Source organism: Dendropsophus ebraccatus, chromosome 9 (genome assembly GCF_027789765.1).
Source record: "Dendropsophus ebraccatus isolate aDenEbr1 chromosome 9, aDenEbr1.pat, whole genome shotgun sequence".
In the NCBI taxonomy this organism is placed as follows: Eukaryota; Metazoa; Chordata; class Amphibia; order Anura; family Hylidae; genus Dendropsophus; species Dendropsophus ebraccatus.
In genome coordinates this window covers 71,817,783-71,889,871 of record NC_091462.1, presented here as the reverse complement: position 1 = coordinate 71,889,871, position 72,089 = coordinate 71,817,783, and the positions used below count along the sequence as shown (strand labels likewise).

At 44.1% G+C, this 72,089-nt stretch overlaps 1 protein-coding gene across 1 annotated transcript; it reads left to right on the top strand.

The window, feature by feature from the left end:
* Positions 1 to 14,743: 14,743 nt before the first annotated feature.
* LOC138802173 (putative methyltransferase DDB_G0268948) lies at positions 14,744 to 61,238 on the top strand. The gene is made up of 8 exons (XM_069985347.1): positions 14,744 to 14,815; positions 19,820 to 19,953; positions 25,461 to 25,621; positions 29,722 to 29,824; positions 30,859 to 30,969; positions 32,271 to 32,371; positions 46,163 to 46,300; positions 60,927 to 61,238. The coding sequence occupies exons 2-8, from the start codon at positions 19,843 to 19,845 to the stop codon at positions 61,015 to 61,017; spliced, it is 816 nt and encodes a 271-aa protein (XP_069841448.1). The 5' UTR covers positions 14,744 to 14,815; positions 19,820 to 19,842; the 3' UTR covers positions 61,018 to 61,238.
* The last annotated feature ends 10,851 nt before the right edge of the window (positions 61,239 to 72,089 follow it).

The following is a 72,089-nucleotide window of genomic DNA, read 5'->3' as shown; positions in this document are numbered from 1 at the left end:
TTCTTCAGAGCCGTGCCACACCACGAAGATATCGTCTATGTATCTCCACCACCCCAGCACATGGCTGAAGTGGTGGGACACATAGACGTGTGACTCCTCGAGGTCGGCCACGAATATGTTGGCGTACGTAGGCGCCACATTGGTGCCCATGGCAGTACCTTTTAATTGAAGGTAGTAGGTATCATTGAATAGGAAATAATTACAAGTAAGAACCAGCTTTAGTAAGGCCAAGAGAAAAGAAATTTTGTCCGAGGAGAATGAGGTGTTCTGTAATGCTTTTCCTACCGATGTCAGACCCTGTGAATGAGAGATAGAGGTGTACAAACTGCAGATGTCAAACGTGGCTATTAAGGAATCAGTAGGTATGTGTAAGTTTTGTATTTTCAATAGAAAATCAGCAGTGTCACGAATGTATGATCTAGCGCTAGTGGCATGTTCCCTCAATGTGTGATCTAAAAAGATCGATATTTGACTTGTTACTGAACCTCGGCCTGAGACTATTGGTCGGCCAGGAGGAGTGTCTGTACATTTGTGAATTTTGGGTAATAAATAAAGTAGAGGTGTTACAGGAAAAAGTACAGTTAAAAAAGACTTCAGATCAAGGTCAATGACATTATCCTTGTATGCTGTTTCAAGACGTACTGTGATCCTCTTTATAATGTCCCACTTGGGGTCGTGTGTCATGGTTTTATATACTGTCTCATCCGAAAGTTGTCTTGCTGCCTCTTGTAGATACATTGCACGGTCCATCACCACCACTGCGCCTCCCTTGTCGGCAGGTTTAACTATTAGCTGATTGTTGTTTGACAATTCCTGCAGTGCTTGCATCTCCTCAGTTGTCATGTTAGGGCGGTGAATACCAGGGAATTTTGTTTTCAAAATGTCAATATCTCTACGTACCAAGTTCTGGAATGTCTCTATGGCATGTGAGTCCATGTGGGGAGTAAAGTCACTAGGTAACTTTAAGCCGCAATCAGCCAGAGATAGCGGCTTATGTTGTGAAATAATGGCTCCTGAGGATAACCGTGTAGGTTGAGTTGCAAAATGTACCTTCAATTTTATCCGACGGATAAACTGTTTTAGATCTAATTCTAAGTTAAACCAATTCATCTTTTGGCTGGGACAGAAGCTTTCATGCAACATTATATGGACTTATTTATGCTGCTTTATCAAGTATCGGCACGATGCACTTTACATAGCACATCGCACATATTCACTCTTAAACCCTCAGGGCTGAATGTAGATTTCAAAGTGAATCACAGGATATGTGGCTGATCTGTGTTTACCTTTTTTGTCCCCCATTGCCTAAGTTACGTTATATTTTCCATTGTAAATATTAATGCCCATTTTCATTTATTACAGATAAGGAGGTCGTTCGGACACTCATCCTTTTACTTATATCCACCTACAGCACAGGAGATACTACACACTTACACCGACTTATCTGATATCCGGACATCTGAACTGAGAGTTGCAGACCAAGGGTAACTACAGCGGTCTAGCTCCGATCGGCTGCAGCGATGCAGTACATGGGAGCAACGGCAATGAGTTGCATCAGAATTTTCCAAGGTTCCGATTGCAGCTCGAGTCCGTGTACCGATGTGGGATCCCGGATCGTCTTGCAGCCCCGTTATCCGGCTCAGTATCAGTTCTTAGTCACCACAGTTCCCATGGTGATGATAAACAACATGTCATAGGCGATCCGCCGGCCCTAGGGGCGGTACTATGCCGGCACATGCGCACTGCCACCTACCCCACGCCGAGCAAGGACGCCGATATCCACTTGCCATGTCTCCATGTGCTTCCCTGATCTATATACATTTTCACCTGTGGTGAGTGCCCCGACCTCCATTTCATGCAACATTATATGGACTTATTTATGCTGCTTTATCAAGTATCGGCACGATGCACTTTACATAGCACATCGCACATATTCACTTTGAGCCCTATTCTTAAGGGATATATGTAAGCATGTACATGTCTTATTTTTATCTATGTCCTTCTAAGATCTATGACTTTTATTCATTTGTATTCCTATGTTAATTAACTGATGATGTCACTGCTTATACTAATTTGGGAGCTATATATTGCCACCATTTTGTCACTCCCACTATGCTTGATAAAGACCCTGTGAGAGGGTCGAAACGTCGCATCTCTCTGTACTTTTGTACTACTTGCAATAAATCACCTTTTTCACCTATGCTGGTGTGCTGCGGAACATCTGTACGTACTATTGGGGATCCCCAGGCCGGGGGACTGACTCTGTACAGCACCCGCTTCATTAAGTCTTGGATGTGCGTTTTTTTCCTGTTTCTCTCTCTATATATATTTATATATATATATATATATATAATATATATATACACTACCCTTCAAAAGTTTGGGGTCACCCAAACAATTTTGTGTTTTCCATGAAAAGTCACACTTATTCACCACCATACATTGTAAAAAGAATAGAAAATAGAGTCAAGACATTGACAAGGTGAAAAATAATGATTTGTATTTGAAATAACATTGTTTTTACATCAAACTTTGCTTTTGTCAAAGAATCCTCCTTTTGCAGCAATTACAGCATTGCACACCTTTTGGCATTCTAGCTATTAATCTGTTGAGGTAAGCTGGAGAAATTGCACCCCACGCTTCAAGAAGCAGCTCCCACAAGTTGGATTGGTTGGATGGGCACTTCTGGCGTACCATACGGTCAAGCTGCTCCCACAATAGCTCAATGGGGTTCAGATCTGGTGACTGCGCTGGCCACTCCATTACCGATAGAATACCAGCTGCCTGCTTCTGCTGTAAATAGTTCTTGCACAATTTGGAGGTGTGTTTAGGGTCATTGTCCTGTTGTAGGATGAAATTGACTCCAATCAAGCGCTGTCCACTGGGTATGGCATGGCGTTGCAAAATTGAGTGATAGCCTTCCTTATTCAGAATCCCTTTTACCCTGTACAAATCTCCCACCTTACCAGCACCAAAGCAACCCCAGACCATCACATTACCTCCACCATGCTTAACAGATGGCTTCAGGCATTCTTCCAGCATCTTTTCATTTGTTCTGCGTCTCACAAACGTTCTTCTTTGTGATCCAAACACCTCAAACTTGGATTTATCTGTCCACAACACTTTTTTCCAGTCTTCCTCTGTCCAATGTCTGTGTTCTTTTGCCCATCTTAATCTTTTTCTTTTATTGGCCAGTCTCAGATATGGCTTTTTCTTTGCCACTCTGCCCTGAAGCCCAAAATCGCGCAGCCTCCTCTTCACTGTAGATGTTGACACTGGTGTTTTGTGGGTACTATTTAATGAAGATGCCAGTTGGGGACCTGTGAGGCGTCTGTTTCTCAAACTAGAGACACTAATGTGCTTATCTTCTTGCTTAGTTTTCTACTCTGGTTAGAGCCTGTTTGTGCTGTCCTCTGAAGGGAGTTGTACACACCATTGTAGGAAATCTTTAATTTCTTAGCAATTTCTCGCATGGAATAGCCTTCATTTCTAAGAACAAGAATAGACTGTCGAGTTTCAGATGAAAGTTCTCTTTTCATGGCCATTTTGAGCGTTTAATTGACCCCACAAATGTGATGCTCCAGAAACACAATCTGCTCATAGGAAGGTCAGTTTTGTAGCTTCTGTAACGAGCTAGACTGTTTTCAGATGTGTGAACATGATTGCACAAGGGTTTTCTAATCATCAATTAGCCTTCTGAGGCAATGAGCAAACACAATGTACCATTAGAACACTGGAGTGATAGTTGCTGGAAATGGGCCTCTATACACCTATGTAGATATTGCACCAAAAACCAGACATTTGCAGCTAGAATAGTCATTTACCACATTAGCAATGTATAGAGTGTATTTGTTTAAAGTTAGGACTAGTTTAAAGTTATCTTCATTGAAAAGTACAGTGCTTTTCCTTCAAAAATAAGGACATTTCAATGTGACCCCAAACTTATGAATGGTAGTATATATATATATATATATATATATATATATATATATATATATATATACACACATACACCTACCAGTAGCATCATTTGGTTGTGAAAGGGGGGGGGGGGGCGAGTTGACCTCTTGCACCAGGGCCCAGGAGACATTAGCTACGCCCCTGGCTGTAAGAAGAAAATGTTGGACAACCTCTTCCTTTCTACAGGTATACAGTTCACAGCTCTACATATGGATACCTTTTTTTTGACAATATTAAAAGTTTAGATTACCACTATTCTAAATGTTAAAGTAGAAGTCCAGCAAAAATTGTTATTAAATAATTGTATTGCCCCCCTCCCCCCCCCCAAAAAAAAAAAAAAAAAAAATACAAATTACCAATATACACTTATTACAGGAAATGCTTATAAAGTGCTTTTTTCCCTGCACTTATTACTTCATCAAGGCTTCACTTCCTAGATGCAATGGTGATGTCACAACCCGACTCCAATAGCTGTGCGGGCTGTGGCTGCTGGAGAGGATGATGGCAGAGGGACACTGAGGGACACAGGGCACTGGAGGGACACTGAGCATCCCCCTGCCATCATCCTCTCCAGCAGCCACAGCCCGCACAGCTCTGGGAGTCGGGTCGTGACAACACCATTTTATCCAGGAAGTGAAGCCTTGATGTAGTAGTAAGTGCAGGGAAAAAAAACACTTTATAAGCATTTCCTGTAATAAGTGTATATTGGTAATTTGTATAACTTTTGGGGGGCAATATAATACTTTTTTGCCAGACTTTTCTATTGTAGCAATCCTTTCATTTCAATGGAAATTAACATGCCAGTGACATGGTCACTGTTCTAAGAATGGATACATTTTTGTGCTTTCCCTCCCATAGACTGCTAGTATGACACAGAGGCTAGCGGGATTCCGCAGTGGAGAGCTCCACCACAGAATTCTGCCAGTTTTACTCTATGTGAACTGGCCCTTAGCTGCGGAATCCCACCTGCCGTAGTGTGTCATAGCCTGGCTATGGGAGAGCTTGTGCGTCTCTGCAGAGGGTTTCGCTGTGGAATTCCGCCTGTGAAAATACCCTTAGGGTGTGTTTCCCCTGAGAGATTTATCTGATAGATTATTGAAGCCAAAGCCAGGAACAGACTATAAACAGTGAACAGGTCATAAAGGAAAGGAAACGGGTGACATATGCCATTGTACCTTTAGATAATGTGCATTGAAACAGTGGTGTGAAGGGATATATATATAAATAAATAAATAAATAAATATATATATATATATATATATATATATATATATATATATATATATACATATATATATATATACACTCACCGGCCACTTTATTAGGTACACCATGCTAGTAACGGGTGGTCTTCTGCTGCTGTAGCCCATTTGCCTCAAAGTTGGACGTACTGTGCGTTCAGAGATGCTCTTCTGCCTACCTTGGTTGTAACGGTTGGCTATTTGAGTCACTGTTGCCTTTCTATCAGCTCGAACCAGTCTGCCCATTCTCCTCTGACCTCTGGCATCAACAAGGCATTTCCGCCCACAGAACTGCCGCTCACTGGATGTTTTTTCTTTTTCGGACCATTCTCTGTAAACCCTAGAGACGGTTGTGCGTGAAAATCCCAATAGATCAGCAGTTTCTGAAATACTCAGACCAGCACTTCTGGCACCAACAACCATGCCACGTTCAAAAGGCACTCAAATCACCTTTCTTCCCCATACTAATGCTTGGTTTGAACTGCAGGAGATTGTCTTGACCATGTCTACATGCCTAAATGCACTGAGTTGCCACCATGTGATTGGCTGATTAGAAATTAAGTGGTAACGTGCAGTTGGACAGGTGTACCTAATAAAGTGGCCGGTGAGTGTATATATAGCTTATATGTTGTTTGTTGTTTTTTACAATTATTTTGTTTTTTACAATGTACTACATTAAAACAGAATGTTAGAAAAAAATATAAAGCAAGTCAGTTATAATGGCTCTAGGAGAGCTATTTCACAGAGCGACAGCAGCAGATCATTGCTGTATGAGTCGTTTGTCTTTCAACATGTTTTAAAGACAAACGACGCAACGATCAGCCGACATGAACGATGTCAGCTGATCGTTGCCTTCTATTCCACGGCTCGAATACGGCCGGTAATCATTCCGTGGAATAGGGCCTTAAGTGACCCAATGTTTACTTACATGCTGCAACACAAAAAAGGGTTAACAAGCAGAAGACTGAGATCTCTGCTGACCTGCACTAATAACCTCTTACCTGTATGTGTTTTTAGAGTATTAAAAAAGACCACACTTTGTTTATTGTGCACTGTATATATACCAGTAGGTGCATGCATAAACCTAAAAAAGCCATACTGCCCTCTGTGGGATGGGATTTGACACCAGTTGTAGTGTATGGATAGCCCATGTGAGGTGTCACCACATAGTTACATAGTTAATACGGTTGAAAAAAAGACACATGTCCATCAAGTTCAACCAATGAGGGGATGGATACAGGGAAGGGGGAGGGGTGATAAGTTCTATACATATGCATTTATATTATTGTGGTCTAAGAACTTGTCTAGACCGATTTTGAAGCCCTCTTTCTGTTGTTGCTGTGACCAGATCCTGTGGTAGACTGTTCCACAGATTCACAGTTCTCATGGTAAAGAAGACTTGTCGCCTCCGGAGATTGAACCTTTTTTTCTCCAGGCGGAGGCAGTGCCCCCTTGTCCTTTGAGGGGGTTTTACCTGGAACATCTTTTCCCCATATTTCTTGTAGGGGCCATTTATATATTTAAATAAGTTAATCATATCTCCCCTTAAACGTCTCTTCTCCAGACTAAACAAATGTAATTCTTTTAATCTCTCCTCATAACTAAGATGCTCCATTCCCCTTATTAGTTTAGTTGCCCGTCTTTGTACCCTCTCCAGCTCTAGAACATCCTTTTTATGAATCGGGTTCCAAAACTGGACGGCATACTCCAGATGAGGCCGCACCAAAGCTTTATAAAGCGGTAATATTATATCCCTGTCCCGTGAGTCCATGCCTGTTTTAATGCATGACAATATCCTGCTGGCCTTAGAAGCAGCTGACTGACATTGTGTGCTGTTCTGTAGTCTATTATCTACAAGTACACCCAGATCCTTCTCCATCAGCGACTCTCTCAGAGTAACTCCCCCCAGGACATATGATGCATGCGTGTTATTAGTACCCAGGTGCATAACTTTACATTTATCTACATTGAACCTCATTTGCCAAGCGGACGCCCAAACACTCAGTGTGTCTAAGTCATCCTGTAACATCTGCACATCCTCCATAGACTGTACTGTACTACAAAGCTTGGTGTCATCTGCAAAGATAAAAACATTGCTGTTAATTCCATTCTCAATATCATTAATAAACAAGTTAAACAGAAGGGGGCCCAGTACTGACCCTTGGGGTACACCACTTATTACCGGGGACCATTCTGAGTAGGAATCATTGACCACCACTCTCTGGCTACGATTATTAAGCCAGTTTTCAATCCAGTTACACATTAAACTTTCCAGACCGATAGACTTTAACTTATCCATCAGACGCCCAGCAGTGCTGTGAGCCTGTGAAGTCGAGAGGCGTGGGAGCTATGTAGTGTAGAGCAGTGCTTCTCAATTCCAGTCCTCAGATCTCACCAACAGGTCTTGTTTTGAGGATTTCCTTGGTATTTCACAGGTGATATAATTATACTTGGTGCATCAGGTATTATCACAGTTGTCCTTTGTATGAGATATCCTCAAACATGACCTGTTGGTGAGGCCCGAGGACTGGAATTGAGAAGCACTGGTGTAGAGGAGCCCTGGAGAAGCAGGGGGGCTGTGTAATGTAGTGTAGAGTAGCCCTGGAGAAGCAGGGGGGTGGTGTAATGTAGTGTAGAGGAGCCCTGGAGAGGCAGGGGGGCTGTGTAGTGTAGGGTAGAGGAGCCCTGGAGAAGCAGGGGGGTGGTGTAATGTAGTGTAGAGGAGCCCTGGAGAGGCAGGGGGCTGTGTAGTGTAGAGTAGAGTAGCCCTGGAGAGGCTGGGGGGCTGTGCAATGTAGTGTAGAGTAGCCCTGGAGAAGCAGAGGGGCTGTGTAATGTAGTGTAGAGTAGCCCTGGAGAAGCAGAGGGGCTGTGTAATGTAGTGTAGAGTAGCCCTGGAGAAGCAGGGGGCGCAGGGGGCGTGTAATGTAGTGTAGAGGAGCCCTGGAGAGGCAGGAGGGTTGTGTAGTGTAGAGTAGCCCTGGAGAGGCAGGGGGCTGTGTAATGTAGTGTATAGGAGCCCTGGAGAGGCACGGGGGCTGTGCAATGTAGTGTAGCGTAACCCTGGAGAGGTAGGGGGGCTGTGTAATTTAGTGTAGAGTAGCCCTGGAGAGGCGGGGGGGGGGGGGGGGGGGGGGGCTTTGTAATGTAGTGTAGAGGAGCCCTGGAGAAGCAGGGGGCTGTGTAATGTAGTGTAGATGGGCCCTGGAGAGGTAGGGGGGGCTGTGTAATGTAGTGTAGAGGAGCCCTGGAGAAGCAGGGGGACTGTGTAATGTAGTGTAGATGGGCCCTGGAGAGGTAGGGGGGGCTGTGTAATGTAGTGTAGAGGAGCCCTGGAGAAGCAGGGGGCTGTGTAATGTAGTGTAGATGGGCCCTGGAGAGGTCGGGGGGGCTAAGTAATGTAGTGTAGAGGAGCCCTGGAGAGGCAGGGGGCTGTGTAATGTAGTGTAGAGGAGCCCTGGAGAGGCAGGGGGGCTGTGTAATGTAGAGTAGAGGAGCCCTGGAGAGGCAGGGGGCTGTGTAATGTAGTGTAGAGGGGCCCTGGAGAAACAGGGGGACTGTGTAATGTAGTGTAGAGGGGCCCTGGAGAGGCAGGGGGCTTTGCAGTGTAGAGTAGAGGGGGGAGGGGCACCAGCAGGGTGGGTGGAGTATCCTATGTATATAGCCAATGAGCACTTATTGGCAGAGGAGGAGAAGCAGGCCTGGGTCCCAGAGGGGGTGGGGTTTATGTCCTCGGCGCAATGTAATAGCCCAGCATGAGGTGAGTGCTGCAGGGAGACTGGGGGTCTGTCTGATTACTCTCACACAGGATGGTTATCCCCCCCTCCCCCGTCCCTCCCCTCTCCCGTCCCTCCCCTCTCCCGTCCCTCCCCTCTCCCTTCCCTCCCCTCTCCCGTCCCTCCCCTCTCCCTCCCCCCCCTCTCTCCCTTCCCCAGCCATCAGTGCCCTGTGCTCCTCTACCTGAAGCTGCAGCTGTGACACCATACAGGGAGCACAGCACTGGCACTGAGGACATGTCAGCCTCATCCCTGCCAGTCTCCTGGCTGCCCTCCTCCTTCTTCTCACAGTCCCGACTGCCAGTGCTGCTGGATCCTGTGAGGAGGAGATGGGAGCCTGACTGCAGGGGATTAACCCATGAGTGCCCTTTACTGCAGAATCTGCACAGATGGAGGGAGACTAAACTGAAACAAATGTCCCATTGATCACATAATAGTGATCTCTATTTGTACTGATCTCTGTTTGTGCAGCCTGCATTCTGTGCAGTGTTGTAACGCCCGGAGTAGTGGATCCACTGGACCGGCACCAGCGATGGCACAAACCTCACCAGGGAGCGGAGTCTAAGGGGCCGCTGGTTTTCACCAGAGCCCGCCGCAAGGCGGGATGGACTTGCTGCGGCAGGCGACCCCCAGGTCGCTACCCCTGGCTTGGTTGCTGGTGTCGGCAGGCGAGGCGTGGCAGGAGATGGCACAGGCAATAGTCTGCAGATGAGAGAGCACGTGACAGGCTGGACACGGGAACAGGTGGAGTGACAGGAGAACAGGAACCAGGAACAGGGACCAGGGACCAGGTAACGGACAGGACTCAGGAACAGGGACTTGGGACCAGGTAACGGACAGGACACAGGAACAACAGGGAGCTGGGCCAAACGCTATGGGAAGCATGTAGAGGCTCCAACACAGGGGACAGGGCATGCTGGGATTTATAGGGAGTGATTGGGTGCAACTACCAATTAGGGGCGGACTGGCCCTTTAAATCTGAGACAGCCGGCGCGCGCGCGCCCTAGGCGGCGGGGACGCGCGCGCCGGCCGGCACAGCGGGAGACAGGAGCGTGGAGAGGTGAGGCGCCCCCCGGGGCCGAGGTGGTAGCAGCGCCGGGTCCCCGACTATGGACACCGGCTGCTGCATGGGGCAGGAAGCGGTCGCGGCGGCGGCCCGGAACGCGGGACGCCGCCGCGGCTGTGACAGTACCCCCCCCCTTTGGCCTCCCCCTCTTTCTTGCCTGCAGATGGCACAGGAAGCCACAAAGTCTTTGACATCTTGAAACAAACTGGACCACCAGTAGTGGCGAGAGATCCGTTGGCCGGTCTTACGGACTCCAGGGTGCCCGGCCTCCAACGAGGAATGACCCCACTTCAAAATACCTCTTCGAAGCGCAGGGTGAACATGAGTCTTTCCGGGGGGTACTCTCCGAAGCGAGGAGGTGACGACTGGTGCTAGGCGATCAGGCGGTAAAACATGGCAAGGGACTGTGGGTCTGTGGACGAGGACCTTCTGTAAGTTCTCCTGGTGGTGAGAGGACCCGACCTTAGTCTTGGGTATGGAGAGAGGGTACATCTCGGCAGAGAAGGCATCCGCCGAGTCTTGGTCTTCTGCCGATAAGTCGGATAGAGGCTTGGCTGGGACAGGAAACGACATAGAACACTTGGTCTGAGGTGACCTGAGACACTGGTTGGAACAGTCCTGACCCCAACTGAGAATCTCCCCGGTTCTCCAGTCCAGTTGAGGGGCATGTTCTTGCAGCCACGGGAGTCCCAGGAGGACCGCGGGGGAAGAATGGGGCAGGACGTAGAAGGATATCTTTTCTTGATGTAAAGGACCCACCTGGAGGACTAAAGGTGCGGTCTGGTAGTACACACGGTCGGTAAGAATTTCGCCTGTGACCGAGGAGATAGTCAGGGGCCTGGCTAGTCGGGTCACGGGTAGCCGCCATCTTTGGACCAATGTTGCCGCAATAAAACTGCCTGCTGACCCAGAATCGAGGAAGGCAGTAGTCTGATGATTTCGTCCTGAGAGAGTCCGGATGGAAACTGGCATAGACAGACTTGGAATGGTGGCATTCACACCTAGGGACACCTGTCCCACCGGACCTAGGTGCGAGCATTTTCCGGATGTTTGGGGACGTAGGGGACATCCCAGCCGGAAGTGATCGGAACCCCCGCAATAGAGACAGAGATTCTGCTCCAGGCGCCGGATTCTTTCATCAGGCGTCAGGTGAGCCCGTTCCACCTGCATAGGAATCTCGGGAGAGGGTTGGGACATCGAAAGGTCAGGATTCTGGAAAACCGGCGCCAGCTGGGGATGGCGACGGGAACGGGTTAGTAAATGTTCATGCCGAACCTCCTCCTCCCTCTCCGAAAAACGAGTATCAACTCGGGTGGCCAGTAGAATGAGTTCGTTCAGGGAGGTAGGCAGGTCTCGGGCAGCGAGCACGTCTCTCACACGACTAGACAGGCCCTTCTTGAAGGTGGCCAATATGGCGGCCTCGTTCCAGTCCAATTCGGCTGCCAGGGTGCGGAACTGGATGGCGTAGTCACCAACAGAGGAGCTGCCTTGAGAGAGGTTGAGGAGAGCAGTCTCGGCTGAAGAAGCACGGGCAGGTTCCTCAAAGACAGAGCGAAACTCGAATAGGAAGGCCCGGAGATTGGCAGCAACTGGATCATCACGGTCCCACAGTGGCGTGGCCCAGGCCAGGGCTCTACCCTCTAATAGGCTGATGATGAAAGCCACTTTAGAGCGCTCGGTGGAAAACTGACTACTCAAAAGTTCAATGTGCATGGTGCACTGAGTCAAGAATCCTCTGCACAACTTAGAGTCCCCAGAGTACTTGCTTGGGAGGGCCAGTCGGAGTGAAGAAGCAGCGTCAGGAGGTGGTGTGCGCTGGGCCGTAGTCTGCTGCTGTAAGGCGGCAGTGAGTTGCTGGATCTGCTGTGACTGTTTCTGGATTTGTTGCGCCTGCTGAGTGACCACTCTGGCGACGTCACGGAGATCGGGCACCTCGCCGGGATCCATGGTTGGAGCCTACTGTAACGCCCGGAGTAGTGGATCCACTGGACCGGCACCAGCGATGGCACAAACCTCACCAGGGAGCGGAGTCTAAGGGGCCGCTGGTTCTCACCAGAGCCCGCCGCAAGGCGGGATGGACTTGCTGCGGCAGGCGACCCCCAGGTCGCTACCCCTGGCTTGGTTGCTGGTGTCGGCAGGCGAGGCGTGGCAGGAGATGGCACAGGCAATAGTCTGCAGATGAGAGAGCACGTGACAGGCTGGACACGGGAACAGGTGGAGTGACAGGAGAACAGGAACCAGGAACAGGGACCAGGGACCAGGTAACGGACAGGACTCAGGAACAGGGACTTGGGACCAGGTAACGGACAGGACACAGGAACAACAGGGAGCTGGGCCAAACGCTATGGGAAGCATGTAGAGGCTCCAACACAGGGGACAGGGCATGCTGGGATTTATAGGGAGTGATTGGGTGCAACTACCAATTAGGGGCGGACTGGCCCTTTAAATCTGAGACAGCCGGCGCGCGCGCCCTAGGAGGCGGGGACGCGCGCGCCGGCCGGCACAGCGGGAGACAGGAGCGTGGAGAGGTGAGGCGCCCCCCGGGGCCGAGGTGATAGCAGCGCCGGGTCCCCGACTATGGACACCGGCTGCTGCATGGGGCAGGAAGCGGTCGCGGCGGCGGCCCGGAACGCGGGACGCCGCCGCGGCTGTGACAAGTGTGTCAGTATGTCACCTCTGCTGGCTGTATGAGTATAAGGAGGCTGGGGTATATAATGTATGGCTGTATCAATATAAGAAGGCATATACAGAGGGGACGTACTGAAATATTGCACAGTACTGCAGGCTGCACACAGTTTACATGACACCAGCAACAAAAGAAAACAAATATAGATGACAGTCATGTGACCAATAGGACATTTATAGAAATATAAGTCTAATACAATGTAGGGAATGGACATGTCGCCTTCTTGCACCTGTGCCCTGCATTATGTTCTATTATATGAGAGTGATGCCATCATCCTGTCCAGCCTATACCTGCGCCCCAGTAGTTTGGCTCCTCTGAAATGACAGGCGGCGGTCTCCGTCAGGCAGGGGTCTCCGGTTCTGCTCTCTTTCTCTATCACCTTGGCCACTGCTATCTCCTGACCTCACCAGAATGTAGGTAAGTGGCCATTCATCTCTGTGTTGTCTGTATGACTAAGGGCGGGTTCACACTACGGAATTCTCACGGACAATGTCCGCGGAATTTCGTCAGCTGTCCGCCCGCACATCTGGGCGCCTTTCCGCCGGCCCCATAGACACCATTCTATGGGCCGGCGTATTCCGCTATACGCTGAAAGAAGTGTCATGTCACTTCTTTTAGCGGATCGCGGAATACGCCGGCCCATAGAATGGTGTCTATGGAGCCGGCGGAAAAGCGCGTGCCTGTGTGGGCGGACAGCTGATGGAATTCCGCGGACATTGTCCGCAAGAATTCCGTAGTGTGAACCCGCCCTATGGGGGAAATTTATCCAACTGTGTGCAGGTTTAGTTGCCCATAGCAACCGGTCAGGATCCAGCTGGAATCTGTCACTTTGCATTTTGATAAATCCTCCTCTATGAGTGTGGTGTGTGTGTGCGTGACTGTGATGAACATGTGTATTAGGGGACACAGTTATCCCCTAAGTATAGGATAGGAGATAAGCTGATGACCGGTGAGGGTTTGACCATAAAGGCCCACACACCAATCCCAAGAACACAATTGTCCCCAGAAGGGGGCAGTGTGTGACAATATTATTTTCAGTTGGTGCTGTATTGGACACTAAAAGGAGTTTTCCTGGAGGGGGGGGGGGGGAGGGGAGAGAGGCGCCAAACCTAATCTGTGTCTGGGTGCAGGAAAAGCTCGCTACGCCTCTGCCTGTCTGTGTTGATAAGAAGGGCATTAATGGGCAATGATCTGTACAGAACATGAAGTGTCAGCTTAGAGTTTAGATAGTGTTACCATCTGGGGGTTACTTCCCCAATGGAATCGCTATCTCCCGGGTCTGAGATGGTTGGCACACCATAAACTTCAGTCTAGTCACTGCTATATATTTTATACTGGCCGCAGTCAGCTTTATTTGTCCATCCAAATAAAAAGATAAAGGCAACACTTTGCACATCAAATACAGTAAGTCCTAGGCCGTCTAGCCACTGACTAACCCCACAGCTTCCCTAGCTGTCCTTTGAGCTTACTGCTCAATCCCACCAGTTGCACTGGTTTCACCAAGTCCTCTTGGCTGCAGCTCTCCCAGGCCTAGCATTGCCTGTGTTCTCCCACCCTGGGAATCTTCACCTGGGAAGCTCTGAAGTCTCTGATAGAGCTCCACCAGGTTTCAGTCTCATCAGCTCTTAGGGCCCATTCACACTCTGGAATCAGTGGCAAAATTTCCATGCAGACTCGATGCAGAATCCTGCCTTCTATCTGTTCAAATGGGAGGGCTTGCACACCTCAGTTCTCTGCGCCCATTGACGTCACTTAGTGTGAACAGGCCCTTAGGAGTGGAGTGTATGGACCAGAAGCTCCACTGAATCGCAGTCCCCACTATAGAGGGACAGTACTGCCTCTTCATGCCACAATAGTTAAATGGAAAATTAGAAAAACATCTCATTCTTCAGGTAATGACACATTCCCTGTAATAGTAATCAGCTACAGAAAACCATACTTATTCAGAGAGGGCTGGCCTATCACATGTATTGCTCATGTCCCAGTCCAAAGTTCCACATTACTTTCTTCTACAAATACTTGTGACTTGCATAGATTACTCCTAGATGAGAAGGCAGCTGCGTTCTGGATACAGTAACACTGCAAGGTAAGCTTTAGGGTGAATTCATTAAGGGAAAGCTTTCCAGTAAAATTTCTGTGACTAAAAATCAGTTGGAGAAGATCAGTTTTAGTTTGATGGAACAATTGCAGAAATTTCAGCAACAAGTTTGCCACATTTATGAATTTATTCACACTTATTAACACGATGGGCTTCAAGAATTATACCATGGCATTTTTGGTGGTCTTTTTTATTTTTAAATATTTACACAACTATATTTCTGGTGGTTATTAAGGTCATAGAAAAGCAATGTTCCCTTAAAGTTTCGGCAGCCGCTAAGTGGAATGGTTAGATAGCTGGGCAATGTTCCAGTAAGCGTGGGTGACCTAAAAAGTTATCATAAGAACCTCAGTACATTAGTCAAAAGCTAACATAGCATAGTCCTGCACTGACTAATGGCTTTATACAAGAGCCAATCCCTCCACACCATGACTCCATAATGCCTTCATGTAGTAATAATGGCCCCCACGATGCAGCTGCAGCTTACAGTGTCTGCTCTGCCATTCTACTTCACAGTGTCCTTATTAATATCCAACTTTATGTAACTGCCAGCATGTCTTAGGGCCCTATTACACCAACAGATTATCTGACAGATTTTTTTGAGCCAAAGTCAGGAACAGACTATAAACAGAGAACAGGTAATAATAGAAAGACTGAGATTTCTCCCCTTTTCAAATCCATTCCCGGGCGAATTTTCGCGATAACGATCGCATTGAGCGATAATTGTTCCGTGTAAACGCCGCGAAAGATCAAGCGATTAGCTAAAAATCGTTCATTTTGATCTTTGAACAGGTTAATAAATCGTTGTTGATCGTTCGCAAAAAAATCGCAGATTGTTCTGTGTAAACAGTCGTTCATTGATTTTACCTATGTGCGAGATAGGCTTAAGCGATCGCAAAACGAACGATCGTTATTAAAAAAATCGTTAATTCAAAATCGTTAATCGTACGATCGGGCGAATGATCGCTCCGTGTAAACGTAGCATTAGACAGAAAAGCGTCCGTCTTTTGTCTCAGACAGATTGATCAGGGCAGCTGTGTGAAAAAGTAGGTATACCCTTTCTGTTTCCAGAGGGTAAATAGCAGCCAGGTGCTGCTAATGAAATGTCCTTTATTGGCAAATTATCAGGCATAGGCGGACACAATGCCAAGGTGGAAAGACCTCAACAATGACCTAATGCTGCGTTTACACGGAACGATTATCGCTCGAATTTTCGCAATAACAATCGCATTTGAGCGATAATCGTTCAGTGTAAACACAGCAAACGATCAAGTGATGAGCGAAAAATCGTTCATTTTGATCTTTCAACATCGCCGTTCGTCCTTCGCTAAAAATTCGCTTTGTGTAAACAGTCTTTCAAAGATTCACCCTATGTAAAAGATGGGCTTAAGCGATCTTAAAAACGATTGCAATAACTATTTTTCTTACGAATCTTCTAAGGGTTTTTCTCCATCTAAACGCTGATCGTTAAAAACCCAAAACGTTGCTTCAAAATCGTTAATCATTCGATTGAGCAAATTATCTTTCCGTGTAAACCCAGCATTAGAGAAGTAATTGGTCTATATTTATAACTATTCATAGTCTTACAAATACCCAAATTGAAGTAAACTGCCCCTATAGCAGGGGAACCACAATGTGCCCTAGATGCAATGGCTCTAATATAAAAAAAAATTAATAATAATAATAATAAAAATTATATATATATATATATATATATATATATATATATATATATATATATATATTCTGTATATATATATATATATATATATATATATATATATATATATATATATTCTGTGTATATATATATATATATATATATATTCTGTATATATATATATATATATATATATATATATATAGTGTAGCATAACATGTTGGCTCTTTTTTCCCACATAGATAGGGGGGAAGACATTTTTAGAATAGATACAAATATTTTACAGTTCATTTTCAGTCTTAGTGCTCCACATTTTTAAAACCCACAAGGTAGAGTTAAATGGAATTTAGCCTTAGTGGGCTTTGGCCTTTTACATACCATTTTAAATAATATTTTACAGCATTTAAGTCAGGACAGAAAAAAGTGTACCCAGCAACTCTCATTGATGGCTGCAATAGAAAAGAGATGTTGTGCCATAGGTGGGGGGTGGGGGAGCTGTTACATTCTGTTAATTTCTGGTATAATAAGTTAGCTTGTAGTTGTCTTTAACCCCTTCAAGACAGAGTCCTTTGATGCACAAAAGTCCGGGTCAGATAAATGCAATGCAAGAGCCATAGCGCTTTTATTTTTCCACCTACAGGGCTAGTTGGGGTGTCATTTTTTTGTGCCATGATCTCTAGTTTTTATTAATATCATATTGGTGTAACAGAAACATTTTGATTCCTTTTTATTCATTTTTTTGTGATATTTAGTTTAATAAAGTCAGCAATCCTGTTTTTTTTCCCCGTTTACACCGTTCACCGTGCGGGAACAATAATGTTATATATTTATAAATCGGGGTATGTGCAGTAGGAACGTGTATATATACAGATTGCTGAAGGGCTTAAAAAGGACCTATAGTCACTCCAACCATATTGCGGAAGGTTTTTCAAAGACTAGCTTCTCCTCAAGATTTGAGGTCAGGGTTTTGTCTTTAAGACTTGGCCGCAGGGAGCCCCAAATTTCTTAATGAAGGTTCGCAAGTAAAGATGAGCGAACCTCGAGCATGTTCGAGTCCATCCGAACCCGAGCGCTCGGCATTTGATTAGCGGTGGCTGCTGAAGTTGGATAAAGCTCTAAGGTTGTCTGGAAAACATTTATACAGCCAGTGACTATATCCATGTTTTCCACATAGCCTTAGGGCTTTATCCAACTTCAGCAGCCACCAGTAATCAAATGCCGAATGTTCGGGTTTGGATGAACTCTAGCATGCTCAAGGTTCGCTCATCTCTATTCGCAAGCTTCACAAGTAAGTGCTTGGTAATCAGATAGGTAGAATAGGTAAAATAAAAAAGGAAGCAAAGCATCTTATCCATATTAATTGCATTCATTTGTCCTAACCAGGAGCATTGTAATCGTGGAAAGGACCTATAATAGTGCAATGTAGTAAAGGCAGGAAATTCAGAACATAAAGGTTAGGAAACACAGTGGGTATCCAAAACCATTTCGGTATCCTCTATCTCTAGTTTGGCATCCCAAGGGCAGCTTTTTAAGTCAAAGCCAGAAGTGGTTACAAATGGATGGAAAAGCATATATAAAAAGTATCTATTTTATATCCACTCCTGGTTCTGGATTAAAAAACTGTATCAAGTATTTCCACAAAAATATACATGTAAGACTGCAACATGCTTTGTCCACTAAGTACAATGGACCCACAGTGCAAAGGCGTACCTACTACAGAGGCAGACCACGTACTTAGCCCAGATCCAAATTTTGCCTGGGGCCCATGGGACCCTAGCTACATCCCTGCCATTGTGGGTATATGACAGTATGATGTAACTTTTGCTAGAAACTAGCAAAAGTTAGCAACTAGGAAACTAGTTAGAAAAGTTAGAAACTAGCAAAAAATTTTCTCCACATGTGAATAGGGTTTTGAAACCTCATCCACATGTATTGTTAGTGTAATCACAGATGGCCAGAGTGATATAGTGACCCTCCCGGACTATCTGAACTGCCACCCACAGAGAGGAGAAATGTCCCAAGGCTGCGTATACTGTGTTGGTGCCGGTTTTGGTTTTACTTGAAAGGTACTTGTGTGTAGCAAGACATACAGCTGTTATTTGACAAGATAAGTTACACTTGATAGTTCCCTTGATAAAGCACTTGAAAAGACACTTGATAATACAATAACCAGATCTGCGACAGGAATAGAGTGAGGAGCACAGTCGGGCTTACTGAATAGCGTGTTGAGTGATACAAAGAAACGGAGTAGCTAAGAGGAGGATGTTGTGAGAGTCCCAACCCAAGTAGTACTGTGCTCTGCCGATATGTTGGAGGATGAGGTAGAAGAATACTTAGAAGAAGAAGAGAATACTTGTGCCTGTGTATTTACCTTTGGGTCTTCACACCACCTTATGTCCACTAGATTTGGGGGACCCATCCTAGAGGGTGACACAAGGCCCAGACCTTGTTACCTGGGATGAGCGGAATGCTGAGGGTTTCCTGAGAATTCCTAGGCTCCTAGCAACTTTGCTCTATCCGGATCAGTTCCTAGCTTACTACTGTCTGTGGATACTGTCCTTCTCTGTGACTCTCCTAGTCCACGGCGTGGGTTGAGGTTGTCTCTGACTTGTCCTCTCTTGAAAGGGGTTTAACACTGCATAATGTTGCGTAGCATCACTGAGAAGAAAGCTGTTAGCTGTGTCCTGTCTGACATCCTACCCATACAGGGTTCTGACTTAGACTGACCTAAGTTGAGGACCTGTCAGTGGGCCAGGGCCGAGAAGACCACTGTGCAGAGCTGTCTAGCTTGCGTCCTTCCTCTACAATGCCTCACGCAAAAGACTCATACACTTCCTCTACCCATGTGACTTACTTCCCCAGCGTATCTAAAGTGCGCTGTGAGTGGGTAAAGAGTGCAACAGAAGAAGTAAAGAGAGTGGTGATAGGAGAGAAGAAGAACAGATTCCTGTTGGTCCACAGATCCATGTGACACACAAACAATTACCCTTTACATACTTCAGCCATGCAGCATCTGAATACACAAATCTAATACAGCGACATCTAGTGGCAAAACTTTATCACTACCTTCATCACCACTTCTTTTAAGTACATGCTAGACTTTTAAAGATTTGGGTCATATGACTTTTTTCCATAAAAACAAAAGTTACAGTGAATCCCTATACTAGATGAAAAATAAATGTATATATTTGAAAGTGTCAAGGATGCAGATTCCAGATTAGTCTGCCACATTTTCTATTAATACAATAAAGTCCCTACATTTATCAGATGGTAAATATATCTTACATACACAGATTTATCAGACCTCTCTTTTTTCCTATTTATTACTACAGGTTGTGGCTTAACTGATTCCCAAATGGCTACGCGACTGTTTGAGGGTAAAGAGCATGCATCTTATTATCAGAAATACAGATTTGGTCCGCCACAAGAGTTACAAGACATTATCCTGAGCTATCTTCAAGAAAAAGTAAGAGAAATTTTCAGTAAAGATTCTTATTTGCTGTATTGAAAGTAGGAACTGATGGGAGATTATATGATCTTAAGATGATTCTGAGGTGTATATGACTGTAAGGCTAGTTTCATACAGCTATGATTCAGAAGCATTTTAGCATCAGTATGATAAGCCTAACACCCATATCCCTCCAGCTCTTCTGTACATAGATCACCAAAAGCCCCAGTGGGATCTACAGTCAGTCCAATACTACAAGGGCCCCAGTGCTGAAGTTGTAACAAGATTGCTAAAATGTACTGCTATATGAAATGTTAATCTGTAATTTACATAAGCTACTGTACATTTTGCCCTTATAGCACAATCTAGTGGAGGTGCTTTGGGGAAAGATGAAGCAGGATCAAAACTATATTCAATTTTGTCTGTTTAACCCCCTAGATGCTGCAGTCAATAATGGCCGCCACCCTGCAATACAGTCACAGGTTGCAATTGGGTTGTCATGCATTATGCAAGAATAAAAGTAATAAAATTAATAGTTTTTGTTATTATCATATATATATAATTAAATGATTCATTAGCCCTTCATAGAATGCAGTGGCACAGGTGCCCCTGACTGTTGATGGTTTCCAGGTTGCAACTTTATTTTTGAAGTGCAAAAATTTGAAACATAAGTAAAAACTGCAAACATTGTATGATGGTCATGATAATTTTCCAAATTTTACTGAAACTTGTAGAACATTACCCAAAAAGAAAGGCAGCACAATAGATCAATAGACAGATCTGAAAACATCAAAGTTTAAAGTCTTTGGTTGCCTGTGCTCCGATAAGATTTCTGCCCTGTGCTTGTCTGATCAGCGCTGTATCATCTGTGCAGATCCAAGGCCTTTTGTGGATTTGTATCTTGGCAGATATCAAAACTAGAGATGAACAAAGCAGGCTACGTTTAGCTTGCTATTGTCTGCCCTTTCCTTAGAGAAAATGGAAACAACCTAAGGACTGCCTGGAAAACATGGATACACCCCTGAAAAACATGAATACAGCCTATGGCTATGTTCACATGGCTAAATGATAAAACAGAAAAAATTGTTGGGGAGCAGCAAGTCTCTGTCAGAAATTTTTTTAAATACACTTAAAAACCCAAACTAATACACTTACACTTGGTGAGTCATGCATATTGGTTTATATATATAACTCTCAGTTATCATTACAAGTGTGGTTCAAGCAGCTCAAGTGAGATTGACACGGGAGTCGGCTTACATTGAGCACTGGGTGTGCACCAACTTCATAGCAGAGAGCCCTGGTCTGAGTATCAGAGTATGGAAACTGTTCTCCAGAGAAGCCAAACCAAGGAGTGATATCAGTGTTCCGAGCAACGGGGGGAGTAGGTCCATCTCACCTCCGAGAAGTGAGTAGAATTATATGTAATATTCCATGGTTTAGATTCGGAATTAAGAAAAAGAGATGGCTCCCCATTTTTCTGGCTTTTTTTTGCTTTTTTCCTTACATGTTCACATGGTGAAAGAGACCGACCGTTCCGTGACCCGGCCGATCTCTGAAGAGATCATCCCGGCCGGTACTGCAGCACTGGCCGGATGATCTTTCACGCCGCAGAGTTCTGATGTGGGCGCATGTGTGCGCGCCCGCATCAGAACTCCCCACTGCACACTATAAAGTAAGCAGCCGGAGCCGCTCGCTTCATAGTGTGCACTGACATGCTTTTTTATGGCTGCTATTCAATGAATTGCGGCCGCAGAAAACTGACATGTCAGTTCTTTGCAGCGCCGCGAGGGATCCCATAGAAGGCAAGGCAACGTATGTTTCTGTACAAAGTACGACCGTTGTTGCCGATTGCAACAACAGCCGTACTTTCATGAAAACATACGTTGTGTAAACATAGCCTATGACTGTATCCATGTTTTCCAGGCTGTCTTCCCCTTCTCTACTGAGTAGGCAGACTGCGGGATTCAAAAGCCGATCTTTCTGCTTCAAAAGAAGCTAAACGAAGCCCGCTTCTCTTATCTCTAATGATATCCTAACTGCACTTAGGATATGGGCACTGATACAGATTCGTGTTTGGCTCTACATTACCTTGAAAAAGCCATAGGCTATATCCATGCTTTCCTGGCTGCCTTAGGGCTGCATCTAATGTCTCCATACCAGTAATCAAATGCAGAATGTTTGGGTTTGTACGAACCCGAACATGCTTGAGGTTCACTCTCTACTCAAAACACATCACCAATGCTCCAACCCTAGAGATAGCTGGGATACAAGAAAAAAAGGAAAGTTTGCATACAGTAAAGTGAAGATTTAATGTGCTAGACAGGTACCCCTTTATGCTTGTGAAAAGGATGGATTTTATTTCCTGTAACTTTATTTCCTCATGCAATTTTGTTTGAAGATATATCATATATAATATCATATAATCCAAATTACAGCAGTTCACAAACCAAAACTTACATTGACAGCTTGTACTGGTGGAAAAGTCTGTTTCCTTTCCGTCAGTGATCTTTGTGTTGTTGCTTGGCAATGCATGTTGGAAACTTTGTATCTGGTTTAATCATCCAGTGTTATTTTATTTAACCCCTTAACGACAAAGGGCGTATATTTACGCCCTGTTATCAGTAAGGGCGTTCAGAATGGGGCCGCGTGGCGACCTTGCTCTGAACTGCCACGATCCCAGGTGCCGCATGTAGCCCGGGACCGCGACTATTAGCGGGCACGGTCCGATCGCCGTGCCCGCTAATAAGGTAATTGGATGCAGCTGTCAAAGTTGACAGCTGCATCCGATTACCGTATGCAGCCCTTCCCTGGTGTCTAATGGCGGAGATCGCCCCCCCCCCCCCGGGACGTTGTCCCGGAGGAGCGATCTCCTTGACTGATGCCGGCCAGGGTCTCCACCAAAATAGCGCTGAATGCAGCAGCCGAAAGCAAACGAGTGCCGATCTTATTGATCTATGCAGCATAGATCTCAATGAGAGATCAGTGCACTCATATTAGAAGTCCCCCAGTGGGGCTTCTAGTATAAGTGTAAAAGTTTTTTTTTAAAAAGTGATGTTTTCAACCAAAAGCCCCCCTCCCCTAATAAAAGTCACCCCCCTTTTCCCATGTAATCAATAAACGAAAACAAATTAATAAATAAACAAACATGTTTGCTATCGCCGGGGGAATAATCGCCCAAACTATTAATTAATCACATTCCTGATCTCGCACGGTAAACGGCGTAAGCGCAAAAAAATTCCAAAGTGCAAAATTGCCCATTTATGGTCGCATCAAATCCAGAAAAATTGTAATAAAAAGCGATCAAAAAGTCGCATATGCGCAATCAAGGTACCGGTAGAATGAACACATCATGGCGCATAGACCAAAGGATAAAAGCGTTATAAGCATGGGAATAGAGCGATTTTAAGGAACATATATTTGTTAACAATGGTTTGAATTTTTTACAGGCCATCAGATACAATGAAAGTTATTCATGTTACATATCGTTGTAATCGTAACGACTTAGACAACATATATAACAAGTCAGTTTTACCCCAGGGCGAATGGCGTAAAAACAAATACACCCCAAAAAAACAAAATGGTTTTTTTTTTTTCCAATTTCACCATATGTTTATTTTTTTTCTGGTTTTCCAGTGTAGTTTATGAAAAAATTCAGCCTGTCATTGCAAAGTACAATAAGTGGCGCAAAAAATAAGGGCTCATGTGGGTTTCTAGGTGGAAAAATTTAAGTGCTATGGCCTTTTAAACACAAGGAGGAAAAAACGAAAACGCAAAAATTTTAATTGGCTCTGTCCTTAACGGGTTAATCATATGCTTAAGAACACAAAAATGTTCACCCTTCACTTTAAGGAACTAAAATGCATCTATATGGGAGCATATTAGAAAAGGATGTTCTCTTTATTCCTGAAAAAGTTGATAAAAATGTCGCAATACTGCCGCATCTTTACAAAAATGATGTAGTACCGCAATGAATTGATGCAGTAAGGCAATTAAATCATGGTAAATGAAGCAGAGGATCAGAGTCGATGCTGGCGATCCCACCTGCACAAAAAAGAGGCATAAACAGTAGGTAAAATAATATCGGATAAAGTCTTTATTGTGGGCCTCAACTTCAAAGACAAAAGATTATTGATCATAATACGTGTGTGGAGATGAGAAGAAGAAAAAAACCCAGCACAAATTAAATTCAAAAAGTTCTTTTTTCATTCCCATATCGGCTTTACAGGTAGTAACAGTGTGCTGTTTGGGGGTGGAAACACCTTGAAACGATAAAGTACTGCAATGAAATATTTCAGTAACACAAAGAAACTGCAATATGTAAACACAGCCTAGCTGTTCTGCAACAGCTTTGGGCGGGGAATGGGCAGGGTGGGGGACTGCGATGAACAGCTGAGGGAAAGCATTGCATTCTGCAACTTATAGTCCTGAGCAACTGCTCAACAAGGATATACAACCACAAAATACAGAGCTAAAACAAGTAGATTTTTGGTAGTTTCAGAACTGGGTTAGAAGGGAAAGTAATGCTATATGCTTCTGCAGCAGATTTATTTTATTTTTATTTATTTACCTCTAGCTGGAGTTCCCCTTTAAGGTGTCCTCAGAGACGTGGTCCTACTCTAGCATTCTCACACTAGTAATGGCCTCTCCAGGACTAACAATTAGCCTACAATAGGCAGATAGGAGCCAAATCTCTATTTATACCACCCACGAGACATACAGCGTGCAACCTACAGTGTGAACAGAGGCATAGGGTGCACTCCATCCATGTCTTATGAGTGGTATAAATAGAGATTTGGCTCCTATCTGACCATTGTAGGCTTATTTAGCCCAGGAGAGGCAATTGCTAGTGTGAAAATGCTAGAGTAGGACCATGTCTCTGAGGACACCTTAACGTGGTGGCATGGTACTCTCTGTTTTATTACACGGTAAGTACTTGTACCTGTAGGTTGCTGTTGCATTTTCTGTTTTTTTTTTTTGTCTGTACTTAAGTCACATGCAGCGTGCAACCTACAGTGTGAACAGAGGCATAGGGGTGCGGCCAATTTTTGCTTTTTTCCGTTGCAGATCACTAGCCTCCCCTATGTCTGCTATAATGCATGTTAGCATTACAATAGACAATAGGCTTGGGAAAGCAGCCAGTGTCACTGGCGCTACACCCACAGAGCAAGTAGGGTTATTTGCCAATCACTGCTTGCTCTGCTACAGGCTGCCGCAGTGCTTTTCTAACTGTAGTGTCTATTAGAATATGGCATTAGAATACACATTATTAGGGGAGGCTCAGTATCAGACAGTGCTATTGTATGCAGTGCTGTGCGCTGTTCTGGTGATATCTAACAGTGCTGGCACCAGGACTTGGTCAGCCTTGCAGTCGCAGACACAGACATTTATGGCAGCAGAAGGGCCATAGGGCCATACTGCTGCTACTCTATATATATTTATTTATTTATTTATTTCAGATTTTCTTTTTCATATTTTTATCAAGTTGATTTAAAATAATGCAACCAGGTTGTTTTCTCTTTCCGCAGTTAAACAAACCTTATGAATTTGCAGTGGATGTTGGGTGTGGAACAGGACAAAGCACAAAAATTCTGGCTCCACATTTTAAAAAGGTTTTGGCAATGGACATTAGTGAAGCCCAAATTGAGGAGGCAAAACAAGCAAACACATTTCCAAACGTAACATTTAGGTGAGAATTTCTATTCATGTCATTGCTGTTGTATTTCGAGAAAAGGGAGAGAAGAGAAGAGTGGACAAAACAGAAACTGATCAGAACATTGTCAATGGACACATGAGAGCTATAATGTGATCAGAAATGGCAAGATTGGGGCTAGATTTCAACCTACCCATTTTAACTGCATTATACTCAGTCTAGCCACATATGAAACTACTGAGCCATTCCTTATCTACTGCTATATTGCACATCCAGGATATTATAGTATTGTGCCTCTCCAGTATCCTATGCTTACTGTATGGTGGGTTTACACAGAGATTTATCTGACAGATTTTTGAAACCAAAGCCAGGAATGGATTTGAGAAGAGGAGAAATCTCAGTCTTTCCTTTATGACTTGTGCCCTGTTTATAGTCTGTTACTGGCTTTGACTTCCAAAATCTGTCAGATAAATCTCTGTCTTGACAAACCTTAACTCAGTCCTATTGTCCCACCCTGGTTGGAAAGTTAAGTAATAGTGATGAGTGATTACAAAAATGCTCGGGTGCTCGATACTCAAGACGAATATTTATCAATGCTCGGGTGCTCGTTTCCAGTAACAAACCCCATTGAAGTCAATGGGAAACTCGAGCATTTTTGCAGGGGACCCAAGCTCGGCCAACCTCAAGACAATAGTGCTGACCCAGACCAAGATGGACAAGGCATATGTGACCAAGTTCAAAGGCCTGAAGGTCACTTTGAAGGTCAAAGGCCTTGGAGAGTGTTCCCCTGCCAGTGCCTGACAAGCTTACTGCTCCCCTTCTCCCCCCTTAATAACTGACTTGTCTTTTTAAGTTACTAGACTGACCAGGGCTGGGTCATGACACCCCCTGACTACTTTAGCAGTTGTGGTAATTTTCCCAGAATCATGTCACTCACCACTTCTCCCCACCGCTTCTGTTCTGGCGACTGAATTTAAATTTTTTTAAAATTTGAATTATAATTTGATTTTGAAGTTGAATTAAAATTTAAGTTTGAATTTGAGTAGCATTTGAGTTTAAATAGCACTTAAGATTAAAATAACAGCGAATAAAGTGGCCTTTACTGAGAGGACACCCACAGCAAGTTTATATCCACAAATTATATGGTTCGAAATGGACAACACAAGGATCCTAATATAAAATTATGCCTGACACAGCATGGAGGTGAGAACTCAGTGAAGAAGGTAGATGAGGCAGGCATGGAGCCTCCCAAATATTATGCCTGACAGCATGGCGGTGAGAACTCAGTAAACAAGGTAGATGACGCAGGCATTCAACCTGCCAAAAATTAGGCCTGACACAGCGTTGCTGTGAGAACTCCGTAAACAAGGTAGATGAGGCAGCAGTTGAACCTCTCAAAAATTATGGTTGACACAGCATGGCGGTGAGAGCTCTGTGAACAAGGTAGATGAGGCAGGCGTGGAACCTCCCAAAAATACACGCTCAACAGATAATAATGATTGAGCATAGGTACCCTCTTCAATCTCGGCAACAGTCTGCTCCTCTTCCTCCTCCTGTGCATGTGGGTGAGTGGCAGTGTATTTGCTCTTCCGTTCAAAGGTCTGTTGTAGGGAAAGTTGAACGCTGCGCTTTGACACCTTGTTGGAGGTTGTGGAGCATAGTGGAGGTGAAGGGGTGGGTGTAGGGCGGGAGGTGCTCGTGCCTGGAGCCTGGGCGGGGGGACTAACAGAGCCAGCATGTGACACAGCCAGGGAAGGAGCAGGGGTGTGACTTGCAGTAAGTGAACGGCCTTGGTTCCCCTAAGTGGGGTGTTTAGCACTCATATGCCTGTGCATGCTGGTAGTGGTTAGGCTGGTAGTGGTGGCTCCCCTGCTGACCCTGGCATGGCACAGGTTGCACACTACAGTCCGTCGGTCATCCGCAGTTTCTTTAAAGAACCTCCAGACTTGTGAACATCTAGGCCTGGCCACGGGAGTTTGACTTTGTGAAACAGTTGCTAATATAGTTGCTCTGGCCCTGTTTGTCCCTCTGTCCACCTCTCTTCCTCTTCCAACCGGTTCTGTGGCTGAACTTGCCTCCCCCTCAGAAGCACGGTCTTCACTAGCCTTATCCACCCAGCTTGGGTCAGTCACCTCGTCCTCATCCACCAGCTCTTCCTCCAATTCCTCACTCTGCTCCCCACTTTGACTTACAGCCATGACAACAATGTCACTGTCTGACAACCGAGTCTCATCGTCATCATCAGACACCTCTTCAAACCCCACTTGCAAGTCCTCACTCTCATCACTCACTGACTCCGTGAGCTGCATAGTTTGGCATCGGGACAGATCAACTACTCCGGTTGCTCAGATTCAGGGAAGGCTCCAGTAAAGAGTTCCTGGGAGCATGGTGGATCTAAATCCCTCCTTTCCCTGGAGGGGCCAGGCTGTGGGGAAGGAGGCTGAGCTGCTGGAGCAAGGGTTCCACCCCCTTGGCTAGCTTGGCTGGACTGCGTAAAGACTGCATGGGTGGTGAATAAGTTACTGGACACATTATCCGCTATCCACGTTATCACCTGTTCACACTGCTGCAGTTTCATATAGAGTTGTCATATAGAGTCTGTGTGTAAGTGGTGCTGTATGGCGTATGCCACCTCTTACACAGGACAGTGAGCAGTGAAGTTGGATATGGCTGCACTAACAAAAGAAAGCAACCCTGCAGACTGGCTGCAGATGACAAAAGATAGTGGTCAGACTAGTTTTTGGAGGTTGTCTTATAGAGTCTGTGTGTAAGGGGTGCTATATGGTGTATGCCACCTCTTACACCAGACAATGAGCAGTGAGGTTGGATATGACTGCACTAACAAAAGAAAGCAACCCTGCAGACTGGATGCAGATGACAACAGATACTGGTCAGACTGGTTTTTGGAGGTAGTCATATAGAGTCTTGGGTAAGTGGTGCTTTATGGTGTATGCCACCTTTTAAACAGGTCAATGAGCAGTGACGTTCTATGGAGCTGTACTACAAATCACAGCAATACAATGTACACAGGAGCAGCACCAGGCACAAAAAAATAATAGTACTGAGGACTTCTTTGGGGTCTGTATGCAACACCTAATGTCCCCTTTCTGCCAGCAGTCGATCATCACAGTGTGCAGCTAAGATCGTGGTAGCTGCACTGCAAGTCCCAGCCAGTAGCCTGGAGTACTCCAAACAAAATAAAAATTTTATGCCCTTACAAATACTGTTGTGTTCTTTGTCTAGTATCCCTGCCTACAGGAACACTAACTCCCTCCCTAGAAACCCCATAAAACAGTCTGCCACAAAATAATATGTTTGCAACTCAAATATTAAATATCAACCAAAGAAAAAATTGCAGAATTAATATGTGAATAAAACATATGTCAGTATGGTAGCTGGTGCTTACCCCCTTCCTTTCTGTGTTTGGCTATTTTATTTCTTACTCCTTCTGTCTATAATTTGGGCTTGTACTTCTTGTTTGCTGGGCAGATTAGTGGGTTTACTTTGTTCCACTATACACACTTGTGTTTGCCCTGTGTGTTGGCCCTGCACATACAGGAGGTCATCTAATCTATATATATAGCTGTGCCTTACACGGGGTGTTCCCCTTTATACTGTTTATTTATCATTTTACCTTAGTCACATATACCCCACTGACATCTATTTCCCTCTCCAGTTTTGTACTTCGGTGTATCTCATGGTGATAATTATGTTATTTATTATTGATTTAAGTAAAGAAATATGTTTAATTCACGTATTAGTTGTGCAATTTTTCCTTTGGTTGATAATTCCCTCCCTAACGCTCTCCCTGACAATCAGCAGCTCTCTCCCTATGCTTATCCAGCACGCATGTGAGGCAAGCCCAGGTCATCTAATCTGGCCAGCCAATTGCTGCTATCGACATGTAGAGTTCCCACGAGATGCTACGAGCTCCCAAAGACTCTCCTGCATGATGATTAGCTGAAAAATACCCGCCAAACATGCAGGAAGTGGAAGATGCCATTGTCTTGAGTATCGTGAGATGCTCGTCCGAGTAACGAGCACCATCGAGTACCCTAATACTCAAACGAGTACCAAGCTCGGACGAGCATGCTCGTTCATTTCTATTGAGTAACCATAGCATGCCTTCTCTACAGTGTCTCACCAGCTGAGGAGGTGCCTGTAGGCGATGCCTCTGCAGATCTCCTGACCGCATGTGCCGCTGTCCATTGGTTTGAAATTGAAAAGTTTCTGAAAGAGGTAAGATGAAAATGTTCTATGTCAAAGAAAAATGACCCTCCATTTCTTTCATAACACGATAGCTTGTATATTTTTCTGCATTATACTGTACTGAGGTAAGTCTGTCATAGAAACACAAGATTAATATCTGCAATGTTCTCTTGGTGTAAGAAAATCTTTAGTATGATAATAATCTTTAAAGAAAATTATTATGCTATGGTCATTTGCTTCAACTTGACATTATCTCTGTTCAGCTGCTTTTTGTCAACTTTATAGCTAGACCCATGCATCCTACAGTCAAAACCATGATGGTTCAACAACTGTGTATCTAGACTGGTGTGAAGTAGAAAAATCATCATGAAATGGAAATTGTTACTTCAAGCTACAATCATTGTATTTTTCAAAACTGTATTTTGAAGAGAGTGTCTGGGACTAAAAAAGGGAACCTGCATATTTCCAGAAAAGTATCTCTGTCTGTCAGCCAGGTAGTAAAGCTAATGGTAGTGGATTGAAATTTACCTATGGGACCTCACCTTTTGTCTTTATCATCTGAGATGTTTATGCACCTGTGGTAAACTCAGATGATTGGACAGGATTTGGTAAGATACAGCCCTGTCTATATAAGGTCTCACAGCTGACAATGTATATCAGAGCAAAACCAAGCTGTGAGGGGGAAAGAACGCCCGTAAAGCTCAGAGACAGGATTGTGTGGAGGCACAGATCTGGAGAAGGGTGGAAAAAAATTTGCTGCACTGAAAGTTCCTAAGATCATAGTGTTATCAAAGGGTCTCAACTTTTTTTTTCCATGCAATATTCTAGTGTTTTTGTTTCAATAAATTAGACAAAGATTTCTGCTTCATTTTGTCATGTGGGGTATTAAGTGCAGAATGATGCAGATGGGCCACAACTTAACAAAATGTGAAAAAAGTGAAGACTTTTTGAATGCATTGTAGATTCTCAAATATGTCCATTCACATACAAAGGTAAAAATTTGTGCAGTGATATGAGGGACACCATGTAGACTGTAATGTTTTACCGGACATTAATAATTCCAGGTGGACCGTGTTCTTAAGAAGGGTGGATGCCTTGCTTTTTTTTGCCATAAAGCGTATGTGGATGTACACTACAAAGACCGGTCAGAGCAGACCATGAAGGTTAATTCAGAGGTCAGTATTTAAAAAATTTCAATGCATTTTCAGTCTGTTTCTTTGAGTGCCATCACACTGCGGATTTCATGCTGAAAGTTTCGCAGCTAATCAACTGTGTTATTCAGCAACATTACAGTCTATGGCCCCGCATACCTGCAGCGAATTTTCATTCTGCAGCAAAAATGTAATGCAAAAATGAAAGCCATATTTAACTAATTAGGTGCCGGTAAAAATAATAAATATCAATCTTTACCTGCCTGCACTCCCTCATCGGTCTCCACCTTCAGTCTCTGGGTCCCTGCTCATTGGCTGCCAGCTCAGCCAATCACTGAGCTATCCTGCTACAGCCAGTGATTTGCTGAACTGACTGTCAGTGAGCTTGGACCCAGAGACTAAAACGGAAGCATGACAAGGGAGTGCAGGCAGGTAAGCATTTGTTGTTTATTATTTTTAGCGGCACATAGTTAGTTAAAAATGTCTTTCACTACTGATCATAACGTAATGGAATGTCCTTGTTTTATGCCATCACTCTACAAGATGGGTATGACCATTATAGTAATATCTTCTCAAAGAAAGTGGATCACATACATTATGCAGACAGGAATGTACAGGATAATGCACACAGTAATGTCACGGCATAGTGACACCATAAAGGCATAATGCTGCACACCATGATAATATAGCAAAGGATTAATACACAAATACATTTTGCCATACTCAATCTGATTTCATAGCATAACAAAAACATTTGAACATTATGATGTTCAATTACAGGTGTAAAGCCTATAAGAATGTCACATCACGTGTATACTTGCCTAGTTGTATGGAATTTATAAATTTATGTAAAACGCATTCCATCTTTCATTCATATGTCCTAGAACTACCTGTGGCTATATACTCACAGGCCAACAACAGTTTATGCGGATATTCTTGGTTAGGGTGGATTCAAACTACTGAATCCGTGCGGATCAGTTCAGGTGGATTCTGTTTCTCGTACCTGCTCATGGCGGCGCGCATATGCGCCATGTATGGCGTTGAGGGGGGTGCACAAATCCTAGCATCAGCCTTATGTTGTGTTCACAAGTGAAGATAGAAGGCATGGTGTATGATCCTGCACTCCTGGACGTGTATATAAAACATAATTTTGATTATGTTTGAGTGGTTGAAATCATAAAACCAATGTGTTTCGTGCTGTGGCGCTTAATCATGGTTCGAAATGTGTTGGCTTTATGATTTTGGCATAAAAGGTATGTTTTATCTACACAATACCTTCTATCTTCCCTTCTTGTTAAGATATTGATCTCATCATTTTTTTTCAGGTTGAAGATTTTCTGAAAAAATACCAGCATGAAAAATTGCATCATATCCATACGGGTTACAAGGAAATCTTTGAAGCCATTCCTTATACAGACAAAATAAGGTATCCGGACCTTTATATCTTTTTATAAGCATTATAGTTTATTTAGGTAGCACATATTGCTATTTTCTTATAGCACATGTATATTTTGTTGAATTCTTAGTTACATAGTTCTGGTACGTGCACACTGCGGAATGGTGATGGATAACCTGACACGAATTCCGCAGCCCGCACCAGCCGGCAGACTGTGGCGGGCACGCGTGTCTCCGTTCTTGTCATAGACTCCATTCTATGCACAGGCGGATTCTGCCCTCCGTCCATAAAATGAACACGTTCATTCTTTAGACGGACAACGGATTCCATCCGTGCATAGAATGGAGTCTATGACACGGGCGGAAACGCTGCAGAATTCGTGACGGGTTATCCGTTGCCATTCCGCAGTGTGCACATACCCTAACATAGTTAATACGGTTGAAAAAAGACACTTGTCCATCAAGTTCAACCAAGGAGGGGATGGATGCAGGGAAGGAAGGATATACAAGAAGGGGATTGGTCTAAGAACTTGTCTAGCCCTGTTTTGAAGCCCTCTACTGTTTTTGCTCTGACTAGATCCTGGGGTAGACTGTTCCACAGATTCACTGTTCTCATGGTAAAGAAGGCTTGTCGCCTCCGGAGACAGAACCTTTCTTTCTCCAGGCGGAGGCAATGTCCTCCTGCCTTTTGAGGGGGTTTTACCTGGAACATGTTTTCCCCATATTTCTTGTAGGAGCCATTTATATACTTAAATACATTAATCATATTTCCCCTTAAACGTCTCTTCTCGAGACTAAACAAATTTAATTCTTTTAATCTCTCCTCATAACTAAGATGCTCCATTCCCCTTATTAGTTTAGTTGCCCGTCTTTGTACCCTCTCCAGCTCTAGGACATCCTTTCTATGAATCTGGTTTCAAAACTGGACAGCATACTCCAGATGAGGCCGCACCAAAGCTTTATAATGCAGTAATATTATATCCCTGCCCCGAGAGTCCATGCCTGTTTTAATGCATGATAATATACTGCTGGCCGTAGAAGCAGCTGACTGACATTGTGAACCATTCTGTAGTCTATTATGTCTATTATCTACAACAGTGATGGGCAACCTTTTGAGCTTGGTGTGTCAGCATTCAGCAAAAAAACTAGTATAACTCAGATGGTGTGTCACTTCAAGAAAAAACACCATAATTTTTCGATATTTATAGCTTAACCATTTGAGAACCAGGCCCAAAATGACCCAGTGGACTGCACACATTTTGATCTTAGTGTTTTCGTTTTTCCCTCCTCCCCTTCTAAGAGCTCTAGCACTTTCAGTTTTCTATCTACAGGGCCATGTAAGTGCTTATTTTTACAGGAATAGGTGTACTTTGTAATGACGTCTTTCATTCTATCATAACATGTATGACGGAATTCCAAAATTATTATTTATGAAGATATAAATAGGTGAAATTGTAAAAAAGAATGCAATCTGGTAACGTTTGGGGGTTTCTGTTTGCTGCAGCCTGTCATTAGCAGTGAGATGACGGCTGCTCACTGCAGCTGGCCCCCACCTCCTATGAAGCGCACTCCGCTCCGGAGCGCGTTTCATAGCAGGAGAAACACCCAGGATATAAAGTTACATCCAGGGTCGTCTAGTGACAGACTTCCATGGCGTAACTGTACGTCCAGGGTCGTCGAGGGGTTAAATAACAAAAATATGTAATTTTCATATATAACTGTAATAAACCCAAAAATAACTATTGTGTGAAGACAACTACAAACCACACACACTTACTACCCCACCTGACCTCCATCCCTCCCCATACACTACCCCATACACTGACCCCCATCCCTACACACACTACCCCACCTGGATCCCTTACCCACATACACACTATCCCACTTGACCCCCCCCCCCACTCACACACTACCCCACCTGACCCCATCCCCACAGACACAATACCCTACCTGGCCCCATCTCTCTCCACACACACGCTACGCCACATGACCCATCCCCTGACACCAATCCCCCATCCCATCCCACGCATACTTACAATACAATACTGCTGCGGTCCAGGATGTGGGCTGTGGCGCCGGACGACACTGGTGGCAGGAGCAGGACGGGGCTGGAGGCAGGAGAAAGACAAGGCTGGAGCGTGGCACTGCTGCAGCTGTCCGTACGCAGCTACTGTGCCGGGTGATGTCACAGAAGCCCTGCTCAAGTGGCACAATCCACAGATAACCGAAACAGACACCATGACGTATGATATAAAATAAGGTATGAAAACTGCAAAATTTACCCTTTACAGCCGTGTAGAGAAGCCATAATGCAAAAAGGGGGTGACAACGTCACTTTTAGGGAAATAGAGTGTGGCTAATTGAGAACTTTTTGGCCAGTGACAGTCTTTGGCCGATTGTTAATAATAAATAAGTAAATAAAGGCCCAGATTAATCAAAGGGCGCAAACTATCCTCAGGAGTAAACTATGCACAGCATCCAGTCACAGCTCAGCTTTCATTTTACCAGAGCTGAAAGCTGAGCTGTAATTAGTTGCTGGAGGTAGTTTACACCTGTAGATTTTTTTACACCCTTTGATAAATCTTCCCCAAAGTCATTTTTGTATTAACGGAAACAAAGTGGACCTTAAAGGGGTTGTCCAGCGAAAATCTTTTTCTTTCAAATCAACTGGTGTCAGAAAGTTATATAGATTTTGTAATTTACTTCTAAAAAAAATTCTTAAGTCTTGCCTGTTATTAACTTACTTAATTAAACGCCGTGATGCACAGTGATCTTGACTGAGCCACTCACCTCCGTCCTGTTGGATCAGCGATCTGTAAATACAATCTGCTCTTAGGCAGACTCTAAGTACAGATTGTCGGAAATACTAATTAATGCTATGGCATAGCATTCATCAGTATGCAATGCAAAATGTGTAGTAAAAAGTTTTAAAACACATTTAAAAAAAACAAAACAAAAACAGTAATAAAAATGCCTCAATAATGATTTATTACCCCCTTTCCCATTAAAAAAAAAAGAAAAAAAAAAGTAATATGTTTATCATAGCGTGGATTGTCCGAACTATTAGGCTATGTTCACACTACATAAAAGTACTTTGAACGGCGTGGAACACTGCCTTATCTGCTATGGGATCCCGAGCATATACACATTGAATACTCTCCGGCCTGGATCCCATACAGCGCCGCAAAGAACTGATATGTCAGATTTCTGCAGCCGCAATTCAGTGAATTGCGGCCGCAGAAAGACCTGTCAGTTTACACAATGAAGCGAGCGGCTCCGGCTGCAAACTTCATTGTGTGCTGTGTGAAGTTCTGATGCAGTTCAGAACACTGCGTCTGGAAAGATCATCTGGCCGGTATTAAGTACGGAAGTACGGAATGATCTTTGCAGAGACTCTTACGTAGTAGGAACATAGCCTTAAAATGTAAGAATATTTTATATTTATTTTATTTTCATTTATGATGAACAGCGTAAATGAAAAGTGGGGGGGACATTATTGCTGATTTTTTAAAATTGTATATTTATAAAAAAAATGTATAAAAAACAAAGTTTTTCTCTTACACCAATATGATACCAATTAAACGTAGAGATCATGATGCAAAAAATTACACCCTAACCAGCACTGTAGTTGGAAGAATAAAAGCACTATGGCTCTTAGAAAGCGAGGTTGGCTCGCTGAAGTTGTGCTCGTGGGTAAAGCAGCAAGTGCAATAATGATAAATGAGTCCAACAAAGAATGCCACTGCACTCACCGAATCAGCGAAGTAGATGCTTTATTTCAGGAAGATAATTACAACATATGCAGGTGCGTTCCACAGAAAGGAGCAACGAATGTTTCGCGCTTGCGCGCTTCGACTGGCTCACATAATCTACGTCATAGCCCTGGCGCAGCTAAATACCTCAGCTGCGTCAACAGGCAAGGTGAACATGTTAACTCCATATGTACCAGACACACTGTGGAGCAAAAACCTGCATCTCACACAATACATAACATATCAGTACAAAAGTGAATCAATATTAAAATCTATACAAAAGAAACAACTAGAACATACAGTTACAGGAAGTTAGTGGGTTCTCAGGAAGTTAGTGGGTTAGAGATGGAGGGTGGTGATATAGATCAGGAGGCCCAAGTAAGTAGCTGGGTTAATGTAGTTAGAGGGACCAGTAAGGGATCCAAGAAAAGGAAGGCCACTTCTCCTACTATATGCCCAAGCAAAATTGCCAAGTTAGGTGATGATGCAAGGGCATCCGTGTCAGAAATGGCAGCTCTAGTGGAACCTGTTCTCCCTAACAGCCGGGGGAACAGTCCAACTAGTAGTGGGCGGGATGGTATTGTAGGTAGGCCTAGACAGCTAGTGGTTGTAGGAGATTCTATAATCAGGAAGACGGATAGAATAATTTGTCACCAAGACCGCCTCAACCGAATGGTTTGCTGTCTCCCTGGTGCCAGGGTTCGGCATGTGGTGGAAAGGGTGGATAAATTACTTGGGGGGGCTGGGGATGACCCAGCTGTCGTGGTCCATGTGGGAACCAATGACAGGATACAAGGTAGGTGGAGGTCTATTAAAAATAATTTTAGAGAACTAGGTGCTAAGTTGAAGGGAAGGACCTCCAAGGTGGTATTCTCTGGAATACTGCCTGTGCCATGCGCATCGCAGGAAAGACAGCAGGAGCTTAGGGAGTTAAATGCATGGCTCAAGTCATGGTGTAGAGGAGAAGGGTTTGGGTTTTTAGAGCACTGGGCTGACTTTTCATTGGGGTACAATCTGTTCTCCGCAGATAATTTGCACCTTAATGGAAGGGGGTCCGCTGTGCTGGGGGAGAGAATCCTAGAAGGGGTGGAGGGGTTTTTAAACTAGGGATGTGGAGGGAGGACAATGAAGTATGTAATGTAGTGGCAGATAGGTTAGAGAGGGGACAGAACAATGAGGAGGGAGGAGAAGGGTCCTGTGGGGGGAGGATAAGAGCAGTGCATAGGGAGATCCATATGTTGCGGATGAACAGTGAGGATGATTGGAGCCACAGCACAGTAATAAATCCCATTCTTATAATGAAGCGGTTAAACTCGATGGTAATATAAAGTGTATGGTTACTAATGCCAGAAGTCTAGCCAGCAAGATGGGGGAGCTGGAGGCCTTGGTTCTGGAGGAGTCCATTGATGTGGTTGGTGTGACTGAGACATGGCTGGACTCCTCACATGACTGGGCTGTCAATATTCAGGGATTTACGTTGTTCAGAAGGGACCGGGTGGGCAGAAGGGGAGGAGGAGTATGTCTGTATGTCAGAAATGATATTAAAGTGAGTGTAAAAGATGCAATAGTGGGAGATGACTGTGATGATGTGGAAGCATTATGGGTAGAACTACAGAAGGAGGTAAAGAGTGAAAAAATTATTTTTGGTGTAATCTATAGACCCCCCAACATTACTGAGGAGGTAGATGGCCAGTTGAATAGACAAATAGAGCGGGCTGCCCGGGAGGGAACAGTAGTGATAATGGGGGACCTCAACTACCCAGATATAGATTGGGGTCACGGTTCAGCTAAAACCACAAAGGGGAGGGAATTTCTTAACCTCCTGCAGGATAATTTTCTGGGCCAGTTTGTGGAGGAGCCAACTAGAAGTGATGCCTTGTTGGATCTGGTTATTTCTAACAACGCTGAGCTGGTTGGGGATGTCACTGTCCATGAACACCTGGGTAATAGTGACCACAATATAGTGACTTTTAGCTTAAAGTGTAGAAAAGAAAAGCATGTTGGGAGGGCAAAAACTCTTAATTTTAAAAGGGCCAATTTTCCTGGGTTAAGGGCAGAACTTCAGGGCATAGACTGGGAGCGGCTGCTGTCACATACGGATACAGCTAATAAATGGGAAATCTTCAAATCCACATTAAATAACTGTACTGCCAAATATATTCCTATGGGTAACAAATATAAACGGTTAAAATCCAATCCCACATGGCTTACAACCGAGGTTAGAAGGGCTATAAATGAGAAAAAAGGGGCATTCAAAAAATATAAATCAGAGGGGTCAGCTGTAGCATTTAAACATTACAAAGAAGTCAACAAAACCTGTAAAAATGTAATAAAAGCAGCAAAAATTCACAATGAAAGGCAGGTAGCTATAGAAAGCAAAAGAAACCCCAAAAAATTCTTCAAATATATTAATGCAAAAAAACCAAGGTCAGAGCATGTAGGACCCCTAAATAATGGCGACGGGGAATTAATAACTGGGGATCAGGAGAAAGCTGAGTTACTTAATGGGTTCTTCAGTTCTGTATATACAAAAGAGGATGGAGCTGTGGTGGGTGGGGCCAGTACTGAGGTGGGTGGGGCCAGTGCTGCTAACACATGTAATGTACTGAACTGGTTTACTATAGATATGGTCCAAGATAAATTAAACAAACTCAATGTAACCAAAGCTCCAGGGCCTGATGGATTGCACCCCAGAGTTCTTAGGGAACTCAGTTCTGTAATTTCACTACCCTTGTATGAAATATTCCGTGATTCTTTGCTTACTGGTATTGTGCCGAGGGACTGGCGTAAGGCAAATGTAGTGCCGATCTTCAAAAAGGGCTCTCGAACTTCCCCAGGTAACTATAGACCCGTAAGCTTAACGTCCATTGTGGGGAAACTATTTGAGGGGCTTATAAGGGACTACATCCAGGAATATGTAGTGGCTAATAGTATTATAAGTGATAACCAGCATGGTTTTACTAAGGACAGAAGCTGTCAAACCAACCTAATATGTTTCTATGAAGAGGTAAGTAGAAGCCTGGATGGCGGCGCGGCTGTGGATATAGTGTACCTGGATTTTGCAAAAGCGTTTGACACAGTTCCTCATGGACGTCTGATGGGTAAGTTAAAGTCTATTGGTTTGGAAAATTTAATGTGTAACTGGATTGAAAACTGGCTTAATAATCATACCCAGAGAGTGGTGGTCAATGATTCCTACTCCGAATGGTCCCCGGTAATAAGTGGTGTACCCCAAGGGTCAGTACTGGGCCCTCTTCTGTTTAACTTGTTTATTAATGATATTGAGAATGGAATTAACAGCAATGTTTCTATCTTTGCAGATGACACCAAGCTTTGTAGTACAGTACAGTCTATGGAGGATGTGCAGATGTTACAGGATGACTTAGACACACTGAGTGTTTGGGCGTCCACTTGGCAAATGAGGTTCAATGTGGATAAATGTAAAGTTATGCACCTGGGTACTAATAACCCACATGCATCATATGTCCTGGGGGGAGTTATTCTGGGAGAGTCACTGATGGAGAAGGATCTGGGTGTACTTGTAGATAATAGACTACAGAACAGTACACAATGTCAGTCAGCTGCTTCTAAGGCCAGCAGGATATTGTCATGCATTAAAACAGGCATGGACTCACGGGACAGGGATATAATATTACCGCTTTATAAAGCTTTGGTGCGGCCTCATCTGGAGTATGCCGTCCAGTTTTGGAACCCGATTCATAAAAAGGATGTTCTAGAGCTGGAGAGGGTACAAAGACGGGCAACTAAACTAATAAGGGGAATGGAGCATCTTAGTTATGAGGAGAGATTAAAAGAATTACATTTGTTTAGTCTGGAGAAGAGACGTTTAAGGGGAGATATGATTAACTTATTTAAATATATAAATGGCCCCTACAAGAGATATGGGGAAAAGATGTTCCAGGTAAAACCCCCTCAAAGGACAAGAGGGCACTGCCTCCGCCTGGAGAAAAAAAGGTTCAATCTCCGGAGGCGACAAGCCTTCTTTACCATGAGAACTGTGAATCTGTGGAACAGTCTACCACAGGATCTGGTCACAGCAAAAACAGTAGAGGGCTTCAAAACCAGCCTAGACAAGTTCTTAGAGCAAAATAATATAAATGCATATGTATAGAACCTATCACCCCTCCCCCTTCCCTGTATCCATCCCCTCCTTGGTTGAACTTGATGGACATGTGTCTTTTTTCAACCGTATTAACTATGTAACTATGTAACTATGTAACTCATATAATTTTTATCGTTTAGACCTAAGGCTTCCATAGCTCTTGTTTTCATTATCCACCAGGATTCCCGCTTCAATAACTTTTGATGGTGGTCTCCACCCTCTCTGGGGGGCTTCACTGTTTCCAATCCTACGAATTTAAGGACATTTCTGTCACCATTGTGTTTCTCATTAACATGATCTATTAAACATGATGAACCTATGCCTGTGTGGATAGAATTGCGGTGCTCTCTGAACCTAATAAACAGTTGGCGAATTGTCTTTCCTATATAGAAGTGACCACAGGGGCACATGATGGCATATACTACATACGTAGATCTACAAGTAATTAGTTGCCTAATTTGCCATCTCATGCCCCCTATGGTCACCTCTCTGCCCTCCTGCAAGAAGCCACAAAATGAACAAAAACCGCATCTATGATTTCCCTTTGGGGCGGTGTTATCTAGCCAGTTATAATAGTTTTTTTGGCCTTTCTTTCTCGGATTGGTGAGTGCATCCCTAATGGTACAGGTCCGTCTGTAAGAGAGCATTGGTTTTCTCAATGCAATTTCTCTGACATCTTCGTCTCCTTCTACTAGATGCCAATGTTTTCGTATAGCACTTTAAATGATTTTATTCATTTCTGTGTATCTAAATGAAAAAACAAATCTCCTATCACCTCTTCTCTTTTTCTTAGTCTGCAGCATTTGGTCCCTGGAACTAACAAAAGCTCTATTTTTTGCTGTATTTATGATATTAAGGGGATAACCCCTCGCTTCCAATCTGTCACTGAGTTCCTGAGCCTGATGTATGAAGCCCTCATCTGTGCTATTCAGGCGGCGCAGTCTTAAAAACTGACTATATGGAATAGATCTCTTGATGTGAGGGGGGTGGAAGCTGTCAAAATGTAGAAGAGCATTCGTGGCCGTAGATTTATGAAATCCAGAAGTGATTATCTGACCAGCCACCACCTGTACCCTCACATCAAGAAAATCTAGTGAATCTCCACCAAACACTGCTGTAAAAGCCATATTCATTTTCATGTCTTTATTGAGATAGTCAACAAACGCTGTGAATTGTTCCTTAGACCCAGACCACACAATAAACACATCGTCCATAAAACGCAAATATGTGACGATGTATTTCAAGAAGTGGTTCTTTTCCGAAAAGACAAATCACTTCTCGAAAACAGCCAAAAAGAGGTTTGCCAAGGAACAAGCCACTGGAGTCCCCATGGCGACTCCAGAAATTTGTTTAAACCATTTTTCCTGGAAGCTAAATGCATTGTGAGAGAGGATAAAATCCAATGCCTCACTAACAAATTCTACAAAGGGGGCAGGTTTCTCTATACCGCTGAGGATTTCACAGACAGCCTGCATAGAACTCCCCCAAAAGTCATCCCATTTTGAAAAGTACAACCCTCAAAGAATTCATCTTGGGGTGTGGTGAGCGTTTTGACCCCACAGGTATTAGAGGAAAGTATTCAAAAGTAGACAGTAAAAACGAAAAACTCGAATTTTTCCAATAATATGTTCCTTTAGTTTGAAATTTCTCAATTTTATGAGGAACAGGAGAGAAATTTCACCCCAAAATCTGTAACGCAGGTTCTCCTGAGTAGAATGGTACCCCATATGTGGGCATAATCCACTGTATGGGCACACAGCAGAGCTCAGAAGGGAAGGAGCGCCAATTAGCATTTTCAGAGCAGATTTTGCTGACGAAGTTTCTTAGCGCCAGGTGCGTTTGCAGAGCCCCTCTAGTGCTAGCAGAATAGAATCCCCCCAAAAGTCACCCCATTTTGGAAAGTACGCCCCTCAAAGAATTCCTCTTGGGGTGTGGTGACCATTTTGACCCCACAGGTATTAGAGGAAAGTATTCAAAATTGGCCAGTAAAAGTGAAAAACTTAAATTTTTCCAATAATATGTTGGTTTAGTTTGAAATTTCTCAATTTCACGAGGAATAGGAGAGAAAACGTACCCCAAAATCTGTAACACAGGTTCTCCTGAGTAAAACGGTGCCCCATATGTGGACATAAACCACTGTATGGGCACATAGCAGGGCTCATAGGGGAAGGAGCGCCAATTTACTGGAGCAAAACCGCAGCTAGTAATAGTTATTACAATAGCACAGTTACTAAAATAAAAAAAATGAGATTACAGGTAATCTGGAGGTGGTTACGGACAGTCTGGGGTGGTTACAGGAAACATGGGGTGGTCACGGGCAACCTGAGGTGGTTACAGGTAATCTGGGGTGAATACGGACAACATGGGGTGGTCACGGGCAACCTGCTGTGGTTACGGGCAACATGGGGTGGTTACGGGCAACGAGGGGTTGTTATGGGCAATCTGGGGTGATTACGGGCAATGTGGGGTGGTTACGGATAAACTGAAGTGCTTATAGGTAATCTGGGGTGGGTACCTGTAATCTGGCGTGGTTACCGCAATCTGGAGGGGGTCATTGGCAATTTGGGGTGGTCAGAGGCAAGGTGCGGTGGTCAGAGGCAAGGTGCGGTGGTCAGAGGCAACGTGGCGTGGCCAGAGGCGACGTGCGGTGGTCAGAGGCGACGTGCGGTGGTCAGAGGCGACGTGGCGTGGTCAGAGGCAAGGTGCGGTGGTTACGGGCAACCTGGGGAGTTATGTGCAACCTGGGGGGGATACAGACAATCTGGGATTGTTACGGATAAAGTGAAGTTCTTATAGGTAATCTGGGATGGGTGCATGTAATTTGGGGTGGTTACGGGCAATCTGGGATGATTACGGGCAATGTGGGGTGGTTACGGATAAACTGAAGTGCTTATAGGTAATCTGGCGTGGTTACCGCAATCTGGAGGGGGTCATTGGCAATTTGGGGTGGTCAGAGGCAAGGTGCGGTGGTCAGAGGTAAGGTGCGGTGGCCAGAGGCAACGTGGCGTGGCCAGAGGCGACGTGCGGTGGTCAGAGGCGACGTGCGGTGGTCAGAGGCGACGTGGCGTGGTCAGAGGCAACGTGGTGTGGTCAGAGGCAACGTGCAGTGGTTACGGGCAACCTGGGGGGTTATGTGCAACCTGGGGGGGATACAGACAATCTGGGATTGTTACGGATAAAGTGAAGTGCTTATAGGTAATCTGGGGTGGGTGCATGTAATTTGGGGTGGTTACGGGCAATCTGGGGTAATTATGGACAATCTGGAGGGGGTCACTGGCAATTTGGGGTGGTTACGTTCAACGTGTGGTGGTTACGTTCAACGTGCGGTGGTTACGGGCAATGTGCGGTTGTTATGGGCAACGTGTGGTTGTTACGGGCAGTGTGCGGTTGTTACGGGCAATGTACGGTTGTTATGGGCAACGTGCGGTTTTTAGGGGCAACGTGCGGTGGTTACGGGTGATTTGGGAGTAAACTGCAATCATTACTATAATAAAAAGTGTGTGTTTTATTTTTTTGTGTTTTTCACTTTTTGTACTTTTACACATTTTTACACATTACACATTACTAAGATTACTGTGATATTTTCTATCACAGTAATCATAGTTTAGTGACAGAGACCAAATTGGTCTCTGTCACTTTAAATTTTCAGAGTTAGCTGGTTCTGGCGCGCATGCGCACTTCAGAACCAGCCTGGACGTCGAGGAGGAAGGAGCTCCAGGATCAGGTGAGTATATGGGGAGGGGGGGGGGGGTGACTGGGCGACGGGGGGCGGTGACAGGGGGGGTGGGGGGGAGACTTGGGGGACAGATCACTTAGGTAAGTGTATATAGAACTCTGAGGGGACGAAGGTTAGGAGGGTAGGGTGGTTTAGAAAACAATAAATGGGTGGTATGGGGAAGAGGGATGGGAATGGACGAGGGGGGTTGTGCACAATTTTTTTAGCTTAAAGCGTAACTATAATTTCAGTAGCCAAAAAATTTAATTCCTCAAATAAAAAGCTTACATGTCACCCTTTAAAAAGAGCCCTAAACTGTGTTGATAGTGTGTGCGCTCGCTAAGATATCACTAGTTATTTGGCTCAAAAGAACAAATGAATTTTTCTTCTGGCTGAGAGAAAGTGGACGTGGCCTATCCCTCATCTCCCTGGCTGGGTCCCTCCAATTACTGAGCAGCACCTTAGCAGATGTATCACACATAGCAGGATCAGATAGAGCCCCAGCATACAGTATGACACAATAAGATTAGATACAGAGCCCCAGTAGATGGTACCACACACAGTAGGATTAGATACAGTCATCTGCTCTCATAATACTGTAGGATAATGTCAGCTCCAGCTCTTCCCCTGCACTGCTCCTCACACACAACACCCTCAGCTCTGCTTAGTCACCTCTGTGAGGGGAGGGGGGAGAACGTGCTGCAAGGAGGGGGGGAGGAGGCTTTGTTTATGTGTGTGTCAGGGCTGTTATCTGATCCTCCTGTCAGAGTCTGTACTCTAGGTACGGATCTGCAGGGAGGGGGCGTGTCCAGCAGAAATGCACAAGTATCACAAAGGCAAATCAAACAAAAAAGAATCCACAAAGGGATACAAAGAATGCAGGACAATAAAAAATAAATATTATTGTAATCTTTATTTAACTAATTAATACTTAATAAAATTCATTAAAACAATGAAAAAAGATGAAACAGAACCATACAATAAAGAAATTGGCGAGGGGACATACATATATACTTTATGGAATAATATATTGCACATGCATAGAGAATGCTCATAGGAAAAAGTATGGATGTTGAAATGTTGCTAGCGGTGTGCCACGCAAAAAACTGACATGTCAGTTCATACAATGGAGCGTGCGGCGGGGAATTCGGATGCAGGCGCACACTGATGTGAAGATCATCTCAGGGACACGGACGGTGTCTTACACCATGGCCTTACAGTAGACATGCCCCCCCAGTTGTATCCTGACATGCCCCCCCCCCAGTTGCAACCAGACATGCTCCCCTGTGCAGCCAGTAAGTTCACTGTCCTGGGCTATCGCTGGTCCAGTCATGTGATCCTCCGGTTGCAATCTTCTTTCTTCCTGACGAAACATGCACCTTCTCTACTTCTGGGTCCAGTGACGTATGCTGAAAAGATCCTAGCGTGATGTCACTGTACTCGTACTGTGCCTAGCTCTGCTCCTCATTGGCAGCGGAGCACTAAACCTTGATTAGCTGGTACACGTTATTCAGCCAATCAGTTCAGTGCTCTGCTGCCAATGAGAAGGAGAGTCGGGTGCAGTACGGGTACGCTGACTTCATGCCAGGATCCCTTCAGCATATGTCACCGGATCGGAAGAAGAGACGATCCGGGACGTCCCAGGAGGCAAGAAGATTGGCGGCTGGAGGATGGTGTGACCGGACTGGGATCACCCAGGACAGCGCATAAAGGACAGATAAGTATATTAGGAAAAGGTTAACCAGTTTTTAATTTTCCCTGGAATGCCACTTTAAAGGACCTGACCCAAGCAACTCCCACCCCTAATTCCCTCAGAATCCCACAATACCCCATACCATACCAGTGGCTGTGGATAACAGACAGATTGATAGATATTTTGTTTACAGTGTAAAATAGAAGCAGATTTAGTCATCAATGGGCAAAAACTACAAGATGAGGCAGATACTTGGCAATTGGCTCTGAGGTGCAATGCATGCTGGGAGATGTAGTTTTCCGGATGGCGCTATCTTGGATATAGACTGGCTTTTTAGTAAAACTTGTAGCTCAGGAAGGGCAGCAGCTACAAATATAGATGGCTCAAAATAGTGGGAATTGATGAGTAAGACCAGCTAGGTTTGGGAGCATTTAATTTTTTAGCTCTTGGGTGGAATACCCCTTTAAATGTTTAAATGGAGATCACTAGTTTGTAACATTTGACTGTATGATCTTACTAGAAAATGTTATCTATTGCAGGAAAACTGACATTGTTATAAAGATCCCAATGCCTTTAGCAGACTATATTGGTCTTATCCAGACCTTCTCCATGTTCCAGATTTATCGAGGACTTGAACCAGAAAAGGCTATGGACTTCATAAAAACTACAGAAAAAAGGTAAGAAATGTGATGTATTATTTCTTCTGGTCTGTATTTCAGGGCGAGTATTAAAGGGAAACTATGTGCAAGTTCGTACATACAAACCTCGTGATATGTTCCTTCCTGCCTTCCTCCTTTCCTCCCCTCCCTCCCCACTTATCCTGCAGATCTGGTGGTTCTCTGTATGTGTATTTATTTGAATGGTATCTAGTGTACCTGAAGATTCGTTGTATTACCTGCTGCACATTTACGAAGAGTAAATCAAGTCAACTTCATTACCGAGTCTGGCTACCATCTGCACAGCACTTACACCGCAACCTTGGGACATTTCCCCTATCTGTGGGTGGCCGGTCCTACCACTATTCGGGAGGGTTACTACACCACTCTGACCACCCGTGACTACACAATCCCAAGGGACCCTGCAGCAACCCGACAGGACACGGACGACAGGGGATAAGGGTACAACCGGCCTTACACTATAAAAGCAGGCGTGCCATCACACCTGTGTGCCCTCCAGGCACTGGCGTCACGTGACAAAACCCTAAAAGTTCGGCTGTATCTCGGCCATCCACTGCAAGTGACCAGCCGTCCCACCGCTACAACATCACCAGGGGGCTCACCTTAAACTATTCCTTTTGGTACAGTGGGGGCGTTCCCTGGCCCCCTTAGTGCACCATCCTGCCCGCCTGCCGACACGTACGTCCACACCTATGTATGGATAAGTAGGCACATCTCTCTTCTCAGAGAGAGTAAGAGAGAATGTATGAGCCGTTGCCATGTGCATATGTGAAATATATATACAGTGCGTGCTACAGTGCGACTGTAAAATGGTCATTGAGATCTATAAAGAATATACAGAGAAAAAAGAATGGATAGGGATTCAGCTCACCTAGGCGTTGTCTTCCTTGCAGCAATCACAGGGAGTGGAGGGTGCACGGATGTCCGGTGCTGGCTAGGCACTGATTACTGAACGTAAGTAAAAAGAAAAAAGTGGTGGATTCCGGCACTCCAGACGTGAGGCTAAAACTTAGCGTTTAATAATTATACATTAAAATAGGATGTCACTGGACGGACCAACGCGTTTCACGCGACTGCGCTTAATCATGGTCTGAATGTAAGTGAACAGAAAGTTGGTTAAAAACACAAAGCATCCAATTGTGTGGAGAGCACGTCATAATACGTGGGGGCGGATCCTGGGGCAATGAACATATGTTAACCCTTTTGGATCCAGAATACCTGATACATTTAAAAAGGCAGAAACACTATGTGTGGGGGTTATTAGAAAATCATAAATAATGAAATAGAAGGTCATTTTTGTAGTTCATCCCCCTGGGTCTGCGTGTGTCTAGGCGGAAGATGGTTTCAGCTTCTCTATGAAGCAAAATCTTGCGCCAATCTCCTCCTCTGTGTGGTTTACTGACTTTGATTATACCATAGAAACCGAAAGTCTCTAAACTGCCACTATGTGCTTCAAGAAAATGTTTTACTGCACCAGAAGAGTTCGTGGTGTTGCCCTTTCGTATGCCGGCAATGTGCTCACTGATGCGGTTTTTCAATTTTCTGATAGTGCAGCCGACATATTTGAGGTTACACTGGTTGCATTCAATAATATAGATGACATGGTTGCTTTCACAATTGATAAAATTAATGATTTCATAGGATTTGGTGTCAGTGCTGTCAGTGTAGCGTTTTCTAGTGTTAGTGTGAACACATACCTGGCAGCGATTAAGGCCACACCTGAAGTTCCCCTTAATGTTGTTGACGTTACTTGTGTTAGGAGCATAATACATGCTGGGGGATTTGCCTTTACGTGCTACACATCTGTGGCCTTGCTCTAAAATTTCCGCCAGGGTATCATCTTGTCTTAAAATAGATAAATTTTTGTTTATTATGTTTATGATATCAGGATACTCCGGGGAGTAGGTGGTAGAAAAGGTGAGAGGATGGGATTCTTTATTATCCATGTTGACAGGGTCATTGTTCACACGACCCTGTAACAAGGTGCCCCTGTGTTTATTATTAACAATCCTCCTGGCTCTTTTGAGATGATGCCTGGTGTAGCCCCGGGCGCGCAAGCGCTCTGATGCCAGTTCACACTGGATGTTATACTCAGCTGCATCAGAGCAAGTGCGTTTTACACGGGTAAGTTCACCAACTGGTGTAGCTCTAATAGTGTGTTGGGGATGTTGACTGGATGCGTGTAGTATGGTATTGCCAGCTGTGGGTTTCCTGTATATTGATGTACATACACTGGTGCCTGATGTGGACGTTGTGAGATTTATGTCCAAAAATGCCATATTGGTGGGATGGTGATGATGGGTAAAGGAAAGATTTAAATCATTATTGTTAATGTATGCAATAAAATTCTCAATGTTAGTAGAGTCTCCCTCCCAGACCAGCAAAAGATCATCTATGAAACGACCATACCATTTTATGCATTGGAGAAATGGATTGGTAGGACAAAAAATGTATGTGGCTTCCCACCATGCCATGTAAAGACCGGCGAGAGTCGGTGAGAAGCGCGCCCCCATAGGGGCTCCCCTAATCTGTAAAAAAAATTCTTCGTTAAATACAAAAAAGTTATGTTTCAATAGGTACACAGTGACATCAATAATATATTCTTTCAATTCGTTGGAATAATTACTGTACCTATATAGATGGTAAGCCAGGGCAGTTATAGCAAGATCATGGGGGATCGAAGGATACAGGGCTGTCACATCACAGGTCAGCCAAGTGAAACTCCGAGACCATGCAAAATTATCAAAAGCTGTAAGTACAGACCCTGAATCCTTCAAATAGCCCGGCACACGTGTCACCAGGGGTTGTAATAACTTGTCAACCCATTCACATATTTGCTCATTGAGCGAGCCCACCCCCGATATTATGGGACGCAATGGTGGAGGGAGTAATCCCTTATGAATCTTTGGAAGTCCATAAAATATGGGTAGAGTGGGGTGAGGTGGTATAAGATGATCCGCTTGTTTCTCATCCAGAATGCCCAGGGCAAAGCCCTCTTGTACAAGATTTTTGAGGCTGGCCATGAATTCAAGCATTGGGTCGTGGGAGAGTCTTTTATACGTGGACATGTCATTCAGAATAGTATATGCTGTTTCTTCATATGTTTGAGAGTTCATGACCACGATCTTTCCCCCCTTGTCCGCCATTTTAATAACTATATTTTTGTTTGCTTGTAGTTCTTTAATGGCCTGCCTATCTGACCATGTTGTGTTTGATTGGTAGCTATTCACACAAGATTTGAGATGCAGGTTTCTGAGATCTCTCTCCATGGCATGTTGAAATTCGTCTAACGCAATTACCCTGGACTTAAGAGGATAATATGTGGGGTTAGAAGTATGTATGTGTACGCTGTGCAGTTCTTTTTCTTTCTCTAATCTGCCTTCATATTCTAAATCCAATAACTCAGTTAGATTAACTTGTTCCGAAAATAATAAATTAACAAATTCATTTTCATATGAGGCATGAGAGTTAGGGTTGAGAGTATTGGTGTGCCCTTGACATGAGTCATAAAAATGACGCTTCAGTGTAAGCAACCTTGCAAACTTATTTACATCCATTAGGGTTTTAAAAACTTCAAATTTTTGTGATGGGACAAAGGTGAGTCCTTTAGATAGAATTTTTATATAATCGGGTTTCAAAGGGAAGGAGGATAAATTAATTATGCTTTCTGATGCTGTAGACTTATTAGTTGTAGGCTTTTCCACACTTTCAAATTGATGGGTTAGTATTTCTTGTTGTGTCGTCTGTTCCGTGCGGGGTATCGGTTTTCTTTTTCTGTGTTTTCGTCCCCCACGTCGTATCCGTTTTTTGAAGGTTGCTTATTGGTTGTTATGGCTCCACGTGCACCCTCCTGTTTGTTTTTTTTAGTAGTAGTGTATTTTTGATTTTTCTTTGGTTTATTGTGATGTTCCTGGTTAGCTTCCAATCCTGATTCGGAATCCGTGTAGTCCGTTGTGTCCAGGTCTATAGAGGAAAAACTGACATGTGCTATGTTGTCTTGATATGTTTGCTCTTTATTTGCTTTTTTTAAAATGGATTTAGGTGTTTGTCGTCTGTTGTTTTTCCAGGTGTAAACCTGGTCATAGGTATAATCATCATTGTCTCTCTTGAATTTGCGTTTTTTAACGCTTAAAATATATTCCTCTAATTCCTGAATACGGTTTTTGGTTGTTTTGTTGAGCTGGTCATATTCCGATGTATTGGAGAAAGTCTGTAGTTCAGTTTTGGTGGTTTCAAGCTGCGTTTTTAAATCTTCCAATTTTATTTGTTCGTGTTTTGTGATAATTTTTATTAAACGAAATGAAAAATCATTAATAGCTTCCATCCACTCTTTTTGGAAGTCCTCCGATATGTTTGCACTAGGGCTTTTGTATATTCGTAAGCCTCTAGGTATCATGTTTTTTTCTGCATAAGTATTGAGTGTATTCAGATCCCACCACAGGCGCAATTCCTGTGATCGGAGTTTCTCCCATTTATGGAACAAGCTCTTGCACTCGGGGTTACCGGTGCTTGTTAGGTCAAACACAGCGGTTATTTTGCGTTTCCTTTCCTCCATTAATCCATTCAAGTCAAAGTTAGCAATTTCAGATTCGGCTGATACAGTCGCCTGGGCAGGTTCTAAGGTTAGTGCAGGTTCTTGTGACATGGTTCACCACGTATGAGGGCAAAAAAGAGACGTTACCAGGTATATGTTTTTGTTTGAAAAAGTGATTGTTGCATAGACTTAGTTAATGTATGAGAAGGCGGGGTGCAAGAAACAAAAAAATAAGTAAAAAAATGAAAGAGTTCATACTATGCACCCCGGTAATTTCAGAGGGAGACACGAATCCCACAAAAGCCTTGTAGATATACAGAGAAAAAAGAATGGATAGGGATTCAGCTCACCTAGGCGTTGTCTTCCTTGCAGCAATCACAGGGAGTGGAGGGTGCACGGATGTCCGGTGCTGGCTAGGCACTGATTACTGAACGTAAGTAAAAAGAAAAAAGTGGTGGATTCCGGCACTCCAGACGTGAGGCTAAAACTTAGCGTTTAATAATTATACATTAAAATAGGATGTCACTGGACGGACCAACGCGTTTCACGCGACTGCGCTTAATCATGGTCTGAATGTAAGTGAACAGAAAGTTGGTTAAAAACACAAAGCATCCAATTGTGTGGAGATCACGTCATAATACGTGGGGGCGGATCCTGGGGCAATGAACATATGTTAACCCTTTTGGATCCAGAATACCTGATACATTTAAAAAGGCAGAAACACTATGTGTGGGGGTTATTAGAAAATCATAAATAATGAAATAGAAGGTCATTTTTGTAGTTCATCCCCCTGGGTCTGCGTGTGTCTAGGGAGAAACTCCGATCACAGGAATTGCGCCTGTGGTGGGATCTGAATACACTCAATACTTATGCAGAAAAAAACATGATACCTAGAGGCTTACGAATATACAAAAGCCCTAGTGCAAACATATCGGAGGACTTCCAAAAAGAGTGGATGGAAGCTATTAATGATTTTTCATTTCGTTTAATAAAAATTATCACAAAACACGAACAAATAAAATTGGAAGATTTAAAAACGCAGCTTGAAACCACCAAAACTGAACTACAGACTTTCTCCAATACATCGGAATATGACCAGCTCAACAAAACAACCAAAAACCGTATTCAGGAATTAGAGGAATATATTTTAAGCGTTAAAAAACGCAAATTCCAGAGAGACAATGATGATTATACCTATGACCAGGTTTACACCTGGAAAAACAACAGACGACAAACACCTAAATCCATTTTAAAAAAAGCAAATAAAGAGCAAACATATCAAGACAACATAGCACATGTCAGTTTTTCCTCTATAGACCTGGACACAACGGACTACACGGATTCCGAATCAGGATTGGAAGCTAACCAGGAACATCACAATAAACCAAAGAAAAATCAAAAATACACTACTACTAAAAAAAAAAAACAGGAGGGTGCACGTGGAGCCATAACAACCAATAAGCAACCTTCAAAAAACAGATACGACGTGCGGGACGAAAACACAGAAAAAGAAAACCGATACCCCGCACGGAACAGACGACACAACAAGAAATACTAACCCATCAATTTGAAAGTGTGGAAAAGCCTACAACTAATAAGTCTACAGCATCAGAAAGCATAATTAATTTATCCTCCTTCCCTTTGAAACCCGATCATATAAAAATTCTATCTAAAGGACTCACCTTTGTCCCATCACAAAAATTTGAAGTTTTTAAAACCCTAATGGATGTAAATAAGTTTGCAAGGTTGCTTACACTGAAGCGTCATTTTTATGACTCATGTCAAGGGCACACCAATACTCTCAACCCCAACTCTCATGCCTCATATGAAAATGAATTTGTTAATTTATTATTTTCGGAACAAGTTAATCTAACTGAGTTATTGGATTTAGAATATGAAGGCAGATTAGAGAAAGAAAAAGAACTGCACAGAGTACACATACATACTTCTAACCCCACATATTATCCTCTTAAGTCCAGGGTAATTGCGTTAGACGAATTTCAACATGCCATGGAGAGAGATCTCAGAAACCTGCATCTCAAATCTTGTGTGAATAGCTACCAATCAAACACAACATGGTCAGATAGGCAGGCCATTAAAGAACTACAAGCAAACAAAAATATAGTTATTAAAATGGCGGACAAGGGGGGAAAGATCGTGGTCATGAACTCTCAAACATATGAAGAAACAGCATATACTATTCTAAATGACATGTCCACGTATAAAAGACTCTCCCACGACCCAACGCTTGAATTCATGGCCAGCCTCAAAAATCTTGTACAAGAGGGCGTTGCCCTGGGCATTCTGGATGAGAAACAAGCGGATCATCTTATACCACCTCACCCCACTCTACCCATATTTTATGGACTTCCAAAGATTCATAAGGGATTACTCCCTCCACCATTGCGTCCCATAATATCGGGGGTGGGCTCGCTCAATGAGCGAATATGTGAATGGGTTGACAAGTTATTACAACCCCTGGTGACACGTGTGCCGGGCTATTTGAAGGATTCAGGGTCTGTACTTACAGCTTTTGATAATTTTGCATGGTCTCGGAGTTTCACTTGGCTGACCTGTGATGTGACAGCCCTGTATCCTTCGATCCCCCATGATCTTGCTATAACTGCCCTGGCTTACCATCTATATAGGTACAGTAATTATTCCAACGAATTGAAAGAATATATTATTGATGTCACTGTGTACCTATTGAAACATAACTTTTTTGTATTTAACGAAGAATTTTTTTTACAGATTAGGGGAGCCCCTATGGGGGCGCGCTTCTCACCGACTCTCGCCGGTCTTTACATGGCATGGTGGGAAGCCACATACATTTTTTGTCCTACCAATCCATTTCTCCAATGCATAAAATGGTATGGTCGTTTCATAGATGATCTTTTGCTGGTCTGGGAGGGAGACTCTACTAACATTGAGAATTTTATTGCATACATTAACAATAATGATTTAAATCTTTCCTTTACCCATCATCACCATCCCACCAATATGGCATTTTTGGACATAAATCTCACAACGTCCACATCAGGCACCAGTGTATGTACATCAATATACAGGAAACCCACAGCTGGCAATACCATACTACACGCATCCAGCCAACATCCCCAACACACTATTAGAGCTATACCAGTTGGTGAACTTACCCGTGTAAAACGCACTTGCTCTGATGCAGCTGAGTATAACATCCAGTGTGAACTGGCATCAGAGCGCTTGCGCGCCCGGGGCTACACCGGGCATCATCTCAAAAGAGCCAGGAGGATTGTAAATAATAAACACAGGGGCACCTTGTTACAGGGTCGTGTGAACAATGACCCTGTCAACATGGATAATAAAGAATCCCATCCTCTCACCTTTTCTACCACCTACTCCCCGGAGTATCCTGATATCATAAACATATTAAACAAAAATTTATCTATTTTAAGACAAGATGATACCCTGGCGGAAATTTTAGAGCAAGGCCACAGATGTGTAGCACGTAAAGGCAAATCCCTGGGAGATATTTTATCCCCCAGCATGTATTATGCTCCTGTCACAAGTAAAGTCAACAACATTAAGGGGAACTTCAGGTGTGGCCTTAATCGCTGCCAGGTATGTGTTCACACTAACACTAGAAAACGCTACACTGACAGCACTGACACCAAATCCTATGAAATCATTAATTTTATCAATTGTGAAAGCAACCATGTCATCTATATTATTGAATGCAACCAGTGTAACCTCAAATATGTCGGCTGCATCAGAAAATTGAAAAACCGCATCAGTGAGCACATTGCCGGCATACGAAAGGGCAACACCACGAACTCTTCTGGTGCAGTAAAACATTTTCTTGAAGCACATAGTGGCAGTTTAGAGACTTTCGGTTTCTATGGTATAATCAAAGTCAGTAAACCACACAGAGGAGGAGATTGGCGCAAGATTTTGCTTCATAGAGAAGCTGAAACCATCTTCCGCCTAGACACACGCAGACCCAGGGGGATGAACTACAAAAATGACCTTCTATTTCATTATTTATGATTTTCTAATAACCCCCACACATAGTGTTTCTGCCTTTTTAAATGTATCAGGTATTCTGGATCCAAAAGGGTTAACATATGTTCATTGCCCCAGGATCCGCCCCCACGTATTATGACGTGATCTCCACACAATTGGATGCTTTGTGTTTTTAACCAACTTTCTGTTCACTTACATTCAGACCATGATTAAGCGCAGTCGCGTGAAACGCGTTGGTCCGTCCAGTGACATCCTATTTTAATGTATAATTATTAAACGCTAAGTTTTAGCCTCACGTCTGGAGTGCCGGAATCCACCACTTTTTTCTTTTTACTTACGATCTATAAAGAATGTTAAAAATACCCATGTGATCTTATGTCCTCTCTATAGAATGCCATCTGTATTGCATTTGTATTTCAAAGTAGCCTTTCATGTTGCCTTTTTCTCCCTATACGATGGATCCATAACACTGATGCAGTACTATGAATGCAATGTAATCCATAAATGATGGTTGCATTGTAGAACTGTAATATGCTTGCCCTCACGTAATTTTATGTTAATAAACTTTTGGCTATGTTATTAGGCCCTATTTCTGGGCTCTGTCACTCATATATATTGGGACACCTTCAAAAAATTTGATAATCGGATAGGCTGTACTGTATGTTGGACCATGCCTGTGGCACAACCATAGCAGCCATAGACCAAAAATAGTGTAGTAGTGACTGTGTTTGGTCCGGTTTATGAACACATATATTTTTACTATAAAACATGTACCCAAGTAGTATACTCAGCCAGCTTGAACCTCACCCGTCCTGAATACGCTTCTCTTGGTGCTAGGACAGTGTGAGTTCACCGCAGTAGTAGATGCAAAGGATTTCCAGCAACTCCGTACAGTCCAAAAACTTTAGCTTCTCATGAAATCCACAAATGTAGGCTGCTTATGTGTTTGTTGTTTGTCCTAATCATAGCATATCTATCTATCTATCTATCTATCTATCTATCTATCCAGGGGCGTAACTAGAAATGGCTGGGCCCCATAGCAAACTTTTAATTGGGCCCCCCCCCCCCCCCCCTCAACCGATCACTACGCCGTCAACACACCCAGCTCTACACAGGGTCTGTACTACATATAAATTACAGTGCAAATATATTTAGTGACTCACAGGGGATTTCTCCTCTGATCGGAGTTCTTCCCTTTTCATCTTCTTCTCCATCTGTCCTGGGCCATTATGAAAACTTCTCTGAGCCACGAATCCACAGAATCTGCCAGACAGACATATTAGGCTACTCACTCTGGCACCATCCTCATTTCTATACACACTGCACATCTGTTTTGGCCCCTTTAAGCCCTCTTTCAGTGGGTACCCCTGGCTCCTTATAGATAGTCCCTTGTTCAGTCTTCCACATAGATGGCCCTGTGTGCATCTACTATAGTAGAGGGCCCCTCTGTGTTTATAGTACATGACAACCTCTGTGCATCCCCTATACCAGGGGTAGGGAACCTCGGCTCTCCAGCTGTTGCAAAACTACAACTCCCATCATGTGTAGACAGTCAAAGCTAAAGCTGTAGTTTTTTAAATAGCTGGAGAGCCAAGGTTCCCTATCCCTGCCCTGTAGTATATGGCCCCCTCTGTGTAGTCCCCTTATAGAGGACCCCTCTGTTTAGTCCACTAAAATAAATACCCCCCCTCTGCGCATGCCCTATTATATACATCCCGCAGTGTAGTTACCCTTATAGATGCCTCCTCTGTGACGTCCTCCTTATAGATTGCCCCCTGTATTGTTCCCCTTACAAATGGCCCCCAGTGTTGTCCCTCCCCATATATAAAGCCCCCAGTTCCCCCCCATATATATAGCCCCAAGTGTTGTCCCTCCCCCATATATATATAGCCCCAAGTGTTGTCCCTCCCCATATATATAGCCCCCAGTGTTTTCCCTCCCCCATATATATAGCCCCAAGTGTTGTCCCTCCCCCATATATATATAGCCCCAAGTGTTGTGCCTCCCCATATATATATATAGCCCCCAGTGTTGTGCCTCCCCCATATATGCAGCCCCCAGTGTTGAGCCTCCCCCATATAGCCCCCAGTGTTGTCCCTCCCCCATATATATAACCCCCAGTGCTGTGCCTCCCCCATATATATTGCCCCCAGTGCTGTACCTCCCCCATATATATAGCCCCCAGTGCTGTGCCTCCCCATATATATACAGCCCCCAGTATTGTGCATCCCCCATATATATATATAGCCCGCAGTGCTGTGCCTACCCCATATATATATAGCCCCCAGTGCTGTCCCTCCCCTATATATACAGCCCCCAGTGCTGTCCCTCCCCCATATATACAGCCCCCAGTGCTGTGCCTCACCCATATATATATATACAACCCCCAGTGGTGTGCCTCCCCCATATATATATATATATATATATATATATATATATATATATATACAGCCCCCAGTATTGTGCATCCCCTATATATATATATATATATATATATATATATATATACATATATACAGCCCCTAGTGCTGTGCATCCCATATATATATATATATATATATATATATATATATATACAGCCCCTAGTGCTGTGCATCCCCCACATATATACAGCCCCTAGTGCTGTGCACCCCCCATATATATATATATATATATATATATATATATATATATACAGCCCCTATATATATATATATATATATATATATATATATGGGGGATGCACAGCACTAGGGGCTGTATATATATATATATATATATATATATATATATATATATATATATATATATATGGGGGATGCACAGCACTAGGGGCTATATATATATATATATATATATATATATATATAGTCCAAAAAAGTAGCGGCACTTCCAGTAGCGGTGATTAAGTGTTTTTTGGCTCAAGAAAATGTAGCAACGTTTCAGTTCATACCATATGAACCTTTTTCAAGCTATATACATACACAGCCCCTAGTGCTGTGCATCCACATATCTCATACGTCATGGCGCCGCGGGGGGTGTTCAGAGCGGGGTGAACGGCGCTGATCCTGGCTGACACGTGCAGCCGGGCAGTGCCTCTGTTAGCCGGCGCGGGTCCCGTTGCCGCGGCGGCTAATTAAGCACTTCAATGCAGCTGTCAAACCTGACAGCTGCATTGAAGTGCTTTATGCACAACATCCCTGGTGTCTAGTGGGTCGGATCTCATCGCGGGGGGAAGATCCGTTCTTCTGCCCGTGCTGGGCCTCAGCGCCGGAATGACGCTGATCCCGGCTCGGCTATAGATTGCTATGGCCTACAGCAGCAATCTATGACCGATCTGATGGATCTTTGCTGTGTATATACACAGCATTGATCTCTATGAGAGATCAGTGCTTTGTATATACAAGTCCCCCAGGGGGGGCTTCTAGTCCATTTAAAAAAAAAAAGTAAAAAAGTGTTTTTATTAATAAAAAATCCCCTCCCCTAATAAAAGTCCAAATCACCCCCCTTTTCCCATTTTATAAATATAAATTAATAAATAAATAAACATATTTAGTATCGCCGCGCACGTAATCGCCCGAACTATTAAGTAATCACATTCCTGATCTCGCACGGTAAACGGCGTCAGCGCAAAAAAATTCCAAAGTGCAAAATTGCGCATTTTTGGTCGCATCAAATCCAGAAAAAATGTAATAAAAAACGATCAAAAAGTCGTATATGCGCAATCAAGGTACCGATAGAAAGAACGCATCATGGCGCAAAAACTAACACCTCACACAGCCCCATAGACCAAAGGATAAAAGCGCTATAAGCCTGGGAATGGAGCGATTTTAAGGAACGTATATTTGTTAACAATGGTTTGAATTTTTTACAGGCCATCAGATACAATATAAGTTATACATGTTATATATCATAGTAATCGTAACGACTTGAGGAACATGCATAACAAGTCAGTTTTACTATAGGATGGACGGCGTAAATGCAAAACTCCCCGAAATCAAAACAAATTCGTTTTTTTTTCAATTTGACAGTGCAAATGATTTTTTTCCGGTTTCGCAGCATATGTTATGGAAAAATAATGCCGGTCATTGCAAAGTACAATTGGTTTCGCAAAAAATAAGCGCTCATATACGTCTCTAGGTGAAAAAATGCAAGCGCTATGGACTTTTAAACTTAAAATGGAATAAGCAAAAGCGCAAAAACGAAAATAGGCTTTGACCTTAAGGGGTTAATCTCTGAAACTGAGGAAGAGTAGGTTTCTAGAGAACTATTTAAGAAAAAAAAAGAATTACTAGCAATGTGTACCATACATAAGGAAAATTCTGTAACTGGAAAAACTGATGTGAGAAGAAGCATTCTGAGGTTTATATGTTATTTTTAATTTAACATATAAGACATATAATTTGTTATCCTACAGTATATTAAAGGTTCCTAAGCATTACGTGTTCACAATAGGTGGACAGATGTCAATTCCTTGAGCAGAGACCAGTGACACGTAAGAAATCCGATTGAATTAATCGGACAGGCAAAATTTCAAGCGTTGGCCGTGGTGGAGGCTCCGCTTCAAATTCCACCACTTTTGCTCAGTGTGAATTGTTATCACATGATGTAATTTTATGGCATTATATGGCATTTTACCTTGTAAGACCTCTTCCTCGCTCTCTCCCTCCCTTTTTGGGCCCATACACACTGAGCAAAAGAGGCCGAATTTTACGAGCGGAGTGTGCTTGAAATTCTGCCTGTCCTATTACTTCAATGGCATTTCTCATGCCCCTCTGATATCCGCTCAAAGAATAAACATGTGGCCCTTTTAATGACAACAAAAACATGATACTGAAAAAATTATACTGAAACCTATGCCAGCCTCTCCGTGCAATCAGGATTTATGTAGAGGCAGTGCGCCTCTACATAAATCCCCTGAGCTCCGGAGCTGCGGGGACATTTTTAAGCCCGGCGTACAAAACGCCGGACTTCATAAATGTCCCCCAATGTGTTTACACAGCTTTAAATCTATGTCACATGTATTAGTGAAACATAATGTGGACAGGGACTTATTTAAATACTATATTTGAAAGACTAATGCTGCATTTACACACAACGATAATTAGCCTGATCATACGATTAACGTTTTCGAAGTAACAATTTTTTTTTATAACGATCAGCGTTTAGACGGAACAATATATTGTACAGAAAAATCGTTTTGCGATAATTTTGCGATCGCCTAAGCCTATCTCGCACATAAGTAAAATCGGTGAACAACTGTTTACACAGAACGATCAGCAATTTTTTTTGCGAATGACGATTTTAAGGACAAGTGGCATGAAAAACTTTTCCCCAGTAATTGAAGCACATTACAAAGTTATATAACTCTGTAATGTGCTTCAATCACCTATCTGCCTCCCTTCCCTGTCTTTTCCCCCCTCCACCCCCCACCAGGAAGTGTAAGAAACTCACACAGACCTAATGACTGTCGTCACCGTCACCAAGCTCTTCTCTCAGCTCCTTCTCCTGTTACACTAGCCTCCACCCTCCCCTGCCTTGTCAGGTGACAGGCTTGCTCAGCTCCCATTGGCTGAACAACTGCAAGCCATCACTTGGACTGGGAAGGGGGGGCTGGTGTAACAGGACCTAGAGCAGCCCTCCTGCTGATGACTCATCCTCACAAGAAGGAGCTGCCTGGTGACGGTGACTGCAGTCATTAGGTCTGTGTGAGTTAGGACACTTCCTGGTGGAGGGGGGAAAAGGCAGGGAAGGGAGGCAGATAGGTGATTGAAGCATATTACAGAGTTATATAACTTTGTAATGTGCTTCAATTACTGGGAAAAAGTTTTTCATGGCACTTGTCCTTTAAGAACATGTTCAAAATAAAGATTTTTTCGCTCGTCATTTGATCGTTCGCTGCGTTTACACGTACGATTATCGTTCGAACGTGGAGTTAACCCCTAATATAGTAACTTTGATTAAAACAGTTATATACAATACTTCCCCTCCCGTTCTCTGCGTATCTTGTTGAACATCACTCTTTTACAGTAATTACAATCTAGATCCCTGTTTATGGCAATAAATGGATGCATAAATAATCTTATATACATATATTTCTTTCTTTTTAAGGTTTCTGGAAATTATGCAAGTGTCCTCCGCTGAAACACAAGTTGAGGTCTGGTTCAAATATATTCTGGTGCTGGCATCTAAGCCAAAGTAATCGAAGCATGACAAGAAAACCACTGCATCCCATAATACATTACTGAAACATTTCTTAACCCTCGGAGGGTTAATCAGATTAATTTAAAGAAGCAGTGCAGCGAGACCCAAAGGCGTTGTATGTGATCCCAGGATTCTTTGGGTCTGTGAATAACCATGTCAATAATTAATAGTATGTCAACATTGTTTAAACGTTAATAAACTTAAAAATATATAGTAAAAGTTGGAGATTAGCGAATTTGCTGTAAGTACAGGTTTGTCCAAATGCGAACTCTCAGCACTTGATTCCCAGTACGGTTCAGGGAAGAAAAAGAGTGCTGCACCTCACACCTATGGCTGATACTAGTACCTCTCGGCTGCATAAAAAAAAAAATCAGAATTCTGTATGTGAATTGATCAAGCCACACTGCCCCATGTACCGCGTGCAGGTATCTGATACACATGGGTCCCTACACTAAGTCCACACTGTGCCAGTCAGCAACCACCACCCCCGCAGGCGTGCACAGTCAGGGAAGGGAGGCCATGGAACGGCCCTGCAACCCCCATGCCACAGGACCAGACCCAAAAATGCCACAGCAAAACCCAGCCAGCACCACCGGCAGAGGAAGCTGCCCCCAAACAGCACAAGTCTGGATATGGTATTGCACTCACCATAGCTATCAAAGATAGAATGGGACAGACAGGAGGGATTAAAACCATGAGCACTTAGGTGTCTCCTGCTAATTGTGCTAATTGCGGTCATGTGGGTCTCACCAGGAGGAGTGCAAAACACGGAGAAAAGAGAGAAACAAAATATGATTCAGGGAAGAAAAAGAGTGCTGCACCTCACACCTATGGCTGATACTAGTACCTCTCGGCTGCATAAAAAACATCAGAATTCTGTATGTGAATTGATCAAGCCACACTGCCCCATGTACCGCGTGCAGGTATCTGATACACATGGGTCCCTACACTAAGTCCACACTGTGCCAGTCAGCGACCACCACCCCCCGCAGGCGTGCACAGTCAGGGAACGGTGGCCATGGAACGGCCCTGCAACCCCCATGCCACAGGACCAGACCCAAAAATGCCACACCATCGAGCAAACCCAAACTTACTGGATGTTCGCCCATCTGTATTGAAAAACTATAACAAAAACACAATTGGATCATTTCTGAGATTAAGTCCTGAAACATCTGGAGCACTGGAGTATCCATCTTGCTTCAATGAATTGTTTCAAGTTCAGTGTTCGTTGTAATGATCCCTGAAACTTATGTACAGGCAGCCCAATACCATGGCCATTTAAAGACTTTTTTTGGATGGCCACCATTTAACGCCATAAGACATCCATCTTTTGATAATTACAGCCACAAATAATCATTATTTGTGCCCATAATTATCAAAAGATGCTTGTGTAAATAAATAGCTATCGGTTTAACGTTGTGTCAACATGGCCTGAAAGAGTCACAGAATCCCAGGACGCTGGCTTCGCCTGTTACTGCACTTGTTCTCACCGAATGTTTCTATGCTTGCCTCTATGATTATATTCACAATTACACTTCAATGTGCTTTGACATTTAGTAAACATCATTCTCTGCAATAAACTGCATAACTTTGGTGTTCCTCTCTTGACAAATACTTATTTTTATTTGCTTTTATTGGGCACCAGTATTGGAGACCGAACATGAATCAAGTCAAAATCAATCAAAAATATACATTCCTATCTTCTAGCTGGTCGTCAAAAAACCTTCTAGCTTCTACTATCTCAGTGAGTCCAATCAGTAATTCATTGATGGAATCACTATTCAAATATCTCAAAAATTATAATTGAAGAATTTTATGGAGTGTTAATTTGGCTTATTATACTCAATTTTTCTATTTTGGCATATTTTTGTTGGAAATAAGAAAGCATCAAGATATACCATTTAATGTGCTCCTTAAAGGGGTTACCGAGATTTTTTTTTTATATATATATATAAACTAGCATTGCACTGACTTCTTTGGGTGCTGTATATTCTGCATACTCTTCTTCTTCTTCATCTTCTTTTTTTTTTTTTTTTTAATTTAGAGCGCTTTTGTGTTCTCAGGATCAGTCACATGACCACTCTGCCTGTGTTTTCTTCACTCCTTGTCATATTTCCTGTTCCTGCTAATGAAGAAGCAGTGAGTTATCAGGTGGGTGGGGTTATGCATCCATATTCCCTGAGCCCCACCCCTGTAGGAGGAGCTAACATCTGAGCACAGTAGAAACTGTAGCAGTAAGGGCAGCATGACAAAGAGGAGACCAGGAGCTGATAGCTATGCTGTGGTGGTGGTGGGGCTTAGCCATGTTGCTTTGTAGTGTTGGGGTCCTGGGATAACAGCTGCATGTATGTCCCCCCATGTTTGCATGGATTTTATCACACTCTCCAAAATATTGTGAGCTCCATTGGGGACAGACACCTATATGAGAGACTAAAATCTTTGTACAGCACTGCAGAATAGGTTGGATCTATATAAATAAAGGAACTATGGGGGAGATTTATCAAAACCTGTGCAGAGGAACAGGGAAACAGTTGCCCATAGCAACCAGTCAGATTCTAGGTTTCATTTATTTATTAAACAATATTTTATATTTTTTTTATAACACAAATCTTTCATGTAGGGATATGCACAGATTGTGTACGAAGCAGAACAATTAAGAAATAAACATAGTCATGGTAAACCTCAATACCAGAATTACATTAAATTACATTAAATTAAATTTTTTTTACATTTTTACATAGATTACATTACGGTTTCCTATGTAGGATTGTATAATTAGGTCTTGTTGCCATGTCTAAAGGATTCTGTCCTTAACATTCCAGGAGAATAACCTACAATTAAGGGCCCTATTCCACGGGCCGAGCAGGGCCTGATCTACTAGATCGCCGCTTGTTTACTGGGGCTATTCCACGGCCCGATGATCATTGAGCGAGGGCTGCAGGGACATTGTTACCGATGTCCTTGTAGCCCTTGCAGCATACATTACCTGTCAGGGCTTCTCCTTCGCTCTGTCTTCCTCCCCAGGTCCCGCACGCTCTAGCTTCAGAATGGCCGGTCAGCTGACAGGCCACTCAGCCAATCACAGGCCGCAGCGGTCCCGGGTCACAGGTCCTGAGCGCTCCGTCAGCTGACAGGCCATTCTGAAGCTAGAGCGCGCGGGACCCAGGGAGGAAGACAGAGCGGAGGAGAAGCCCTGCAGGTAATGTATGCTGCACTTCTCAAATCGGCGGTCGCCCGCCGCTCACCGCTATTCCACCGTAGCAATGCGCGGTGGGGGAACAATGATTTTAGGTCTGGCCCTAAATGAACGATCAGCCGATGACACGATCATCGGCTGATCGTTCTCTCTATTCATCTGAGCGATAATCGGCCGAATCGGGCCGATTCGGCCCATTATTGTTCCAGTGGAATAGGGCCCTAAGTCCCTAAGTCCCTTCTGACTATTAAAAGATCTCATTCAATCCTATGCACATCCGCTATATAGGGTAAGTGGGCTAACAGAACAGCTTAAATATAAACTCCTGCCTATATACTAATAATGTTAACAACTGCAAAACAAACAAACAAAATCAAACAGCATATATCAGAATAGTAACTAACGCAAACTATAATCTCTCATGCAACAAGGGTACCGAGGGCGTTTGACTTGGTACCTTATAGTTCAAGATATACTGCCCAACCTGTGTTTATAGTGACGTGCAGATAAGGTGGCTCATTATGTCTAATGAAAGAACAACACCTTGTTCTATACATATAGACTATTCTGTAAAGAATAGAAAAGCTTTGAAAAGCTAGACATTTTAAGGAGATGACATCTCCCTAGTAGCGACAGAGGTAGGGAATGCCATATAAAGAGTTCTAATCTTATTTTGGCGAATAATGGGGGGTAATTAAGAGAATGTATAGATTGGGGAGACTTCCCTATTTTAATGCCAAGGTATCTAATACCAGACCTCGCCACAGCTTGGCTTAGTGACTTCAGTTCCACCTGGTGAGAGGGAGAGTAAGCTTATAGTGGTTGCAGTTCCAATTTAGTAAAATTCATCTTGTTGCCAAAAGTGGTTAAGGTATTAACTATATTTGGGACATCTTGAAGTGGGTCGCCCAAAAACAAGATTATATCATCCACAAACAAGGCTGTCCTTGCTGCCTGGTTACCCACCATGATACCCCCAAAAGCTCGGCTGGAAGCTAGATATTTTGCTAAGGGTTCTAAGGCAATATAAAAGCTCCTGTCAAACCCAATGCGTCTAGTACTTTCCCAGCCACCCCCATCTAACATTGTCAAACGCTTTTTCAGCGTCAAGCGTGCTGAGTGCAGGGCACTCACCTTGCTGGGGATTCAGGTGCACTCTGTCAAATACTGTGAGTACCGTACATATATTAGTAACAGCTGAACACTGTTTAACCCCTTAGGATCAAAGCCAATTTTCGTTTTTGCACTTTTGCTTTTTCCACTTTATGTTTAAAAGTCCATAGCGCTTGCATTTTTTCACCTAGAGACTTATATGAGCGCTTATTTTTTGCTAAACCAATTGTACTTTGCAATGACAGGCATTATTTTTCCATAACATATGCTGCGAAACCGGAAAAAAATCATTTGCACTGTCAAATTGAAAAAAAAAAGTAATTTGTTTTGATTTCGGGGAGTTTTGCATTTACGCCATTCACCCTATGATAAAACTGACTGGATATTTATGTTCCTCAAGTCGTTATGATTACAACGATATATAACATGTATAACTTTTATATTATCTGATGGCTTGTAAAAAATTCAAACCATTGTTAACAAATATATGTTCCTTAAAATTGCTCTATTCCCATGCTTACAGCGCTTTTATCCTTTATTCTATGGGACTGTGTGAGGTGTAATTTTTTGCGCCATGATGCGTTATTTCTATCGGTTTCTTGATTGCGCACATACGACTTTTTGATCACTTTTTATTACATTTTTTCTGGATTTGATGCGCCCAAAAATGCACAATTTTGCACTTTGGAATTTTTTTGCGCTTACGCCGTTTACCGTGCGAGATCAGGAATTGGATTAATTAATAGTTCGGGCGATTACGCGCGCGGCGATACCAAACATGTTATTTGTTTATTTATTTATTTATATTTATAAAATGGGAAAAGGGGTGTGATTTGGACATTTTTAATAGGGGAGGGGATTTTTTATTAATAAAAAAACATTTTTACTTTACTTTTTACTTTAACTAGAAGTCCCCCTGGGGGACTTGTATATAGACAGCACTGATTTCTCATAGAGATCAATGCTGTGTATATACACAGCAAAGATCGATCAGATCGGTCATAGATTGCTATGGCCTGCTGCAGGCCATAGCAATCTATTGCTGAGCCGGGATCAGCGTCATTCCGACGCTGAGGCCCAGAACGGGCAGAAGAACGGATCTCCCCCCCGTGATCGCATCGCGGGGGAGAGATCCGTCCCACTAGACACCAGGGATGCACGGAGGAAAGCCTCTAAGTGCAGCTGTCAGGTTTGACAGCTGCACTTAGAGGCTTAATTAGCCGGCGCGGCAGCGGGACCCGCGCCAGCTAATAGAGCACTGCCCGGATGCACATGTCAGCCGGGATCAGCGTCGTTCAGAGCGGGGTCCTGGCGGGACCCCTCTCTGGACACCCCGTGCAGCACCATGACGTATCAGATACGTCATGGGTCGCTAAGGGGTTAATAAAGCCTGCTTGTTCAGAGGCTATAAGATATGACGTAAGAAATGACAACCGGTCTGCCATTATTTTGGAGAGTAACTTAGTGTCTACAGTGAATAATGATATCAAGCGATAGGATCCCGGCTGTAAAGGGTCTTTCCCTGGGTTTTAATAACAACTTTATATGAGGGCTGTAGGTCTTTATCACCGAGTGCTCCATTATATATGTCTGCTACAACGCTCAATATTTGTTCTCCCAGTATCTTGAAGAACTCACTTCGGGTGCTTTAGCGGTTTTGAGCATTTTACTTACTTTTTGGACAGTAAAAGTGTAATTGGGGCATTCAGGCTTGAGATAACTTGGGTAATGACATTATATCCAGTAGTGTCTGGTCTAGCTGTGGCGAGGCGGCATCAGCATACAACTTTGAGTAAAATTAGCCTAAACATTCATTTATTTGCTTTGGGTTAGTAAGAAGCCTGTTAAAAGCCTGTAATATGACTTGTAGGGGTACGCCCCTTTGCAAAATTGGCAAGAACCCTACCCCTCTTGTTGACATATTTATGTAAGGTGGGCTCAAATCTCCACGTAGGAGAACTTCTCTTTGTCTGCCACCCTATCATCAAAGTCCTATTTAACCTGTTGTCATGCGGACCTGGAGAGTGTCATTAGACTGTGAGAAAGAGGTGTAACAATTACGCAGGTGATCACTTGCCATTTTGTAGGCAGCTGTTGCTTCACTTTTTTCCCCTGAGGCTAGGTTCACACTATGTAACTGTGCGGCTGTATTTTTTATGCGGCTGTAAATGTGCGGATGAAACTTTGGCCATGGGAAAAAATAGACATGCGGCTGAAAACATACGGTCATTTACTTGGAAATCTGGTTCAACTAAAAATAACAAATAAAATCTTAAGAAAGTAATGCAAACACCTCTGGATGCATCTGGGAAAGCAGGGAACACAGTTTACATGAATTGCTATTACCGGGGTTTGCGATCCTCTGCAGTATGCCGATGCCTCTCATGTTTAATATATTGAATTAATAAAACACATTTTCGTTGTAAAAAAGTCCCTTTCATTGTTCAATAATTTAATTTAAACGATTCCATCATTTTGCAATTAAATATACTGTTAAAATAAATATATATATAAATAAATGTATATTTATTTTTTGACAGTATATTTAATTGCACAATGATGGATTTGTTAGAATTAAATTATTGAACAACGAAACTGATTTTATTTTAACAAAAATGTGTTTTATTAATTAAATATTAATTAGTACAGGAATCTCCAGTAAGCCGTTAATTCATATTGCCGGCAAAAGAGCTTTCTGTACTAATCATCACTTTACTGTAATTAAAACATCAAATGTTTCTTCTAATTATGTTATCACAATAGCATTATTAGAAGAAACATTTAGAATTATATGTGCGCTCAGCTGATCGGCTCAGCGCACATATAATTAGCGGGTCCGCAGCACAATGAAGTCACTGTGCTGCGGACCAGCGAAGAGGACACATCGGGGTGAGTATACAGATCTCCCCACCCCCTCCCCAGCACTGCACCCCTCCCAGCAAGGAATGGGGGTCACTTAACCCCTTCCTTGCTGGGATGGGTGCAGTCTGACATCAGTCTGGCCCCCAAGGGGTTAAGGGGGTTACAATACATCCTCCCTTAACCCCTTGGGGGCCAGACTGTAAGCAGCGATCTGTAAAGATGCTGCATACTGTAAGGTGCACAACACCGCTCACAATGATGGGTGTTGTGCTCCTGTTTGTGTGTTTTTTGTGTGTTTTTCCCTTTTTTTTTCCAGATATCGGTATCCTGTGGATTACGTCGGATTCCGTGGACTACGTCGATGACCAGCGGTTGTTTGTTGTTTTTTTTTTTAATAAAATGGTCAATGAGGGGTGTGGGGGTGTTTTTATTTGAATACATTTTTTTTTTAACTTGTGTCTTGTCTTTATTTCTTTACTTTATAGACTTAGTAGTGGAAGCCGTCTAATAGACGGAATCCATTACTAAGTTGGGGCCTAGTGTTAGCCGGTATAAAATGGCTAACACTAACCCCCTATTATTACCCCAGTACCCAATGCCACCAGGGGTACTGGGAAGAGCCGGGTGCCAGTGGTCCCGGAGCGTCAAAATTGGCGCTCCTGTACCGGGCGGCAGCAGGCTGGTAAGATTTAGGCTGGGGAGGGCCTAAACCAATGGCTCTTCCCACCCTGGTGTTACCAGGCTGCTGTCGTTTGGTTTTTAACCCGGCCGGTTATAAAAATAGGGGGGACCCTATGCGTTTTTTTTTTTTTAAATAAATAAATAAAAAAAAACAACGCATAGGGTCCCCCCTATTTTTATAACCAGCCGGGTTAAAAACTAAAGAGCTATTGTTTGGGGGGGGGGGGGGGGGGTTATGTTTCTGTTGGGGTTTAGTGTGTTAAAAAGATCTTACACAGAGCAGCAAGAGAACAAACAGCTGGAGGTGAGAGAAAGAGAGACCTTGAGAGACAGTTTGTCAGGTGCACCCTCAGGAAAGGGCCAGCACATATACAGTCAGTGGGAATCCTAAAGACAGACACCCAGTGGAGAGACTTGGCTGTAGGAGGGAGCCGAGTTAACGTAGGCCTCGGCACCCATCTTCCTGACATTCGGGGGGTACGATTGACTAGGACCCCTGGATACCTCTGGGACCCCAAAGTTGTGGCCTAAGGCCCGGCCCAGTAACCTAAGCAGGAAGCTCCCTAGCAGACAGGGAGGGAAAAGCAGACTCAAACGCCATTGGGGAGAAGTCCACAGGATCACCGTGCTCACCAGCGTCCCACACGTACTGGCAGACCAGGACCTAAGGCAGGTCGTCTCTCTACACACCACCAAGCTCTCACAAGTACAGTAACCCAGTCAAAGCCGCCAGTATTCACCACTGTATGCTAAAGGACTGTATAACATCTGCAAGACTAGCAGTAAAGGAGTTGTTGTTACACTGCCTCCCTCCTTGTCTCCCTGTTGTCTGGTCCACCCGCAACACACCACCATCAAGGGCCATATTACCAGGCAGCAGTATTTTGGGGTTGGCCCCGGGGGAACTACAGGTCCACACCACCGACCATCTTACACAGAAACCGCTGCAGCAGCCACAGAAGAGAGAGAGATACCCGGGAAGGGCCAGAGAGTCCCCCTGTACCTGCAGAAGCCCTCATGCCCACCTGTGACTGTGACAAAGTTCCAGCCATCCTGCAGGTATAGCACACTCTCCCCCTGTAGCCCTCAGTGCATCCCCTCCATCATCCTCTCCTCACTCTTCTCACTCTCTTCCCACGCAACCTCGGCTTGCTGCATGTTTCAATTGGCGTCACGAACAGGATAGGCTGTGTGCCTGTCACAAAGTACCAACACCTCAGCTGTGAGAAAACTGCCCTCAAGTGTGTGCTAACCGCAAAAGAGGGGGAACACTGTACCCACAGAGACTTTAACTGTATGCTGCTTATGTGAAAAGACTGCTAAAGTGTTTCTGCTACTGTTTTATTGAACTGTTTCGCCTGAGAGAAACTTTGCTTAAAAGAGGGGGAAGATGGAACCCATTTCCCTGTGTGTGGATTTGCAGATGTACAGCATGGACTTTGCTTTATTGAAAGAGACTTTACAAGACACCATGTTTGTTTCACTGTGCCACCTTTACTGTGCTCTCAGAGACATTGCCACTATCCTAAAGAAGAAGGATTTATTTGCTGCGTCACAGTCGCAGTGCACCGCCCCTCAAGGGGTTAACTACAGCTCCGCTGAAGCACGGGAAAGAGTAAGTCCCGCCTCACCTCAGAGCAGCTACGCAGCACCACAACAGCAACGGTCACCCGCCAAGTCTCCTAGAGGTCTGCACAGACAGTGCTTCCGGAGTCCACTGTGTGCCGCCATCTGTGTGCCGGAGTCCCAGCCTCATAGGAAAAAGAGCGCCTCCGTCCCACACAGGAAGTGGGCGGAGCCTGGACTGCCCGGAAGAGGAGGGGGTTCAGTAGCGAGCAGCATGGCGAGCAAGCAGCAACCCGAAACCGGAGTTCCCGCAACCGCCATGTCCGCCAACGGACGGCATGCCTGAGCCACAGCCTGCCCCTCACTCCTCGGAGCAGGTCTGCATTGGTATGCCTCCGGACGCAGCGCTCGAGACAGCTGACCCAGAAGAGGCACGGGTGCTAGAAGCTCCACCACGCCAAGTTCCTGTCATACCCTGGGAGGACAGGGCATCGTTAAAACCCCGTTTGATGGACGGTCGGCCACCGAGCCCAGAGGAATCTGTGATCCCCAAATGGTGCTTTGGGAACGAAGACTGCTTGCAGCAGATCCTCACTGAGATCCGTGAAGCTAACACAGTCCAGGGGACCCAGCCCCGACAGCGGCCAAGCACCGACACCGACCAGAAGTATCAGCAGTTTTACCAAGAGAGGATGGACCGAGAGCGGGAGATCCGCCAGAGGCTGAAGGAGCCCACCGAGAAGGATGCACGCCCCTTACGGCTGCAAGGGACAGTACGTGAATTCAGCCGGGACTGGGGGTATGGGTTTATTGAGGACAACCACGGGCCCAAGTGGTATTTTGTGAACCGGGCTTCAGCGAAACGCCCTGACCTGCCAGAACACTTATACTCCCTGTTCCCAGGAGAACAGGTAGAGTTTACCCCCATGCTGGGACCCCGAGGGTGGTGGGCAGCGGGTGTCACCAGGGTACCGCCCCCACCTTATAGCGGCCCAGATGAGGACTGGTCAGAAGACCCCCACAGACCCTCCGTAGCCCTCCGAGAGACCCCAGAGGGCCTACGTCTGTTGCCGCTACCGCCCCCAGGCTCTGATGGGAGTGCTCCCAGCGCCAGCACGGCTGAACCAGCGCCTTCTCCCCCTTCAGCCCCAGCAGTCGCTGCAGAAGTGGCTCCGCCTGATCCGGTCCCCACTGTCACAGCTCCAGCGGTACCCACCGTCACCCTAGAGGTACCACCCGCACCTACAGAGGCCACCCTGGTGGTTGCAAAACCTGTGTCTACGGTAACCTGGTCCACAAGCCCTCCGGGTGTCCGGGACGTCGCCACCACCACCATTGTGGAGGCGAATGCCACCTGGCATATGCACCTAGCCCCAGGAGTGAAGGTGCTCAGTGGTCCCAGCACTTCCACCGGAGAGAAGAAAGCAGTGTCTGCAGGGGTCTCGGCCGAGTCCTCCATCCCCACACCATCAGGAGTAGCAGCAGCACAGCTACCAGCGTTTCCGCCACTCCCACCAGGTGAAGAGCGACCACCCTTATCCAGTGCTAAGGGCAGAGCCGCCATCTTGGCTCTCTATAACTTGCAACAGCGCTGAGTTCGACTGAGGTACTGTTTGACCTATTGTTGGCAGGAATGCCCAAGTTCACTTCAG

Coding starts and splice junctions, on each gene's coding strand:
- LOC138802173 (XM_069985347.1), top strand. CDS start 19,843: ATGGCTACGCGACTGTTTGAGGGTAAAGAGCATGCATCTTATTATCAG. Junction 25,622..29,721: donor TTTCCAAACGTAACATTTAG/GTGAGAATTTCT, acceptor CCTTCTCTACAG/TGTCTCACCAGCTGAGGAGG. Junction 29,825..30,858: donor TTGAAAAGTTTCTGAAAGAG/GTAAGATGAAAA, acceptor TAATAATTCCAG/GTGGACCGTGTTCTTAAGAA.